This window comes from Nicotiana tomentosiformis, chromosome 5 (assembly GCF_000390325.3).
Source record: "Nicotiana tomentosiformis chromosome 5, ASM39032v3, whole genome shotgun sequence".
NCBI classification, from domain to species: domain Eukaryota; kingdom Viridiplantae; phylum Streptophyta; class Magnoliopsida; order Solanales; family Solanaceae; genus Nicotiana; species Nicotiana tomentosiformis.
Window position 1 is genome coordinate 45,864,514 of NC_090816.1, and position 72,089 is coordinate 45,936,602.

The 72,089-nt window shown below is 38.8% G+C and overlaps 2 protein-coding genes across 6 annotated transcripts; one reads left to right on the plus strand and one right to left on the minus strand.

Moving 5' to 3' along the window:
- The first annotated feature begins 15,672 nt into the window (after positions 1 to 15,672).
- LOC104106094 (protein SIEL) lies at positions 15,673 to 23,183 on the plus strand. Of its 5 annotated transcripts, XR_001971191.2 has the most exons (10): positions 15,673 to 16,378; positions 17,092 to 17,172; positions 17,978 to 18,211; positions 18,324 to 18,515; positions 18,977 to 19,117; positions 20,200 to 20,289; positions 21,085 to 21,572; positions 21,815 to 21,861; positions 21,942 to 22,015; positions 22,108 to 22,211. XR_001971191.2 is itself a non-coding variant. In XM_070174853.1 (9 exons), the coding sequence occupies exons 1-9, from the start codon at positions 15,740 to 15,742 to the stop codon at positions 22,728 to 22,730; spliced, it is 2,604 nt and encodes an 867-aa protein (XP_070030954.1). In that variant the 5' UTR covers positions 15,673 to 15,739; the 3' UTR covers positions 22,731 to 23,183. The 5 variants fall into 5 exon arrangements, 4 of the variants coding, with proteins under 4 accessions (XP_070030954.1, XP_018629650.1, XP_018629652.1 ...); XM_070174853.1 differs by having other exon boundaries at positions 21,063 to 21,103; positions 21,303 to 21,572; positions 21,815 to 23,183; XM_018774134.2 differs by having other exon boundaries at positions 21,815 to 22,015; positions 22,108 to 22,239.
- A 4,771-nt stretch (positions 23,184 to 27,954) lies between these two features.
- On the minus strand, positions 27,955 to 28,854 carry LOC138892276 (uncharacterized). The gene has a single exon (XM_070175981.1). The coding sequence runs from the start codon at positions 28,852 to 28,854 to the stop codon at positions 27,955 to 27,957; it is 900 nt and encodes a 299-aa protein (XP_070032082.1).
- Between the last annotated feature and the right edge of the window lie 43,235 nt (positions 28,855 to 72,089).

Genomic DNA, 72,089 nt, shown 5'->3' on the forward strand with positions numbered 1-72,089 from the left:
TAAACTTCAATAATTATATATGACGATTTTTCAGAAAAAAAAAAAAAAAAAGGTCTCATATTAATGTTTGGCTTTAGGCCACCAAATATGTCGAACCGCCCCTGTTATTGGGGAGCTAAATATATAAGTAGGATTACAATTGAATCTTTTTCATCAAAAAAAAATTATATTATACAAATTAAATAGAAACATATTTTGTCAATATGTGAATTGTTGAATCTCCTTTATTAATTCATAATAAAGTGTCTTCACTTACTGCGCATGTTTATAATTTGTTGAAGCCATTTTCAGCCTACAGGTACATTGGACACAAAAATTAGGGGGGGGGGGGGGGGATGGGCTCAATAAAGCCTTCTGTAAAATACGAATGAACGAATAGATAGAAGAAGCGCAAATGTTGCTTATTTTAGGGGCATGTATATGAGCCTAAACACTAATAGAATTTGAGATTATATTTATTTCATGTTTGGTATAGGTATTAGCTAATTTCGGGATAAATCTTACACTAAAATGGTGGGATTAGCTATCTTATTTAAAATGTGGAATGGCTAATCCCATCGAATTTTTCATTCCATGAAATATCCACATTTATCCCACTATTGTACCAAATGACCCTTAAGTAATCCGGGGTGACTCAATGTCTAAAATTAAAATTTTTAAAAGGACCTTAAATTTAATAGAACCTTTATATAATTTATTGAAAGCTTATTCTTATCTCTTCTTAAATACAAAGTAGATAATCACATTTTTATAATAAACTTACTTTTTAATCGACTCACTTGGGCACTTAGATTTCGTTCAAGAGAAAGAAGAAAACAAAATAGAGAAATTATTTCCACGAAAAACATACTCTAAGTGACTTCAATTTTTTCACTTGCATGCTATATGTTACCAATTGTATAGTTGAATAGTGGCTTGGGGTTAAGCCAACCGTTAGTTGTCCTAGGGGCAGATGTAGCATATATTCTATGGGTTCAAATAGATCGAGTATATATATAACACTAAATTGAAATTTATAATTTTAAAAATATAATAAATTCAATAGTAAAAAGGAATTGTCGAAACTATCAAATTTAAATTATGAATTCATGCATGCAGATGTGAAATCCTGGGGGATTAATTGGAATTGGAATTTTGTTGGGCAGTCTCAACTGCAGCTAATGCCAGGTCCATTAATGTTGCTTGTCAATTTGCAGGATTTTCTTTTTCCGATTGTTAATTTGCAACATAAATGTTAGGAATGCAGTGTTATTTAATCTGTATTGATGTAATAAATAATAAAAAATATTAAATTTTCTGAAATAAAAACAGAAACAGAAAGTTAGTAGAATCAGATTGACGAAATAAATTCTGAAAAAATAATATCAGAATAAATCGAGCCCACTGAATGCACAGTGTGTTCTTAAAGAAATTATTCCCCTCAAATACCCGAGGTACTGGAATATTATCCTCCCGGGATAGAACGATTCTACTCACCAGTGTATTAGTACCAAAAATGCGGGTGAACTTCGAACCACTCAATGATCGTAAAACACACTGAAAAATATTGTGCAGAAGAAGAAGAAGCTAATCAGAAAATTTAGTAAGTAAAGATTCTGGGATTCAAGGCATATTTATAGACTATTTGGCACTGTTTCTGAAAAGGTTTGCAACCTTTCAGAAACAGCCATAGATGTTGGAACAGGTGGGAATATTTCAACAGAAATATTATGAGAAAACAGAAAACGGATTTAAAATAATCCGGAAAAGAAAACAGACCGGATCGGGTCGCGTCGCGGGTCCTGGGTTAATCCGGATTGAATTTTCGTTAATTAATTTAATTAATTAATTAAATAATTGAAAGAAATTTTGTCCAAAAAGATTAATCAATCAATCTTTTACCAAATTCGAAGCCGAAGCCGAGCCAAGCGAGCGAGCGACGACGACGGCGCAAGGCTTGCCTTCTTTTTAACTATTTAAGAACTAGAAGAAGAGCAATTGTATATATACCCATCAAAAGTCTTTTCTTCCTCCTATATGGGACAATGTCTCTTTGCCAAGGAGGGAAACTCAAATATTTTATTTTCTCTCCATTTTTCATTCACCCTCTTTAATCTATACCAAACTTAAAAGCCCAACAATCCCCCACATGAATGGGGAATGGCTATAAAATAAAGGAATGCACTGACGCGTGTGTGTTTTACATGCAAGAATTAATTGCATCTGGATAAGTAGGTTTTTCTTTGAACTTTCCGTAGTGAACTTATATCGGATATACTCGGTCAATCGGTAGCTTTGATATCTTTGAACCGTCAAGCTTTATTGTATACCTAGACAACATAAGTCACACAATTAACCATTAACCATCTATGGTTCTCATGGTTGTGTTCGTTTCAGCCATGAACACCGCCTAGTTTCATGAGTGCTTAGAGAATGGACCTTTACTTTCATTCCCCTTGAAACGGCTTACACTTCACACTCACATAGGTAATTTCTAAACGTGTAATCCTATAGACACACTATCTGGTCATATCCTGACAGACTTAGCATATCATTAAAAAGCTTTAAGCTTTATTGACTCATCAAAAAGCCTTAATGATTTACCTCTATTTCTGAACATTGTCTTCATCGCGAGAATGGGTTGAGTTATTTGACAATGTTGAACCGTCATTCATAACTTTGTTTGATCTCTTTGAACCTAACTCTTGGGATCTCCAATCTGCTAGGTAGACTTACTGCCATGATGACTTGTCCTAGGCCTTAGCCCCATTCCCTTTGATGATCTTTCAACTGCCTCTCTAGATAGGCCTTTTGTAAGTGGATCCGACACGTTATCTCTTGACTTTACGTAGTCAATCATGATAATATCACTAGAGAGTAGTTGTATAACGGTATTGTGTCTCCGTCGTATATGACGAGATATTTCGTTATACATAACGCTCCCTGCTCTGCCTATTGCCGCTTGACTATCACAATGTCTACATATTGGTACCAAAGGTTTGGGCCAAAATAGAATATCTTCCAAGAAATTCTGGAGTCATTCAGCTTCTTCACCGACCTTATCTAAAACTATGAATTCATATTCCATTGTAGAACAGGCGATGCATGTTTGTTTGGATGATTTCCAAGACACTGCTCCACCCTCAATTGTGAAAACATATCCACTCATGGATTTAACTTCAGATGATCTGGTGATCCAATTTGCATCACTATATCCCTCGATCAAGGAGGGATATTTGTTATAATGCAAAGCGTAATTTTGGGTATGTTTCAGATACCCCAAAACTCGTTTCATTGCCATCCAATGTATTTGATTGGGATTACTTATAAACTGACTCAGTTTGCTAATAGTACATGCTATATCTGGTCGCGTACAATTCATGATATACATCAAACTTCCCAATACTCTTGCATAGTCCAGTTGCGAGTCACTTTCACCTTCATTCTTTTGAAGTGCATAACTCACGTCAATTGGAGTCTTGGCAATTTTGAAATCCAAATATTTGAACTTGTCACGTACCTTTTCAATGTAGTGAGACTGTGATAATGCTAGACTTTGTGGAGTCTTGTGAATTCTGATTCCTAAGATCACATCAGCAACTCCTAAGTCTTTCATGTCGAATTTGCTAGCCAACATGCGCTTAGTAGCATTTATATCTGCCATATTTTTGCTCATTATCAACATGTCATCAATATATAAACAAACAATGACTTCATGACTTGGAGTATTTTTAACGTAAACATATTTGTCACACTCGTTGATTTTAAACTCACTTGCCAACATTGTTTGGTCAAATTTGGCATGCCATTGTTTGGGTGCTTGTTTAAGTCCATAAAGTGACTTAACAAGTTTGCACACTTTTTTTTCTTTATCAGGAACCACAAAACCCTCAGGTTGTTCCATGTAAATCTCTTCCTCCAATTCTCCATTTAAGAAAGCTATTTTAACATCCATTTGATGGATTTCAAGACCATATACGGCCGTTAGTGCCACTAACACCCTAATAGATTTTATCCTCGTTACTAGAGAGTAAGTGTCAAAGTAATCAAGGCCTTCCTTTTGTCTATAGCCTTTGACAACAAGTCTTGCCTTATATTTGTCAATAGTGCCACCAGCTTTCATTTTTCGTTTAAAGATCCATTTCGAACCTAAAGGCTTATTTCCCGGAGAAGATCAACCAATTCCCATGTATGGTTATCCAAAATTGATTGAATCTCATTATTGACTGCCTCTTTCCAAAACACTGAATCAAAAGATGACATAGCTGCTTTAAAAGTTTGAGGCTCATTTTCAAGCAAGAATGTCACAAAATCTTGTCCAAAGGAAGTAGATGTTCTTTGACGTTTGTTACGCCTTGGATCTTCTACACTTGGAGTATTTTCCTTTGGTTATTCCAGAGGTCGTTTAGGTCTTTTACTTAACGACTCGCATTCAGTTTTATACGGATAGATGCTTTCAAAGAATTCAGCATTATCTGATTCTATTACCGTATTAACATGAATTTCGGGATTATCGGATTTATGAATCAAAAACCGACATGCTTTACTGTTTGTAGCATATCCAATAAAAATGCAATCTACAGTTTTTGGTTCGATTTTAACCCTTCTAGGTAAAGGAACTTGTACCTTTGCTAGATACCCCCACACTTTGAAATATTTCAAGTTGGGTTTTCTTCCTTTCCATTTTTCATATGCAATAGATTGCATTTTGTTGTGGGGTACTCTGTTGAGTATTCGGTTAGCTGTAAGGATAGCTTCCCCCCACAAACTATGCGGTAATCCGGAACTTATTAATAAAGAATTCATTATTTTCTTTAATATCTAATTTTTTCTTTCCGCAATTCCATTGGATTGAGGTGTGTAAGGTGCAGTAGTTTGATGGATAATTCCATATTCCGAACATATTTCTGCAAACGGATATTTATATTCTCCACCCCTATCACTTCTAATAATTTGATCTTTTTATTTAATTGATTCTCCACTTCATTCTTGTATTTCTTAAATGCTTCAATTGTTTCATCCTTATTATTAAGCAAATAAACATAACAATATCGAGTGCAATCGTCAATAAAAGTAATAAAATACTTTTTCCTACCTCGAGACGGTGTCGACTTCATATCACAAATGTCAGTATGAATTAAGTCTAAAGGATTTGAATTCCTTTTAACAGACTTATAAGGATGCTTTACAAACTTAAACACATATTTGATATTTTGATTTATTACACTCGAATTTAGGCAATACTTCTAAATTAATTAACTTCCGCAAGATTTTGTAATTGACATGTCCTAAACGAATATTTCATAAATCATTTGACTCTAATAAATAAGAAGAAGCTGAAATTTTATTCATACTGTCAACAACCATTACATTGAGTTTGAAAAGGCCCTCTGTGAGGTAGCCTTTTCTAACATACATTTCATTCTTGCTTACAATAATTTTGCCAGAAATAAATATACATTTGAATCCATTCTTAACAAGCAAAGTAAGTAGAAACTAAATTCTTCCTAATAGTAGGAACATGGAGAACGTTGTTGAGCGTTAACACCTTGTCGGGAGTCATCTTCAGGAATATCTTCCCATAACCTTCAATCTTGGCTGTTGCAGTATTTCCCATGAAAAGCTCTTCTTCGGGACCAGCGGTAGAGTAAGTCGCAAATGCTTCTTTGATAGCACAAACATGTCGAGTGGCTCCAGAGTCAATCCACCACTCCTTCGGATGTCCAACTAGGTTGCATTCCAAAAGCATTGCACACAAATCATTAATGTCATCATTCTTCTCCACTATGTTGGCATGTCCCTTCTTCTTATCCTTTTTCGGGAGATGACAATCAGGGGCTTTGTGACCAACTTTTCCACAGTTGTAGCAGTTGCCCTTGAATTTTTTTTTGTTCTGCTCCTTAGTCTGTCCAGAAGACCTCTTCCTCTTCTTACTTTTTGGAGCAGTCTCCTCAACGATATTAGCTCTCATGATCGTTGAATTTCCACGAAACTTTTTCTCGGCTGTTTTGTTGTCTTCCTCTTCCAACTTCATTTCTTTGCGCTTATGCTTAAGATAGTTCTTGAAATCTCTCCGCGAAGGAGGTAATTTTTCAATCATTGCAGCCGCTTGAATTGCTTCATTCACGACCATACCTTCGGCAATAAGGTCGTGAAAAATAAGTTGAAGCTCCTAAACTTGGGTTCCAACAGTTTTGTTGTCTATCATTTTATAATCTAGAAACTTGGCAACCACGAACTTCTTCAAGCATACATCTTCAGTCTTGTACTTCTTCTCAAGTGCGTCCCATAATTCTTTCGAAGTATTCATCGCACTGTACACATTGTACAAGTCATCCTCTAAAGTGCTTAAGATATAGCCTTTGCAAAGAAAATCTGCATGTTTCCATGCCTCAACAATCATGAATTTCTCGTTGTCTAGCATGTCCGCAGCATGCACTGGAGGTTCTTCACTAGTGAATTTCTGCATACCAAGTGTGGTAAGCCAAAAGAACACCCTTTGTTGCCATCGTTTGAAGTTAGCTCCAGAAAATTTTCCCGGTTTCTCGGCCAGTGGAACAACAGTTCGGCTTGACGAGGCTATCGTCGTTGCCGCAACAGTCACAGAAGGATTTCCGTTATCAATTGTCATTTCTCACTGTCAATAACAGAAGAGTTCAATTAATGGCAGAAAATAGAACAATAACAATACTGTAATTTACAATAAACAGTACATTTAATAAATAAAAAACCAAAGTTTTTATATACTGTTTTACAGAAAACGATGAAGTTTTTATGTTCTTCAAATCATTTCTGAATTTCAATACTCTGATGAAGTTTTTATATCTTCAAATCAGAATAGCAAAATTCAGAAGGAGTAGAAAACCATACAGGTTTTAATCTCCACAAACAAAATATAGAATACAATAAATTAATTTTCTTAAGATTGTTATTCAATTTGTATTGTTGTAATAAACAATAAAAAATATTAAGCTTTCTGAAATAGAAACAGAAACAGAAAGTTAGTAGAACCAGATTGACGAAATAAATTTTGAAAAAATAATATCGGAATAAACCGAGCCCACTGAATGCACAGTGTGTTCTTAAGGAAATTATTCCCCTCAAGTACCCGAGGTGCTGGAATATTATCCTCCCAGGATAGAACGATTCAACTTACCAATGTATTGATACCAAAAACGCTGGTGAACTTCGAACCACTCAATGGTCATAAAACACACTGAAAAATGTTGTGCAGAAGAAGAAGAAGAAGAAGAAGAAAATCAGAAAATTTAGTAAGTAAAGATTTTGGGATTCAAGGCATATTTATAGACTATTTGGCACTGTTTCTGAAAAGGTTTGCAACCTTTCAGAAACAGCCATAGCTGTTGGAACAGCTGGGAATATTTCAACAGAAATATTGTGGGAAAACAGAAAACGGATTTAAAATAATTCGGGAAAGAAAACGGACCGGACCGGACCGGGTCGCGGGTCCTGGGTTAATCCGGATTGAATTTTTTTTAATTAATTAAATAATTGAAAGGAGTTTTATCCAAAAAGATTAATCAATCAATCTTTGACCAAAGCCGAAGCCGAAGCCGAGTGACAACGACAACGGCGCGAGGCTTGCCTTCTTCTCAATTCTTTAAGAGCTAGAAGAAGAGCGATTGTATATATACCCATCAAAAGTTTTTTCTTCCTCCAATATGGGATAATGTCTCTTTGCCAAGGAGGGAAACTCAAATATTTCATTTTTCCTCCATTTCCTATTCATCCTCTTTAAGCTACACCAAGCTTAAAAACCCAACATGTAGTTTTTAGAAATTATTACTTATGGAAATATGGTTGGAAGTATGATTGACATTCTTATCTACAGTTAGGAAAATAAGATTTTCTAGATACTTATTAACGAATAACGATGAAGAGCTCCGTTATAATGGGTGTACAAATATTCTCTGTGTATGTTTCTCATATCAGTCGACAGTCATTTATTAAATGGTTTGAATTTGGTTTTGATTTGAAAAAGTTTTTCGAAAACAAGTTTAGAAAAAAGTTATGTATTGGAATTACCTTTCGATTTGACTTTTTCCTGAACATCTGTGTTAATTTGGTAACAGCCTAGTTTTAAGAGGTTTAGGTTTTGATTTCCAAAAAAAAAGATTTTGGATACGTTTAAAAAAAAATTCTTGTGCAAAACGACGTTACGAACACATTTTTTTTTTCTTTGCTAAAACGGAAATATTATTAAAAGCTAAGAAAGACAGGTAGTAGAGTTTGTACATAAGGTGACTGTTCTTCTTAGACAAGTGTTTGAACAATCTTTATCGAAAGCAAGTAAAGCATAAGGCGGTGGTTCTTCGTAATGTAGTGGATGACAACGTTGTTGGCCAGTACGAGGAGCTAAGGTCATGCCATGTTTTGCCAGGAGATCCGCTACATTGTTTGCTTCAAGGTAGATATGCTTAAGTTTCTATTGTCGAAGTTGTATCATCAATAACCTGCAATCCAAAATAAGAGATAAGTAAAGATCAGAACCTGTGTCACTCATCGTTTGCAGTACCTGAGAATCTGTTTCTATCTATAGTGGATAGAAGTGAAAGTCGCGAGCAATTTGCAATTCTAGCAACAAAGCATGGAGTTCCGCTTCAAGTGCGGATGAGCAAATGAGATGAGTAGTAAAACCTCTGATCCATTGACATTGATGGTCTCGAAACACTCCCGCAGCACCCGCAGTTTTGGTGTTGGAGTTAAAGGCACCATCAATGCTTAATTTAAGTAAATGTGACGTGGGAGGGTGCCATTTAATATACTAAGCAGACGTGTTACTTTCTAGTCTTAGAAACATTTTTCCGAAAACTTATCAAAAGCAGGCACTAAAAAATATTTCAATTCAATTAAGATAACAAGATAAGGTAACATTTTTACTGGGGTGTTAGTAAATGGTTCGGTTCGGCGTTATTTTGTAAAATTCGTACCACATCAATTTTTCGATTATTCTATTATGTATAACCAAAATTAAACTTTTCGAAATTGTCCCAATCATATCGGTTTCTCTTCGGTATCGGTACGGTTCGGTTAATTTTTAATATTTTTTAAAAAAATGTTAAGTGAAAGTCACTAGTAGGAATAGAATACAATAACATACGTACTTTTATAAGACTTAGCAAAACTTTCTTGACATTTTTACATTTGAAAGGGTGATGAATTAAGAAAATATGAAAGATGGCTAGAGTATAGATCAATCAACTATTCTACATCGGCGTAAGAGAAACTAAGCAAATTAATAGAAAGAAAATAAATCATACGAGTGGAAAGATATTAACTAAGTTGGGACTGAGACTCAAGCATAAAGTTTGTTGAAGATTGAATATTCAAAAAGATAAATCTAAATCATACGATCGAAAGGAAACATATTCAATACATTGTAGTTTGCTACTCATAATCGCTACAATACCTTGTATCTTAGCTTGCTAGTGAATATGTTGGAAATAATTTAGTTTCAATAGAAGTAGCATAATAGGTTTGGGAATTAGGATTTTGAGTTTAATTACTTGTTGGCTTGTAACTGTTTTCATAATTCCAAGACCAAGGAAAATTTTAATGCTTTATTATTTTTAAAATTATTATATAAATATATTTTTCACATGTAAATTTATTCTGTACGGTTCGGTATTTTTTCGGTTTATTTTCATAAAATAAAAAACCTACCCTAATTATCAGTACGGTTATAGATTTATATAAAAACTTACGGTTCTATTAAAAGAAACCTAAAAAACAGTTCGGTACGATACGGTTCGGTCGATTTAGTCTTTTTTTAAATAACACCCATAATTTTTTACTCATCGAAGAACTTATTCATGACCAAGCGCGGAATTGTGCTTAAAAATATACTACGTGATTCGTGATAAATATTTACGGATTGGATGATAGAAAGAGAATTTATGGGGTTTTGTTTTTCCATATTAAAGTAAGTATATACCCGACATGCAAAATAAAAATTAAAACTCAATAAGCCACATTAATATTACACCATAGCAAACAGAAAACGTGGAAACTAACACTATAGGAAGAAAGTAATGAATCACTCGACCACGCGAATATATATACAACTAATCCCTCTATTTATAAACACCACCTTTTTTTCTTGAAACCAAAAAAGTAAGTATTAAGTCAATAATCCACCCAGCTTTGCCATTATACCATTCTTGAGGAAACCTCAAAACCTCATGAGGATATGCAACTTCATCCGCATGCAGTTGTAGGGAAGTAGACATGGTACTTTGTCCCAATTTTTCCAGTAATAAATCCTAACCACCAACCATCTCTGTCAAAAGCATCAACTATACCGTACAAACGGTAGTTGTTTTCTGGATGTTGAGGGGGCACGGAACGGATCTCGGCCGCAGGGGGCAGTGACAATCTCCTCTAGTGGCGCAGAGTCAACAGAGTCTTGTACTTGACTCTGTAATGATAAGCGCCAACTGAAGAAACAATAGTTGCTGTGTAGTAAGAGCCAATGTAGCCATATTCTTGACTTGCTACTTCAACTTCATCGCCCTTTTCAAATGGTTCTTTTGGTGCCTGCTGTTTCTTGAATGCTACTCCATTGATTTTATATATTGCCTTTGAAAGCATCGCCCTTCTTGAATGCCTTTTCTCTAAATTTGTAATTGGTGCCATTCTGATTCTTTCTAAGGAGAGATTGACGTTGCTGAACTTTGAGGAAGAGATTTTGGTTTCCTTCAGTGATTAGGAATTGGAATGTTCTGTTTTCTTTTGCTTTCCTTCAATGACTGGGAATTGGAAATTCCAGTTTTCCTGATTCCTTTTCCGGTTGATTTATTTTACTTTCCTAATTTATTAGGAGTACGTTTGGTTTCAAAATATAGTTTTTTTCTGCTATATTATTTTTTACGTTGCTAATTACTCCAATATTACTTTCTTAGTAGGAAGTTGCGGCTGCTTGTTGTTGATAATAAATAAGTACCCGTACCAATCTTAGCTTAGTACTTGCATATGAAAAAAGTTGTCCGTGTTTTCGCAAGAACAAACTCACATAAATAATTACGGCGGACCCAGAATTTTGTGCAAGCGGGTTCAATTTTAGAAGTATATAACTTTAGTCATAAAATAATAGTTGTCAAATGGGTTCAAATAAAATATTTATACAAAATCTATGCAACTTTAATCGTAATTTATACATATACACAATATTATTTTTTGACGAAGCGGATTCAGTTGAACCCGCTTTCCACCATATGCGTCCGCCACCATAAATAATACTTCTACTAAACAACAACATATACCTTCTTACAAGTGGGCGTGAGGAGGATAGCATGTACGCAACACTTTTTCGAAAACTCAAATAAATAATGAGATTAAAAATTTAACATAAATTTTCTACTGATGGATTTAAACTAGTACTTAGTATTTTCTTTGTTTTCTTGTAAGACGCTCTCAATTCTCCAACTACATCATAATACTTAGAGTTAATTACGCTAAACAGTCCTATAATATGACTCAATTTTAAATACACCATTTCTATTCTAAAATCAAACACTTGTACCCCTATATTATGGAATTCTTATATTCACATCCCCTATATGTCTGAGGTGTATATTTTATAAATGCTAAAAGAAAATTAAAATTATAAATTAACCTCTTATATAATGGAAATTCTACACAAATGAAACATCATCTACTGAGTAATTAAGATAATTTTGAAGCAGAAGAATAAATAAACTAGAATAAAAATGAAAATTTCCTATAAATAAAATTATAATTAAATTAAAAAAAACAACTAGTGCACATGTTTAGGACTAAGGGTTGGTATAACTTATTAAGTAATTTATATTTATTTTTATGAGTTTCTTATTTCGAAAAATATGTCCGTTTCTTTTTCTAAGACGTGAAAAATAACTTTTAACAAAAATATTTATCCCCTATTTTTAATTTCTCAAAAATGAATATGTAACACTTTTTATTTGTAATTTTAATTTATTTTAAATAATTATATTTTACTATACTTAGCTGCGGATATACCTCATATTTGGTGTAAGTATAGAATTTTCATGAAAAAGGGGTATAAGTGCTTTATTTTAAAATAGAGAGGGTATATAAAACTAAGTCATATTATAGGGGTATTTAGTGTAATTAATATTAATACTTATGATGCCAGGAGGCAGATATCCGATAAAATAATTAGGAGTGTAAAAAATTGGCTCAAATACCACCATCATAAAAAACATTCTTCTACATCATAGTATTTTAACCAATATATACCAAATCCATCATATCGTGACATAACTTTCTTTAACGTATTGAATAATCAATAATACTTGTAATACAACATTCTGTCAAGCGTTATATATCATTAAATATAGTTTATTTATAAATACAGTACGAATCACACAATTAATAATCTAGCATTACCTTTTTCTCCTAATAATAATTTAGCATTACTAAGAATACTTGAAACTTGCAGTTAACCACTAGTTACATTTTAAAACTTTAGAAAAAAAAATGGAAAAACCAACAAAAAGGCCCATCCGCCCATGCCTAGAACTTGTGGCAAAGTTGAGAATTGTAAAGTGTTTGTCCAGATTTCCTTAATACAATTGATTTTCCTATCTCATGAAGGAAATGATAACATATTTGTCATAATTGAGCTTTTCTTTTCCTAGAAGGGAAATATAATTCTTGTATATTTGGCTAGTCCCTTTTTTTATAGGAAAATATTTGGATTTTTATAAATTAAAGATTCGTCCTTCTCATTCAGTAGCATCCACAATGTATAGCCATATGGGGTTTGAGAGTCGTGTTTAGGGGGAGAACTTTACAGGACAAGTGTTAGTGTGTGGGTTGCTATAGTGGTAAGCACCCTCCACTTCCAACCAAGAGGTTGTGTACAAACTACCCTCCCCAGACCCTACTAATGGGATTATACTAGGTTGTTGTTGTTGTTAGTGTGTCACTTGTGTTTGCCTATTCGTGAGGTTGTTCTCTCGATATTTTGTACTCACTTTTATTATAGTAGATTGCTTATCTCCGTCCCTGGACGTAGGTCAATTGGACGAACCACGTTAAATATTTGTGTCTCTTTTGGTATATTTATTTTTTGTTGTCTTATTTATTATCGTTGAAGGTTTGCTTTACTAGCTTTCGCATGACACCTGACCTTTTTCGGTCATAACAAGTAGTATCAGAGCGAGGTTCAAGACAAGTTCATCTTGGCGGGTTCAGTTCTAGCCACAACATATTTGACGATAATCATGATTTTTGTCTGAGAAATTTGACCGGTGTGCTACGCACGTTGAGACAAACTTTGTGGTGGAGATTTAGATATGCGATCTGTTGAAGGCTATGTGAAGAAGGTGGATCAAGTTTATTTTATCAGAAAATTTAGGCCAAGGGAGAGAATTATTAAGTGTTTGTCCAGATTTTCTTACCATAATTGATTTTCCTATTTCATGAAGGAAAGGATAACATATTTGTCATAATTGGGTTTTTCTTTTCCGAGAAAAAGCATATTTGGCTAGTCCCTTTTTTTTGTAGGAAAGGGTTTGGAGTTCTATAAATTGAATATCCGTCCTTCTCATTCAGTACCATCCACAATATAGCCATATGGGTTTTGCGAGCCGTGTTTAGGGGAAGAACTTTACGGGACAAGTATTAGTGTGTCACTTATGTTTGTCTCTTCGTGAGTTTGTTCTCTCGATATTTTGTACTCTCTTTTATTATTGTGGATTGCTCATCTCCGCCTGTGGACATAGGTCAATTGGCCGAACCACGTTAAATATTTGTGTCTCTTTTGGTATATTAATTTTTTGTTGTCTGATTTATTGTCGTTGAAGGTTTGCTTTACTAGCTTCTGCATGACACCTGACCTTTTTCGGTCATAACAAGTGGTATCAGAGCGAGGTTCAAGACAGGTTCATCTTGCCGGATTAAATTCTAGCCGCAACATATTTGACGATAATCATGATTTTTGTTTGAGAATTTTGATCGGTGTGCTACACACGTTGAGACAAACTTTGTGGTATAGATTTGGATATGCGGTCTGTTGAAGGCTATGTGAAGAAGGTGGATCAAGTTTATTTTGTCAGAAAATTTAGGCCAAGGGAGAGAATTGTTAGGTGTTTGTCCAGATTTTCTTACCATAATTGATTTTCCTATCTCACGAAGGAAAGGACAACATATTTTTCATATAATTGGGTTTTTCTTTTCCTAGAAGGAAAATATAATTTGGCCAGTCCCTTTTTTTTTGTAGGAAAAGGTTTGGAATTCTATAAATTGAAGATCCGTCCTTCTCATTCAGTAGCATCCACAATGTATAGCCATATGGGGTTTGAGAGTCGTGTTTAGGAGGAGAACTTTACGGGACAAGTGTTAGTGTGTCACTTGTGTTTGCCTCTTCGTGAGGTTGTTCTCTTGATATTTTATACTCTCTTTTATTATAGTGGATTGCTCATCTCCGCCTATAGACGTATGTCAATTGGCCGAACCACGTTAAATGTTTGTGTCTCTTTTGGTATATTTTTTTTTTGCTGTCTGATTTATTGTCATTGAATATTTGCTTTACTAGCTTTCGCATGATACCTAACTTTTTCGGTCATAACAAGTGGTATCACAGCGAGATTCAAGACATGTTCATCTTGGCGGGTTCACTTCTAGCCACAACATATTTGACGATAATCGTGATTTTTGTGTGAGAATTTTGATCGGTGTGCTACGCACGTTGAGACAAACTTTGTGGTGGAGATTTGGATATGCGACCTGTTGAAGGCTATGTGAAAAAGGTGGATCAAGTTTATTTTGTCCGAAAATTTTGGCCAATGGGGAGAATTGTTAGGTGTTAGTCCAGATTTTCTTACCATAATTGTTTTTCCTATTTAATGAAGGAAAGGACAACATATTTGTCATAATTGAATTTTTCTTTTCCTAGAAGGAAAATATAATTCTTGCATATTTGGCTAGTTCCTTTTTTGTAGGAAAAAGTTTGGAGTTCTATAAATTGAAGATCCGTCCTTCTCATTAAGTAGCATCCACAATGTAGCCATATGGGGTTCGAGAGTCGTGTTTAGGGGGAGAACTTTACGGGTTAAGTGTAGTGTGCCACTTGTGTTTGCCTTTTCGTAAGGTTGTTCTCTCGATATTTTGTACTCTCTTTTATTATAGTGGATTGCTCATCTCCGCCCGTGGACGTAGGTCAATTGGCCGAACCACGTTAAATGTTTGTGTCTCTTTTGGTATATTTCTTTTTTGTTGTCTGATTTATTATCGTTGAAGGTTTGCTTTACTACCTTCCGCATGACACCTGATTTTTTCGGTCCTAACAAAGATCCTATACCGCTCTAATAGACAGTTTGGCCAGGCTTGTCCGAGGTAAAAAAATATTTTTTTATTCAAAGTTAAAGTATTTGACCAAGTTTTTAGAAGAAAAAAAATACTTATGAGTAAAAGCAAAAAAAAAGTAGCTTCCCTCCAAAAATATTTCTTAAAAAAATATACTTAGAATCACTTTTTAAAAGATTGACCAAATACTAATTGCTACTCAAATATACTTTTAAAATTAAATAGCCAAACACAAAATGGTTCTCAACAAAATAAAAATAATTTTAAGAAAAATATTTTAAAAAAAAAAACACTTAGTCAAAATAAGTTATTTTAGAAATTTGGCCAAACAACTTATAAATGGCTAATATTCATAACATTGAACTTGAAGGTCCCCTGTATTAATAAAGAGGACCCTTCGCCGGCGACGAATCACCGTCCCTGTCCGCCGATGGAACACCACCTCCGGAGGAATTTGGAGACTAACGAGAACATCAGGCCTCAAGCTCTCTTACAAGCCCTCTCTCTCATTGTCAACCCTTCCACCTCCGACTCCACACTTTCATTCATACTCAAAACCCTAACGCTCTCTCTCAAAAACCTTGACAATAACCCTAATACGAATCCTTTTCTCAGCCACCACATTCTCCACCTCTTCTCTCTACTTTCCCATCACCGTCCACACCTCTCTCACAACCTCATCTCCACCGTCCGTGAATTCTCTCTCATCCCTTCAACTTCCACGCGCTCACTCGCCGATGCCCTCGCTTGTCTCTCCATCTCAGATATCAACGTTAACGATGAATCGATATTCCTCTCACTCGTTCTTCGTCCCTGTATTTCTGTTCGCCATTGGTTGCTTTTTAATGTGAGTAAATTTGACATACGGCCGTCGGTTTTGCTTACGGTTCTGTTAGGATTTACGAAGGACCCCTATCCGTACATTCGTGGTGCTGCTTTGGATGGATTAGCTGATTTGTGCAAGTGCATTGTTGTGGAAGATGAAAGTCTCATCCACGGTTGCTATCTTCGAGCTGTTGAGCTTTTGTTTGATTCCGAGGACTCCGTGCGATGCTCTGCTGTTCGTGCGGTAAGATCTCCCAATGCTGAATAAGTCTGATGTGTATATATATGTCTGCTTGAAATGTATTTGCGTTATGGAAAAAAGCTATTTGAAATGTATGAATTATTTGTATCTTAGTAGAAAATTGATAGACATCCTTTAGTGTTAAAAATTCAAAATTTTGAATATTAGCATGAAAAATACATGCAAAAGTAGCGCAATGGATATTTGAGATTGTATGACCGAACCAACTAGCTTGGATAGAGGCATAATAGTGTATGTAGGGTGTTTCTATTACTGTAGGTCATGATGGGGCTCTTATTTATCTATTTTATTTTTGATAAAGTATGATGAGGCTCTTGCTAGAAAGATGTTTATTTGTGATTGAGTAGAACTTGTTCTTGGCCAGTTCCTATATTACATCTCATTGGAACTAAATTATATGTTCTTCTTTGGTTAATTATGTTGCAATTATGAATTTTTGTCATGTGTCCGAACTGGAATAAATAAGAGTTGTCAAATACTAGTTATCTTCTGTGCTAGAACTCTGGCTTTTACCTTTTTTATACCAACGATTGTTGTGGATTTCGCCCAGATGACTGGATTCTGCTTGTCCTACTTAGTGTTGCATTAAATTTTTGTTCTGCTGTAGGAAAATTAACGTCTGAGGATCAGAGACTTTCCTGCTTAGAGGATATTTATAATCAATGACTAATTCTTTACTCCTGTCACTGATCCAGGTTAGTGCATGCGGGCAGTTAATTGTGGCATCTAAACAAGAGAGAAGTAAAAGGGACCGGTCTGACGCATTATTTCTGCAGGTATTTTTTTCTTATCCATTTAACTCTCTGATTGGGTAACAACACCAACAACACCAACAACACCAACATACCCAGTATATTCCCACATGTGGGGTCTGGGAAGGGTAGTGTGTACGCAGACCTTACCCCTACCTAGTGAAGGTAGAAAGGCCTTACCCCTACCTAGTGAAGGTAGAAAGGCTGTTTCCAATAGACCCTCAGCTTAGAAAGGTAGGGAGGAGAAGAAGAAGAACTCTCTCTGATTGGGTGTCACGTGAAATTCATCTCTGTTAATATCTCACCCTTGCCACCCTTCGTTTGAAAATGGGATAAGGTATTTACCTACATAAAAGAAAAGAAGCAAACACAAGAAGTAAGCTTAATGGTAATTATGATGCTTCTAGAGGTAGATGGCACCCAAATTGGTCCCCTAATGAACTACTTGAAAAATATTAATAGAGATTTAATATTTGTAATGAGTCATTTTGCATTTACTGTATTAGGTTCTGGAGGGAGATCAGAAGAAACCGTTGGAGATACTTCTCTTGTTAATTTAACAACAATGTTGCCGTGAGGTGTCTGAGTCTTGCCATGATCATCTTGTGAATCAAAATTGTGTGAAACCGAATTAGCCAGCATGTACTCTCTCACTCTTTCTTCTCGTTTTTCTAATTTGTTTCAACTATACCTGGTAAATGCTTCAAATGTATGAGTATAAGATGTTTATAATAGTGTTTTTATCTTGTTTTTGTGCAATGGTCATATAAACAATAATGCAAGATATCTTTTTGATTCACTTTTCTCATTCTACATGATATGTTTGCAGCTATGTTCAATGGTGAGAGACATGAGTGTCAAGGTCAGGATTGAAGTATTTAGTGCCCTAGGGAAGATTGAAATTGTTTCGGAATATATTCTGTTACAAACGCTATCTAAGAAAGCTTCATCTGCAACAAAAGAAATGAATTTTCCTGGCCAGTACGCTGAGAAAATTTTCAGGATACCAGCATCGAGTGCTAGTTTTGCTTTTCTACATGGGCTGGAGGATGAATTTAGTGAGGTAATGTTTTTTGTTGCCATGTTCTGAGAGTCACTTCTCTTTCTCTTTCTCTACTTTTAGAAACTTTACAATAAGGAATATGCAAGTATAAGTTTCTTTTGCTTAATTGAAGGTAAGAGAATCTGCTTGCCGAGCTTTGCAAACATTGGCTATCCTTTCTGCTGATTTTTCTCATGAGGTTGTGAACTTTTTAATGGACGTACTTAATGATGATTCAACGGCTGTAAGATTACAAGCTTTAGATACTATGCATCATATGGCGATGGTTGGCCATCTAAAGATGCAACAAGCGCATCTGCATATGGTAAATCTTTGATCCATCTTTTGAGGCCTTTGTTTGATTGATCGTTGTTGAGAGACAGGCAAGTGTGAATACTTTATCTGCATCTCATTCAAATTTTACACCTGGACCGCATCTTGCTATATTGCTGCATTTAGTGTTTGTTTGTCAGCGTGATTGAACATAGTGCAACTTTAGCAGTTGTGGAATAAACTGGTTAAAAATAACATCATCTTATCTTGATAATTGAGACTGCAATGCTGGTCAAGTCTTGATTAATCCCTTATCCCTTTTTAGTATAGCTATGCTTGCTTAAACATCAAGAAATTGATGTGTTTCTCTTTTTAATTTGACTGTTCTAGCTACTTGCAAGGGAAATGTTGACTACTGTAGTGTTGAAATACATAATACTGTATTTTCTTTTGCTCATTTGAAAGAAAAGACTCTTGAGATTTCTTCTAAACTTTTTATTTCTGGTTTTACAGTTTCTTGGGATTCTACTTGACAGTCACAGCTTGATAAGATGTACAGCGAGGAAGGTACTAAAACTGACAGAACTACCGAGCTTGGCTATGTTCAAGATGTGTGTTGATGGACTTATAAGAGATTTTGAATTGTATCCACAGGTATGTTGCAGAAAGATTGTTTTACATTGCTATTCACAGAGCAGTTAAATCCATACATGGTTAGGGTGCCAATTTTGTCGATGACAAATGCTAATCGACCACCATTTAAGATGAAGCTCGAGATTTTAAAAGGCCTAGCAACCCAACTTGATTCTTTCTGCTTCTCTTCTTGATGGGAATTCAAATAAGAAGAAAATTCCATTTAATCCTTTAACTTAAACTCCAGCCAGAATTTTCCAACTTTTGTCAGCCTCCTCAAGCGACCTTCTCTCATTTTATCCTCAGAGTGTGCTACTTGCCCTTTCTGCAAATGTGGTCATTTTAATCTTGTCTAATCTTGTAACCACAAAATATGTACTTATCACAAGCTATTCTATCAACAATTTTTATTGTTCAATAATGTCCTACCAATTCTCCCCCAATTATGAAACTTCGAATGAATTGCCCCTACCAAGACTAAGGTACTTCTCCCAATTGTAACCAGATATTCTTAATAATATCACCGTAAACAAGGCTTAAATTACTCAGTGACTGCAGAAATACTGCTACCTAAAGGGCAACAATGACAGAACGAATGATGTATGAGAATGGGACTAAAAGAAAATAATTCGGATCAATAATGGCAAGAAAGAAGGTACTTCTCCCACGAGAGAAATAGAGTAAGAAAAGCATTAAAGAAATTTACATCAGAAAAAGATATTTGCTTTTCCAAGCAAACAGAACTTGGAATTGATAATGATGGGACAATATCCATTTTGGTAATTGCTGACTTGAGCTGAGATATTTGCTAATTGCTGAGTTGAAACTGAGATGTTAAATAGAAGGAGATGTTAAAGTTTTATATCAATCTTTAGGTTGGGTTCAGACTCAACTTTTACCCATTGACCCAGCTTTGTGCATTCAATATTTATGGGACTTTATTTTAGAAGTAGCGGAATTGTTGCTTGAAATCCCAATTTGAGGATATCCCATTTATGATATTTCCTTTTATTTTTAGTAGATTATTTACCTAGATATGGGAAGCTAAGATACATTTGTTATCTAATTATTGTTCTGATTTTGCTGAAAATTTTATTTATCAGGATGAAACTGAAGTCTTTTCCGCTTTGTTCGTGGTTGGGCAAAACAACAGAAATTTTTTAGTCAGCTTGATTAATGAAGTTTCCCAAATGGTAAGTATGGACCCCTCTATGATCCAGTACATTAGTTCTTTTTTTTATATTTTTTTTCAAAGTTCCAGTACATAAGTTCAAGTGATGCTTTATGGACAATTCCAGAAATGTATGTGGAGCTTCTCTGTGTGCTGTAGATGTTACGAGTTCTTTATATCAGCCTTTTCAACTAATTGATAATTTTCTTTTATTTTTTTAATATGGGTTTGGTCAAAATCACTGTTCTTACCCTAATCTAGACACATGAGTTAGTTTCTCTTTTGCAACTGTTTAATAAGTAATCATGTTGAACATGAGTACTTATAATTGTTTAATTCAGCAGTTCACATTCTGAAAAATGACATTTCTAACTAACCAGAAAGAAAGCCTAAAAATCAGAATAGCTATGCAGGACAAAAATATTCTGAAAGCTCTTCAATTTCCTTACATGTGCAGTTAAGATGTCTAAGTTGCCCGCTTTTAAATGACCGATTGCGCATTTCACACCCCCCAAAATAAGTTGCTTACCTCTTAATACATGTATTTTTGTAGGATAGTGTCATGCATGAGATTCCTACAGAACCCTACTTATTTTTTACTTTTGTTAGTTACATGTATCCACACAGATGATATAACTGTGTCAAATAAACTGAAAAACTCATAAACAAAGTGAAGGATATGATCTGACAGCATTTCTGGCATTTAAAAGCAGAACTTTTGAAAACGTCTTATTTTAGATCTAATCTCCTTGATTCTTTGTATTCTGACTATTTCACTTATATAAGTTTTTTTAGTCACCATGTAATGTATGTGCAGATAGAGCCGTCTTCTGGAGGTAAGTTGGGTTATGACAATGCAAGAAAAGCTTCATATTTAGTGTTAGCCACCTCTGCGCCAGTTTCAATGAAGCAGCAAACTTGCAGCATTCCACCAAGAATATTCTCTTATGCAGTCACACTATTAGGGAGAATCGCTCGTAGTTTGGCTGAAATAGTTGACCAGAGAACACTTTTGGCTTATTTTTCTTATTGCAGTAGATTCACATTTGTTTCTGCATCGGAGTTTTTTAAAGTGGAAGAGCATCTGGAGGGATGTGATGTGCAATTGATACAAAGATGTGAAGCTATCTCTAATTATCACATTCGGAGGAAATTACAACTGAAGGAAGCAGAAAGCTCGCTTTTGGACTTCCAGGTTGAGCAGAATAAAGAGATAAACTGTGTGAATATCATCCTTCAGGTGGTAATAGACATTTGGCCATCGCTGAAACTTGGATTGATTGATGAAGTAACTCGAACATTGAGGTTGCAATTCTTTAGTATCAAACTATGACTACCCGTGAATGCAACTGTTATTTTTGTTTCATTTTATTATTTTGAGTACTTGCAGGAATTCCTATAATTGTTTATAGAACAAAGTTGCCTTCTGCTGCAATGATGGTTATCTTTTCTATCATATCTTGCATGTTGTAATTTGTTGGTATATTCCAGTCAAGGTATCTAATACTACCCATTGCTAATGTTTCTCAATTGTATGGTTTATGCAGGAGTTTGAAGGCAGAATTGAGAATGATATCAGATAACAATCACAGGGGTGAATTAGTGTTTGCTTTACTATATATAGATGCTTTGGAACGACTTGGACACTTATGCTCACACTTGATGTTCTCCAAGGAGTTCTACTGCCATGAATGTGGGAAATTGCAGTGCTCTTTGGGAAAACTCGACAGATGCCTGAGGGATATGAGGTATAAGTTCATAGGTTTAACCAAAGACGACAATGTTCTTATCTTAGAGTTAATAATTGCAAATGGTATATTGACACTTTGTAAAATGGAAGCCTGTGTAGACGAGACTACTCTAAAGAAATTACATTCTGTGATGTCTTGTATTGAACATATTTGTGGAGAAGGATCCACTGTATCGTCCAGTTTTGTGGTTGAAGTTCAGAAGTCATTGAGTGAGATTGATACCACTAGTTGTCCGATCTTGGATAATCCATATCTCCTTCTTAAGTCACTCGAGCATTTCACTCCAAGAAAGGCAGTTTCTTCGGGAAATCTCAAATGTATGGAAGCTGAACTGCATTTTCAAGGCAATGACTTTCAAAATCCTCTTCCTTTCATCTCTGGGCTGCTTGTTGGTGTATCCTTAGATATCACACTCCATAACATCCCGAGCGAGAATAGGCTGTGGATAAAAATGAGTCTCGAAGAGAAGTTAACTCAATTTGTTTTCCTGGATTTTCATGAGATTGAAGGGCACAATGAAGTAAGGAAATTCACGTTTGTTGCACCCTTCTATCAAACCCCCAGGGCAAACTGTTTCTCATTGAAGATTTGTATCGTTTTAGAATGCATGTCTGACGATGATCAGTTGTTCAGGAGCTGTGGAGGTCCTAATCATGAAGTTGCTCATCTCTGTGAAGAAAAAGAAGTCTATTTTTCCGCCGCCGTTAGGTAGTTGTTTCAATTTGATCAAGTCTGGCCAAGAGACTCCTCTAGTTTTCTGAATTATGCTGCTCACTGGCAAAATCGGGTAAAATCAGTTGCTGGATTTACACAATTTTCTCCTTATCAATTTGTAATGACTGGATTAAGAGGTCTAAGTGAGCAACGTGATCACAATGAGACCAGGTGGCAGAGCAGGAGTAGAAGGAGCTTCACAGTTCAGAGCTCAGAGCTCAGACCCTAACCAAGGCATTTAAAGTATTGCTGTACTTCTGAAATTGCTTGGTGCTAACTCAACATGCCTGAAATTGTTTCCTTTTTTGTTATCGAGTATATTATTCACCTAGTTGTAGCGATAATGTATATAGTGACCTAGGTTAAGCTTGTAACGTTAATCATGACATTTTAAATTATTGAATCAACTTTCCGTTTTTGTACTTAAATAGAAAAGGAACAAGAAAAAGAATATGGGCTACATTAATGATTTTTGAAGTTACCCCTGAATCTATAATGCTACTCCAATTTTGTCCAATAGAACTTTTGCTAATAACCTTAGTGCTAGATACTCTTAAATCGTAGTCATTTTAAATATACTTGTACTTTAAAAGAATCTCAAACTCCATCTTGGTTTTAGCAGAAAAAGTAATCGTTGGAAGTGTCTAGTAAGAGTAACACGTGATGTGTTTCATTATAGAAACAAAATCTACCATTTAAGTGGATGAATCCTTATCTACCTAGTTTTAAATCATGCACCAGTTGGTTTTCAAAAATTTCTCGATTATAAAACATGGTCTAACATTTAATCTTAAAATATAATTTTTTGAATAGTTGAAGAAGCTTTAAATTTCGAAAGCTATCAAAATTGCACAATTTATATCCTTCATAGAATGTTATGATTCTTTTTATAAAAGTATCATACAAATCTAGATGACATTATGTGTATGGAACCGTTTATAGGGCTGTTGCCATTCATAGTACTCACTCACTTAAGTTCACCTTCCAACAGCATTTAGTCCCTCAACTCTTAAGAAACACCCACATCATAGGTGGCCTGTACAGATTTTCTTTAGTGCTATTATTTGTTGCTGCTCCTTATTTCTTTTCATTTCCTCTTCTTTCACGTCTTACATGTTCACTATTGTGCTAGACCTTATCTTGATAAAACAAAATTTAGGTTTCATCATTTTAAAACTGGAGACACCATTAACTAGAAATTGTGTCAAAAAGGTTGCTTACACCTTGTATCTAACATAATTATACTCCCTTTGGCCCAAAAAGATAGACGGTTTAAGATAACAACACCAACACCGTCTAAATGTGAAGAGTAAATAAGAATATAGGCCCTTATTATTAATAATTTCTTAAAATATGTGTAAAAGATGATCATGACAACTAAAATGTATTACATATTATAATTTTGTGTAATAAAAACCAGTGTGTTCGGTAGCAAGAAACTCGAGAACAAATAGAAACACATATTAGCGAGAAGAATTGAACTCAACAATGGGATGAAGGCACGAGCATTGTCTTAAAAATCACAAGCAAGAATCTCATGCATTCGCAACAACCAATTTTATAAGTTGTTGATTCACTTCATTAGAATACAATTAATTGTCTTCTCATTTTTCGATCTATTTTCTGAGAATCAGGGTTGGATATCCTACGAATTGCATAACTATTTATATGTTCCCACACTAGGATTAAGTCAAGGAATTCGAAAAGTGAAGCAGTCTAAACATAAACAAACAGCATGATACCTTATCCTTTACATGTCATAGGTGTAATAACAATTAAGCATACAAAAATATCCTAGGAGCTTGATTTCCTAATTTCCTATAAGAATGCTCCTTCTTCATTGTCTTTGCTGCAAAGAAATATTTCATTATTAAGCAAAAAGGGGCGAATTTGTTTTTTCAATGACATGAGGCTACCGGATGAGATAGAAACTTGAGAAAAGCTAACTGAAAACCCTGTGCAGTAACATACTCCCTAACATGTACACTTGGCTTAGAAATTAGCTTCATTGCAGAGAGAAATATCACAAAGGAAGGTAACAACGATTTAGACAGGTTTTCCTCAATATTCAAAGGCATTGCAGAAAAAAGTGGCTCAATGTGGAAGTAGATTGAAGGTAGTAGAATAGATCTACAAAAATTGGTTGATTCTACATACCAAACAGCAACAACAACCTTGTTTAGTTTGTGGATTGGGGGTTGCGTAAAGAGGGACACCGACCACATTATTTGTTAAACCACAAAAGTTTAGAAATGCTGTCCTTTGCTATATGAATAGGTGCTTGAATTATATTAGGGTAAAATGGTTATATTTATTTTTACCCGTAAAACGTTACAATTGAATTTATACGTGGTTTATAGACACGTGAATCGATTTGATCCCAAAAATGATAAACAAATTAAAAAAGAATGTAAGATTTAGCGTCAAAACCAAGATAAGACATCTGAAATCCTGTTTCGGGGAGCAGAGCTTCCGGAGGCAGCAATAACAATATTAATAAGCAAGAAGATAGAGTATTATTGAGCTCTGAACAATGTATAGCATAAGTTTATCAGAAAATTTATGTCCTTACAATGGTTGTTGAGTTTACTATTTATAGTTGCACCTAGGGAACAAGGTCCTAGGATCGAGCCCCTCTTAAATGACAATTATGAGAACCATTGAAGAATGTGTAACAGTAGGCAGTGAATGTCATATCTACGTACTTAATGCTATAGAATATTCTCCATTAAATCCTACCGAGTGGCAGACATTTATTTCGCCTTTATGAACACCATTCTCTTCGGGAACAAACGAGATTATTCCCTTCGGACCTAATTGCCCTCTGCCTTCGGTTCCACGTGTTGATTTATTATGCGAGCATTTAATGTGAACACATTTTACCCTATACAGATTGTCCCTTTACTTTTCGGTGGCATATCCTTGTGTCACTGGAAAGTTGGTAAAAATACCTTTCTTAGCGAAAAATTCTCTGATCCCCTCTGAAAAGTTTATGACGATTGATTAGACGCACGTCTCTCCGTATTTAATTCCCCGAACATGCGTCATCCCATGATTTAGTAACACATTTGCCAGTTATCGAGTTAACTATAGCCATGATTTTAGCTGCCTATTCCTTTACTTATACGCATCAACCTTCTCTTTTTATACTTCATAATTTTTCATATTTTTGTACTTGTGCTGCTTGGCATGTTTGCTGTATATAAAAGTATTTTTTCGTTTAAGTATTGCACAAGTTTTTCTCTTTGCGTACTTTCCGTTTAAGTATTGCGTAAGTTTTTCTCTTTGCATCGAATTATGCAAGGCTTCAGGTGTATTTTTCCCCAATAGCATTTGGATTCCGGGCATAAGTTCTTCCGGAATCAACCCTTTACCGTGAGGGTTTCATAAGAGAGGGCCCTCTTATGTTTACGGTGCTCTTGAAGAGGACGTCTCATGTTCATTACGGCACTAGCATTTGAAGTACTTGTTTAACTTTCAAATGATAAAATTATTTATCGATAGGATAAGAAACAAGATAAAAATAAAAGAACTTTACTTTATTCCTTCCATTTTCAAAAGTACATAAGCATTCGTTGTGCTAAAAAGAAATTGCTATTACTTGTGGCTAACTTATACAACTTGTTTCTACAGGACTGGCCGCGCAGTCCCCTGTCCCGATGATACAACTTTGTTTCCGGATTTCATATTCCCCACTGATGTGGCAGTCATTGTTGCCGTATTCTCATATCATTCCCCCCAGTGTTCGAATGCGAATTTGAACACTGGAAGTCTTGCTCCTTTGTAGATTCTACTAGTGAATGGTTAGATAATCTTTAGTTTGATAGTAAGCCTCACTTCCCCTTAGGAACTTTTGCTATCAAGCAAAAGATTATCTAACAATCCCCCAGTGGCTTGCATTCATGAATGGTCGGGTAACCCTTTGTCCGATGGCAAACTTTACTTCCCAGTAGAAACTTTGCTACCAAGCAAAAGACTATCTAACTGCTTCGTAGTGGCTCGTTGCTTGTATGCCTTGTCATTTAAAGGTCTTACTTCTGTTGACGAAGCTTCCTTCATAGTATGTTTTCCGTTTCTACCTCGTTAAAAACCTTGCCATAAAAACCCAACTCGGACAAAAACTGGACGAAGGGAAAAATACTGCAGCATATACTTTTAGTATAGGTGATGCTCGTCAAAAATAGTAGCTTTTGAGGTGTGCCACATTCCAGTTGCTCGGCAACTTAACTCCATCTTGATCTTCCAATTCGTATGGCCCTTTTCCGGTGACAACTGAAACCCGATAGGGGCCTTTCCACGTCGGACCCAGCTTCCCTGCATTGAGCTCCCGGGTGTTTTGAGTTACCTTCCTTAAAACCAAGTCTCCTACTTTAAAATAATGGAAGTTGGCTCTTCGATTATAATATCTTTCTATTCTCGATTTCTGGGCTGCCATCCTTATATGCGCAAAGTCCCTGCGATCGTCCAGGAGCTCCAATTTGACCAACATTGCTTCATTGTTTGTTTCTTCGTCTGCCCGAAAATATCTCAAGGTAGGTTCTCCTACTTCCACCGGGATCAAGGATTCTGCACCATACATAAGAGAGAAATGAGTCTCCCCCGTGCTTAATTTGTCCGTTGTTCGATATGCCCACAATACTCCTGGTAGTTCTTCGGGCCATTTGCCTTTAGCTGCTTCCAATCTCTTTTTGAGATTTTGGATAATCACCTTGTTTGTTGATTCTGCTTGACCGCTTTCACTCGGGTGATAAGGTGATTATGTGATCCTTTTGATTTTCATGTCTTCAAGGAATTTTGTGACCTTTGTGCCTATAAATTGTGGCCCGTTGTCGCAGGCTATCTCTTTTGGTATCCCGAATCTGCAAATTATATTCTCCCACAAGAAATCTACCACTTTGCGCTCTCTGATTTTCTGGTAAGGACTCAACCCACTTGGAAAAATAGTATGTTAAAATAAAAAGAAATCTCACCTTATCGGGGGCTGGCGGCAACAGACCGACTATATCCATTCCCTACTTCATGAATGGCCAGGGCGAGAAAATCGAGTGCAGTAGCTCTACCGGTTGGTGTACCAATGGTGCGTGGCGCTGACACTTATCGCATTTTTGAACATAAGCCTTAGCATCTTGTTCCATCCGGGGCCAACAGTATCATACCCTAATTAATTTTAACACTAAGGAATCCGCGCTTGAGTGATTTCCGCAGATCCCTTCATAGACTTTTCACACGACATAATTAGATTCAAAAGCTCCCAAACATCGGGCCAATAGGCCTTGGAAGGATCTTCTATACAATTGACCTCCCTTGAAGCTATATCGAGCTGCTTTAGTGCGCAGCGCCCGAGATGCCTTGGGATCTTCATGCAATTTTTCGTGCTCAAGATAGTCTATGATGTCATTTATCCAGTCCCAGACCAAATTGGTTGCGTTTACTTTGTAATAGCTATCTGCGTCCAACACCGAATGCATAAGCTGCACGACTGTACTGGAGTTCGATCCCTTCATTTTCGTGGACGATCCTAAATTGGCTAGTGTGTCTGCCTCCACGTTTTCTTCTCTGGGGATGTGGGTAATTAACCATTCCCTGAACCATGTGAGAAGAGCCTGGACTTTCATTACATATTGCTGCATGCGTTCCTCTTTGGATTCGAAGATCCCGTAGACCTGATTTACTACCAATTGGGAGTCGCATTTGATATCTATGATCTCAGAGTCCAGTCCTCGGGCCAGCTCAAGTCCTGCAATCAAAGCTTCATACTCTGCTCCATTGTTAGTCAGAGGAACAGTTCTTATGGCCAGCCTTAGGATTTCTCCCGAAGGCGTGATTAGCATTACGCCGAGCCCGGACCCTTTCACATTGGATGCTCCGTCCGTGAACAAAGTCCAAACTCCTGATGTCAATTCTGACACCATTACTGCTTCTTTGGTAGCCAAAGGTAACAGTCCCGGACTGAAATCGACCACAAAATCGGCCAAAACTTGTGACTTAATCGTAGTCCTAGGTGTATACTCTATGTCAAATTCACTCATTTCGACTGCCCACTTGGCCAGCCTACCTGAAAGTTTAGGTTTTGAAGGATTTTCCGCAGGGGAAAGGTGGTCACCACGACTACCGGATGACATTGGAAATGAGACCTAAGTTTTCGAGCGGCGACTACGAGAGCTAAGGCAAATTTTTCCAGATGTGGGTAGCGAGTTTCTGCTCCCATTAAAATTTTACTAACATAATATATAGGAGGTTACGTACCTTCGTCCCGATGGACTAAAATAGCACTTACCTCTACCTTCGAGACCGCTAAGTAGATCAACACTTGTTCCCCTTCTTTTGGTTTTGACAATAATGGAGGACTCGACAAATACCTTTTCAAATCCTTCAAAGCCTGTTGACATTCCGGAGTCCATTCGAAGTTCTTCTTCTTTTTGAGGATTGAAAAGAAATGATGGCATTTTTTCGAAGACCGGGAAATGAATCTGCTTAAAGCGGCCAGTCTTCTGTCAACCTTTGAACCTCTTTCACGCTTGATAGCTGGTCCGGGATGTCTTCTATGACTTTAATTTTATCGGGGTTGACTTTGATCCCCCTTTGCGACACCAGTAATCCCAAGAACTTACCAGAGCTGACTCCGAATGCACACTTCTCGGGGTAAGTTTCATGTTGTACTTTCTTAGGATGTCAAAGGTTTCTTGCAACTATTTAAGATGATCACCCGCATTCAAAGACTTAAACAATATATCATCTATGTATACTTCCATGGTTTTCCTTATTTGTTTCTCAAACATTTTATTTACGAGCCACTAATAAGTGGCTCCGACGTTCTTTAGCCCGAAAGACATCACATTATAACAATATGTGCCAAAGTTTGTTATGAACGAAGTTATTTCCTGATCCTTTGGGTTCATCTTGATTTGGTTGTACCCGGAGTAAGCATCGAGGAAACTCATTAACTCGTGCCCGGCCATCGCATCAATCATTTGATCAATGTTCGACAATGGAAATGAGTCTTTTGGGCACGCCTTATTTAGATCCTTATAGTCTATGCACATGCAAAATTTATTATTCTTCTTTGGAAATACTACTATATTAGCTAGCAGTCAGGATACTTTACCTCTCAGATTGAACCGATATCAAGCAAACGAGTTACCTCTTCTTTGACAAATTTGTTTCTGACCTCGGCAATAGGGCATATTTTTTGCCTTACCAGAGGGATGCTAGGATCTAGGCTTAGTTTATGCACAGCTACTTCTGGCGGGATACCTAGCATATCCGCATGCGACCACGTAAAATAGTCAATGTTAAATTTAAGAAATTCGATAAATCCTGACCTGAGCTAGGGGTTTAGTCCTGTCCCCAAGTGGAACTTCCTCTACAAGAATTTTTCGAACAACACGACTTGATCTAGTTCTTCCGCTGTGGACTTTGTTGTGTCCGTTTCTTCTGGTACCTAGAAATATTTCGGTACCTGGTAGGATTCCGACGACTCCTCTCCTGGTTGACTTCGCTCGGCTCGGGGGCAGCACCGGTTCCTATAATTGCTATGCTGCATGTTCCTTCCCTTTACTACTGGAAATTGAGATTGAGTTCATCTCCCTTGCCGCCGGTTAGTCTCCTCTTATTTGTTTAATTCCCTTGGGACTTGGGAATTTCAGTAATTGATGATAGGTTGACGACACAACCTTCATCTCGTGTAACCATGGTCTCCCTAGGATAATATTATAGCCCATATCGGCATGAAAGTAATATCATCCTCAGTGACTTCCCAGAGTCTCTTACTATGGGTTACTGATACCTTTGTCTTTTTTGCCACCGAAAATGCCACACCATTAATCTCGTTCCCTACGAAAATCAAGTTGATCGTCAAACGTGAAGGGTCTTCTCTTGCTTTTGAAGGTTTTGCATTATCACGATTGCGATAGTAATTGTTTTTAGCTCGATCACTTAAGAATTCTCTGAGATAACCATTTTTTAGCAATGTCGCCACCTCCCCCCGCACATGCCGACAGTCCCCAGGCCGGTGACCATTAGTCCCATGGTATTCGCACCACAAATTAGGATCTCTCTGATTGGGATTATATCTCATTGGTTTCGGGAACCGTGCTTCCTTAATGTTCCTCATAGCTGACACCAACTCCACTATGCTGACGTTGAAGTTGTATTCGGAAAGCCTGGGGTAGGAGGAATCTCGGGAACCCGATATCCCCTTGTCCTGCTATGACCTGTTATTCCGACCGTGATCAGCTCTCCTATCGGTAGCGAATCTATTTGCCGACCGGAAACCTTTGCCGCGTCCTTCGGCCCATTCATAGGGAAAAACCCGACCCCTTGAAGACCGTCGATCTGTGTCAAAATCCTCCTTTGATTTCTCCTTATTCTTCTCCGGTCCCGACCCTTGGTCGATGCCGGGAAACCGAACTGATCATCCTCAATTCTTATGTTTGACTCGTATCGGTTGTGAAAATCTGCCCATGTTGTTGCCTGAAACTCGAGCAAACTTTCTTTCAATATCCGGGAAGCATTGAAACTTCACGGATTCAGCCCTTTAGTAAATGCTTCAGCTGCCCATTCGTCTGGTATGATCGGGAGCAACATTCTTTCTTTCTGGAATCTGGTCACGAACTCCTGCATTAGTCGGACTCTCCTTGTGAAATCCTGAATATGTCGACCTTTTGGGCTTGTACCTTTCTGGCCCCGGTATGGGCCTTGATAAAAGAATCCGTGAGCTTCTCAAAGGAATCTATTGAATGCTCAAGCAAGAGTGAATACCATGTCAGGTCCCCCTTCATGAGGGTCTCCTTGAATTTCTTTAGTAAGATTGACTCAATCTCGTGGGGAGCTAAATCGTTTCCCTTCACCGCCTTTGTATAGGTGGTGATGTGCTCTTGCAGATCCAAAGTCCTATCATACTTTGGCACGTCTGACATTTTGAACCGCTTCGGGATCAATTCTGGTGCCGCGTTTGGTTTGAATGGCAATTGGGTGTACTTCTTTGATTCCGGTCCTTTCAACACTGGTGGCAAGCCCGGAATCTAATCCATTTGGGCGTTTATTTCCCTCATAAACCGCATGAGTTCAGTTTTAAAGAGATCATTCTCATTGTCGTTAACGGATCCGCTACCATCCCCCCCGGCCTTGTCAAAGCTGACTTCGCCCCTCGGGATGTTGTTGTCGACCCTCAGCGTTGTTTGATTTGCGGGAGCACCGGGAGGAACTGTACCTCGTTCATTCGCATTGTTGGAAGCACCCGACAATGCCTGCCTCTACTCCATCATGACCTGATCCTGTCGTGAGAGATGGCCCATAATAGCTTTTTGTTGCTCCCTCAGGATCCTCACTGTTTCAGCGACATGCTCTTCTTCAACATCAACAAGAGTTGGCTCTCCAACGTGATATGGATATTGTCCGCCATGGACCGACGTGGCCTCATCCCCCTTATTGTAGGTATCACTGATCGAATCATCGTGCTGAGGCTGATTTGTTTAGGCCTCAACGTTGTGTGCGATGTTGACAACTGTATAAGCCCCATGGAGGGCGCCAAACTGTTTACCCGTAAAATGGCACAGTTGAATTTATACATGGTTTATAGACAAGTGAATCGATTTGATCCCAAAAATAATATATAAATTAAATAAAAATGTAAGACTTAGCATTGAAACCAAGATAAGACAGCTGAAATCCTGTTTCCGGGAGCAGAGCTTCCGGAGGCAGCAATAACAATATTAATAAGCAAGAAGATAAAATATTATTGAGTTTTGAACAAGGTATATCATAAGTTTGTCAGAAAATTCGTGTCCTTATAATGGCTGTTGAGCTCACTATTTATAGTTGCACCTAGGGAACAAGGTTCTAGGATCGAGCCCCTCTTAAATGACAATTATGAGAGCTATTGAAGAATGTGTAACGGTAGGCAGTGAATGCCATATTCTCTGTAACGGATTACGTACTTAATTCTATAGAATATTCTCCATTAAATGCTACCGGGTGGTAGGCATTTATTTCCCCTTTATGAACATCATTCTCTTCGTGAACAAATGAGATTATTGCCCTCGAACCTGATTGCTCTCTGCCTTTGATTCCACGTGTCGCTTTATTATGCGAGCATTTAATGTGAACACATTTTACCCTATACAATATTATATTATCGTCAAATGATTGTGGGTCTTTACAAACTTATTTTTAGTCTTATGATCCTATCTTTTTTTTTTTTTTATACATGAAAGATTTACTTTTATACATAAGAGATAAATCTCTTACACATAAAAGATCTAAAAAGGACAAATTTCTTAATTTTAACAATGTAAATGGCTATGAAAGCCCATTTCCTTGTTATATTATGGACTTGAGCGTTAATATCTCCCCGTTCTTAACTTAGGGCTCCTTTTTTGGGTCATTATTTTAAAAAAAATATAACGTAGGACTCACCCTAATTATTCTCCTTTTCTTCTATTTTACCCCTGGAATGAGACATGTCATGAGCACTCTTCTTCTTTAGACTTATTTCTGTACTAGCGGGTAGTTGCCCGTGCATAGCCCGAGCCCAGTGACGTAGTTTGTATCTAGTATTTTACAGTAACATAATCTATAAGGTGTTTATTGATGTTCAGTAATAAGCACTTCAGTCGAGCAAAGAGTTTTATTTTGCAATATTTTAGCTGTGATGAATTAAAAATTAGTAGTTTTCTCTACAAATTAAGATTCATGTTATCATGCGTTAGTAGAACACAATGAATTGGATGGTTATTTAGAGTTTAATGTGTTTGATATCTATTATTACTACTCTCAAAAGTGATATGTATCTGTAAGAAAAAAGGGTGAAGAGCACTCTCTTTTGTCATTTGTGAATGATGGCTGACAAGCTTCATATTTATTTAAACTCTATTGCGTATTTTTATAACCGAATCCAAAATAAAATTATACAAATGATACATGTACAATTCTGCTGTTAAATAGTAAGAGTCAGACATCGATAGTATGAAGAAAAAAACCATGCGATAAACATTGTAAACTTTTAGAAATGTACATGTATTCTAGTTATAAGATATCATTGCCCAAGGAGGCCGCTCCAATATCCAAAAGTAGTACCAATTACCTTAAAAAATATAGGCACACACTATTTACACAAAAAATGTGGAATACAATTTATTAAGGCGGCCAACTATCTAAACCTTATTTAAAAGATCGGTGTGATCTATCGAAATGCATTTGTACATGACATACCATTTGGGTGAGCTTCATCGTACTCAAGTTTTATCCTCGACAAACTATACAAATGAAATATCCATTATAAGAAAATTAATACATTGTAAAATATGGTATTTGCATTTCTAACCTTTAGTGTTCCTTTGGTGGAGTAGTTGGTTCCATTTGGCAGCAGCTGCCACAGACTCTTCTAGTAAAAAATGGTTGGTTTTTGAGCGTACGATAAAAGGACTAGTGAACCATCATTACTAGAAATTCGGGCAAAACCGTCCAAAAAAAACCGACCAAAGTTGGTCAGTAATGGCCAATAACCATCCAAAACGCGACCATTTACGTGTGGACGGTATTTTGAAGGTCGGAAAGGTATACCGACCAAAGTTGGTCGGAAATTACCAACCAATATTGGTCGGTATACTCTACACGACCATCTGACAATGTAATTGACTTACCGACCAAAATTGATCGGAATATTATTTTAATAATTTAATTTTACCGACCAAACTTGGTCGGTGTATTAAATTTATTAATTTTTCCAACCGACCAACTGTGGTCGGTATTGGAAAATATTTTTTTTTATAAATTATTAAAATTTTAAAAAACTGACCAACTTTGGTCGGTACTGGGAAAATATTTTTTTTTTAAATAATTAAAATTTAAAAAGACCGACTAACTTTGGTCGGTAAACTGGACAGTGCAGGCAGAAAATCGACCAAACTTGGTCGGTAATGTTGAATTCTGGGAATTCATTGTACATTAACCGACCAACATTGGTCGGTAATGTGCAATTTAATTTTTTTTATTATTTACCGACTAAAGTTGGTCGGTTTTCTGGGTTTAATTTTGGCAGAAAATGCCTGTTTTGGTAGCTACACTACCTGCCAAATACAAACAGCATACCAATACCCCCAATTCACATCTAATAATCACCAATTTACCACATGCAACCCCTAATTCACCACAAATCCAACCAAATATCCAACAACAACAATAACAACAACCAAACATCCAATTAATACTTTAACACTAATAAATTAAAGTTCAATTGAATATCACAATCCAAAACCAAGCAAAAACTAATTACAACAAGTTCAAAATTGTTCAATCTAATTCAAAACTAGTTCTATTAGTCTAGTTCAAAGTATATCAAAGTATTGGTCAAAGGGTGTTTTCTACAACATTATCACCATCTGATGAACTTTCATCTACAAGACGGTATAGAGAACGATCTTGTGGAGGATGGGAAGAACGGTCACGGGGAGGACCGGAGGAACGATCACGAGGAGGACGGGAGGAACGATCACGTGGAGGTCGAGCCTCTGGCGATGACTCACGAGACCGGGGCAACGGAAAAGCTCCACTAGAAAGGAGAGTTCTGATCTGAGCTTGCATATCAAGGAATTGAGCATCTCTAAGACTTTCTCTTTCCTTGGCTGCTTCTAGCTCGGATGTAAGCTTTGACACTGTCTCCCGCATAGCCGAGAGTCTCTCCCTATTAAGTTCCTCGCCCTGTGAGGAATCCCCTATTCCTTGCATTCCATACCTATAGCGATGGAATTTTTTTGTAGGAAGCCCGTATACCTTCCCCCGTTTTGGACCGCCAACAGCCTCCAACCATATCCTTTCAGCATCCTCGTCCGAAGGCTGGATTGGCTCGCCCAATTCACCAGCTGGCTGACTACGAATGAATTCCTCCACGTTACTTTGGTAGCGACCCTATATTATTTTAAATTAAATTAGTAGTTAAAAATTCTTATAAAAGTAAATTATAACACTTAAAGAAAATTGAAAGCTTACATATGCAGTCTCTGCCTGGTCCTTGACCCACCTATCTCTATCCCCCTCTTTCTTCTTCTTTACAATATGCGTCTCCTTGAATAGCTCATCATGGCTCATTGGACGCCCATACTTCTTTTCTGAAAATAAATTAATTTAGTTAATAAATAGAATTGATATACTTAGAAAAGTAAAATAATTTAAGCAATTACCAATCTTCTTTTATTGTCCCCAGGCTGATAGCACCCCAAGTGTACAAGGAGCTTCCCTTATCGGATGAGCGAGCTCTCTTTCCTTTTTTGCCCCTCTCTAAGAAATCCACGGTCTGCCATTTCCTTTACAAATCATTCCATAAATGCTCAAGACACCAGCCATGCCTCTTGTTCTTCTTTCTACCATCTGAGAAATGATCCGCCAATCTCTTGCGAGCTTTATGATGAAAATTTACAGCCACTTCCGAGCTATAGCGGTCTTGCCATACACACTTACTCTGCATTTCATAAGTTAAATATTAGGTGAAATATTAAACTGCTTAAAAGAATATTTATACCTTAAACTGATTGAAAATTTGCTCCTTCAGCGAGAATGGAAAATCAGTCCAAATCGCATAAGGGCCATCATAAAGCTTTTTGATGGCATTGGTGATTATCTTCGTAGTCTGCTTACCCGGCTTGAACCTACAATTTAAAAATAAATATACATGAATATATTAGTAAAAATATTATAAAACAATAGACGTAAAAATAACAAATAACTCTTACCCGTCACCCTCAGGGACTATGATGATCCTGCCATAGCGATCATAATGCACTAACTCTGGATCATCATCCTCAACATGTGTATCAGAGGCACGTTCAGATGGTGTAGGGGGCTCAGAGCTACTGTCTCGCAGGCGAAGGCCTAAAATGGATGGAGTCAATGATGAAGATGGCTGCGATCCCCGTGACTGTGACATAGCTGGATGCAATCCATGTGGCTGTGATACTGATGGTTGTGACCCGAGTGGGTGTGATATGGATGGATGCGATTCGTGTGGCTGTGATATGTAGGGATGTGATCCACGTGGCTGTGATGCAGATGGCTGCGATCCATGTGGCTGTGAGGCAGATGGACTGTATGTCGGACGTATAGTCCTATGGCCTTGTGATGGAAGACCTGGTGTCTGGATGAAGGTATAGGCCTCGTGATGCTGTGGCAACTCAGTATAGCCGTATGGTGGAGGATAAGACATAGGCATCTCTGAAGAGGGTGGAAAAGGGGGAGTATTATTATCTACCCTCCTCTTTCCCTTCCTAGCCTTTTCTCGACCCCGAGAACTAGTAGGGTCATTGTTACCTTGACCCTTACCTGCCATCTGCATAATATAATACATATTTAGATTGAAACATATAAGAAACTAGTTATAAAACGAGAGTGCTTTAAAAAACCATCTTTTTAATCCTCGTCGATGTATTGTTCCTCGTCTGAGAATTCCTCGTCCTCACTTGTTTGAATTTCATCAGTTGATTCTTCGTACTCATTTTCTATAATTATTACTTTATTTATATTAACTTCTTCCAATATACGTTTAGGATGTTTCTGTAATGACCCGACCGGTCGTTTTGAGCTCCAGCGCATTGTTCAGCAGTTTTAGGCCTTGAGTAGTTTCACTTAAGGTATTATGACTTGTGCGCATGGTCGGAATTGAATTTCGGAAAGTTCGGAGTTGGTTTGGAAAGAAAATTCTAATTTCGAAAGGTTTAAGTTGGAAAAATTGACTAATGTTTGATTTTTGAGTAAACGACCTCAGAATCGAGATTTGAAGGTTCCAACAGGTTCGTATGATGATTTTGGACTTGGGTGTATGTCCGGATCGGGTTTTGGATGACCCGGAAGTGTTTCAGAGCCTATTGTGGAAGGCTGGCGTTTTGGAAGAAATTCATAAATTTGGGTTGAAGTGTATTTTAATGTTATTGATGTCCGATTGGGATTCCGAGTCTGGGAATAGCTCCGTATGATGATTCCAGTCTTAGGAGCGTGTCCGTAAGTGGATTTGGAGGTCCGTAGCTCATTTTGGGGTTTAGAAATTCAAAGGTTTTAAGAAGTTTGACTGGGAGTGGACTTTTTGATATCGGGGTTGGATTTCGATTCCGGAAGTTGGAATAGGTCCGTAATGTCGAATGTGACATGTGTGCGATATTTGAAATCAATCGGATGTGATTTGAAAGGTTTCGGCATCGATTGTAGAAGTTTGAAGTTTCTAAGTTCCTTAAGTTTGAATTGGAGGGTGATTCGTGTTTTTAGCATTGTTTTTATGTGAATTCGTATTTTTAGCATTGTTTTTATGTGATTTAAAGGCTCGACTAAGTTCGTAATATATTTTGGGACGTGTTGGTATATTTGGTTGAGGTCCCGAGGGCCTCAGGTGGATTCTGGATGGTTAATAGATCGAGTTTTGACTTGGAAGAAATGCAAAGGCAGCTAGTATCTGGTGTAACCGCACCTGCGAGGTTTTGGTCGCAGGTGCGGAGCCGCAGAAGTGGCCAAGAGGGTCACAGAAGCAGTTCTGGCTGGGGAAGGTTAGGACCGCAGATGCGGTCAAGTTCCGCAGAAGCGGGACCGCACCTGCGCATGAAGAGCCACAGAAGCGGATGTGCAGATGCGCTACATGGGGCGCAGATGCGGGGATTGTTGGGCCGAGCTAGAGCCACACCTGCGATGGAATTTTTGCAGGTGCGGAGCCGCAGAAGCGGCTATTTGACCGCATGTGCGAAGTAGGGCTAGGCAGAATGTTTTTAAAGCGGGGTTTGGGTTCATTTCACCCATTTTTTCATTTGGTTGGGCGATATTTGGAGCTCTTGGAATGGATATTTTCGTCATCTATGTCAAGGTAAGTGATTCCCACCTATTGCAAGTTAAATACTTGGATTATATAAGGATTTAGACTTGAAAATTTGTGGAAATTTGGGATTTTGAAGAAAAACCTAGAAATTGGTATTTTTGGATTTTTGACCACGAAATTGGACATGGAATTTGGAATAAATTATATATTTGAGTTCGTAGTGCTATGGGTAGTGTTTGTTTTCGAAAAGTTTTGGAATCCGGGCACGTGGGCCATAGGGTTGCTTTATCGATTTTTCGAGCGGAATTGGAAATTGTTATAAATTGAATTATTATGAGTATTAGAGTATATATTTATGGGTTTGCACATTTATTGACTAGTTTTGGAGCGTTGGACATCGATTTGAGTTGTTTGAAAGGCTTGGGAGCCGACTATGGAACTTCGGAGCGAGATAAGTCTCCTTTCTAACCTTGTAAGAGGGAATTAACCCCATAGGTGAAATAATTCAATATGTGCTTCTATTTGTGGGGGTTACGTACGCACGAGGTGACGAGAGTCCGTGCGTAGCTATGTCCGGATAGTCTAGGACCCATATCATGTTGTACTTGTGATGTTTGCGTCCTACTTGTTAATTTAATAGTTTAAAATATTTAGAAACTTGATAAAGGAACTTTAAAATGTTAAACTCCATTCTTCTTGACCGTAAATGAGAATTTGTATTTCTTGAATAGTTGCCTTAATAAATCTTGAATTTGGTTGTTTTAAATTGTATTTTCTCTTTGTGGAGCGGGCCGAACGCCTCAGCAAGTTAAATAGATGTATTTATGGTTCGCGCTGTTCGACCTTCGGCAGTGCACAGTTTAAATATTTATGTTGGAGCGGGCCGTACGACTTCGGCATGACGGCATGATTTGCGCATGATATATCTTTGGAATTGAAAATAATTGATATTGTTTTCATTGGCCCGAGGTCCAAAAATGTTATATAACGAAAATAAATTTAGAAATTTCTTATGAACAAAAGAATTATTTACTTATTTCATGATATTGAGCTTATAGCCGTTCTATATAATCCATGCCTAATCATATCATTGATATTTTATTTATAGCCCATAGTAAGTGTCGAAGTCGACCCCTCGTCACTACTTCTTCGAGGTTAGGCGGGATACTTACTGGGTACGCATTGATTTACGCACTCATACTATACTTGCTGCACATTTTTGTGCAGGTGCATATATGTCTAGCAGCCTTGTGGGCACATAGGCGTGGTTATTGCGTGAACTTAGGTGAGCTACATTCTGCGTTACGAGTCCGCAACCAGCAGAGTCTCCTTCAGAGTATTTATCTTTCTCCTGTCCAAATTTGTATTCCGGACAGATGTTGTATTTTATTTATATTTTTAGTTGAGGCTCATGCACTTGCGACATCGGGTTTTAGGGTAATTTGGGTTGTCCTGTATTGAAATTTATTAAAAATATTATTATTTACTCTGTAAATTCCATCTTTTACTATTTAATTGGAGGAAATATGATTTCAAAAATATTAAAATGAGAACCAAATTAAGTATTTATTTTTGGCTTGCCTGACAGCGGTGTCCGGCGCCATCATGACCTATAATGAATTTTGGGTCGTGACAATATGATATCAGAGCACTAGGTTCACTTAGGTCTCACGAGTCATGAGCAAGTCTAGTAGAGTCTTACGGATCGGTACAGAGACGTTTGTACTTATCTTCGAGAGGCTACAGGACTGTTAGGAGCACTTCTCTTCTTGATTCCTCATCATGTGATTCGATTCCTTTGAGGCTTATGCCTTCATTCCCTTCCTATTTAGTCTTATACGACGTGAAACGCTTGTTATAAATTAGGAGTCGAGGAATTTTAATGCTACTGCAGATGTGGTGCGGGATATTTCTCCCTGCGTATTTGATTGGGCTATTTTCGTCGCCTTGCAGAAGGCCGTTCTATCATTTCAGCTCGGTATCAGTATTACCTAAGGTTTTGAGGTTTGGCATTGATTGTTATGATGATTCGTGCATTGCTATCACACCGTGTTTATGTAATGGTAGGATGATTATCTATGCGTCGAAGCAGTGAATGACTTGGAAAGAGGTTTACTCAGTGCATGATTCAGAGATCCAATATTTTATTTCCGACGAAAGAAAGACAATCATTCTATGATTGTTCAGGTTTGGGTTGACGGAGTAACGATACTTAGTATTTCGAGCATGGTGGAATTTTCATCTGTGATGTGGGGTCGTCGCCCTAGGTTGAATGTGCTAAGTTCGCCGATGTTATGGTCTTCATCAATTTGCCTTCGGGGCAAGGTAATGTGAAATAGTGGCGGGGAAGCGACTGTCAGAGATCGCAGTGTGCGGTGGTTCAGGACTTAATCGGTGGTCCGGGTGTTGAGGACTCAAGGAAGATGATCTTCTGAAAGGTTTAATGTTGGTAGCGATCGATTGGTTTAAGTGCTACAGAGGTAGATTTTGATTTAAGGCAACAACTGGACATCGAAGAATGAGGAAGAACATGTGGGAGGTGTCTTGCGGTGGTTAAATTTCTAGAAGGCCAATTGTGAGAAATAGAAGTCAGGTAGTTACTTAAAGGAGATGGTTTGACCAAAGTGGGAGAGTGGCAGAGTAGCAGATGGGTTCTGTGGTAGGAGAGCTACACGCGTTGAGAAAAGTTTAGAGTGGTTTGGAACTCATGGTGAGCAGTGACTAAGTCTACGAACTTAATTTGGAATATTGGCTGCTATACGGAGGAGAGTTGGATACGACGGAAAGGAGTTGCATGATATGAAGAAGAATATAACATGACTTTGGATTGGAATGTATTGTCGCACCTTTAATTAATGTCCATGAGGAGTGAACGGACTTGTACAGCTGGTGAACGAGCACGGGCCCAGGATGGTTTATTGGTTTTGTGGTAATTGTACTCGGTGCAGCGATGTTGGATGATGTCGGCATGGAATTTCCATAGGTGGGTTATTTACGGTGAACAGGTTAACCGTCGCATGGTGTTGATGAAGCTTCTACGAAGAATTTTACTGGCTATCCGGTAAGAGGTCGAATATGTAAATGTGGCTAGTGATTCAGAGCGTTCATAAAGTGGTTAATAGGAAGATTTTGAGGAATTTGGCGGGTCGATTGCGCAAGGTCATGTCAGTAAGGAAGAAGGAATTTTGGTAGGTTCCAGAGTTATGCAATGGTAGCTTCAAGCTAAGTGGGAGAGCCCCATCGTCTATGATTAGATTGCATGGTTATCTACTTGTGAGGTTTCTGGTTATCGGCATATTGGTGGGTTATTACGACTAAAGAAAGAGAACATCAGTGGTGATTTGAGCCAAGGATTTGAGGAATGTGTGCTACAATTGGTCTTATCGATTCATGTTCAGGCTTTGGGAAGACTCAGAGTTTATGCTTTGTGTAGACGTGATTTACAAGGAAAGTGATTCAGTCGGGTGCTTCTTTGAGAGGGTGTTCATGTGCTAGCAGAGCCTTGGGGTTTGATTATATTTGGGACCAAGTCCGAGTGGGTGACTCTCAACAATGGTCCTAGTGGATTCAAAAGTTAAAGTGTGGTGCCTAAGGATTTCGAGTCCGTAGTATCGTTAAGTATCGAGCTGTTGCAGTGGATTATAAAAAGGGCTTGGATTGTTCTATGTTATCTTCGGTATGTGGTGTGGCAGTGGAAGAATGGGATAAAATAACTTCGGAATCATAGGGAAAATATCAGAATGAGTGTACCAGTTGAAGATGCGAATATGCGCACAAGGAGGGTATGAGATGGTTTGTGGGTTTTGAGACAAACGTGGTTTCGTGAAATAAGGTCAATTAGGATGAGTGCGGATTTGGGTTCATGATGTTTTGAATGGAGCTATTATTATTCCTAAGGCAAGTCCTGAGTAAATTAGAAGAAGTCGGATTTGGTTAGCAATGGTTGAATTGGTATGATGGTGACAATGATCAGTTCCTTCAGCGTGTTAAGAACACATGTGATTTGTGGCGGTACATGCGAGGTTTGACGGCCGCCGTAATTGATCTTATTTGGAGGCATTCGAGTATTTTTGTCTATTATGTGTAGATGGAGCCCGGAAGAATTATGGTGGTTTAGACCACCACTCAAGGTTTGTATTTTATGCGGTTATGGGAATTCAGTCACGTGTGGTAATGATTCTCCTGAAATGAGTTAAGTGAAAAGTTTCTATATGATGAAGTGTGTACCCTATTGGTGGTTCAGGAGTTAATGGTAAAATTCTTGTACTCTTGCGTATTGGTATGTTAGGTGCAGTGAGTGGCATGGGAATTCGAAGTTGAGGATCAAGGTTACAGATGATGTCGACAAGAATGTCACGAGCTCGGATAAGCAGGGAAGAATTCAGATGTTTAGAGTAAACTGGTATTGTCCTTAGCGTCACCTGAGATGAGTGTCCTGTGTAAGAGGCTTTGTGTACTGATTTGCGGCTTCTTGATTTGCTTTACAACATTAGTGTGATCGGTGGTATAGATGTGCAGACTTGTTACCTGGTGCGGAGGGTCGTGGGAGTGTATCCCACGGGAAGATTGTATAAGTGTGGCATGTAGTCACTTGATTGGTTAAAGATTAAAAACCAAGTATGGATATTGTGGTACTATCGCTAATGTGAGCATTTATGCCTGAAGGGCGCTCGGTTCATTTGGTTGTGGAATATGGAAGTTTGTTCCGGATTTGACAGCTGTTCTTATGTGTCACGAACAAGCCATTGTGGGTCCTTGAGGGGTTATTTAGCCAAGCATGGTATGATCAGAATCGGTTTGAGGTCTGTGGATGAATCTAAATGTGAATGTGGGCTCTATATCAGGCCGGATGTGCTCATCTCAGCATAACATTGTTTTCGGAAGGGTCTTCGGGCCTTAGATGTTATTTCTGTCGTCGACTATTCTGCGTAATCTATATTATACCAGGTGGGCTGTGAGGTGGTTTGATTATTCACACTCGTATTGAGGTCTCGTATGGTTTATGGTATTATGTGAGCAGGATGGCTCTCCAGATGCAGATCATATATCGCACCTTAGTTGTGCTTGAGTTTTGTAGCGCGTGACGCTACCCGTCTCCCCAGGATTTGTATTATGCACTTGGAGTGCTTATGGTTGATATTCGGGCATTTCGTAAGGTATACACATTTCTGGCTTGAGGGGTATTTCCCCATTTATTACTATGTGCGGATCGGGTGGCACGCCGCCTCGGAGATGTTGCTTGGATCGGGTTGTACACCGCAACGACTATCATGGTTGGATTAGGTTGCACGCCGCAACATGTATCATGGTTGGATTGGGTTGCACGTCGCAACGGTGTCATGTGTGGATCGGGTTGCACACCGCAACAGTGTGATGTTGAGTACAGTTCCCTATACCTATTCTTGTGTGTTTTTCTTCTCATTTTCTGACGAAGGTTCATAACATCTTTTCAGTTGTTTAATTAGTCATGTGGGTTGAGCAGCTCTTTCCGGAGTTCATTTTTCCTTATGTATCACATGTAAGTTTGTAGATTGTTGGCACATGGTGGCATCATATGAGACCTTGGGTAGTGTTTGTGGTGGCTTATTACCGGAATAACTATACTGGGTGAGACAAGATTATTGGACCTGGGATCAGTGCGATCGGATTATATGAGGCATATTAAAAAGAAAATATCGTTATTTGGTTCATAATGGGGCAATGGTTCTTGTCAAGAGAAGAAACCCAATGCTTTGTTGACTCGGCAGTTGGTTATGAATTTCTGCACATCTCTTCCGTCATGGCAGCATTTCAAGAGTTGGAACATGACTTATACGTGTCATGAGGTGTATTGTGGGCATCAGATTCGTGGAATTTCCGCTATTGTTATTGTAGGATATTATTATGGTCATGTGAATTATGCGGTGCATGGTAAGAATTTAGTAAGGGTACACTATCGTGTTTGGTGCAGTGTGTAGTGACTGATACGGTGTTTATGTTGGAAACATGCCGGGTGGAGAATTCCGGATGTTGGAATTTGACTCTAAGACTTACTTGACTAAATAAAGAGGAAGATCTTCATATTAGCTCGAGCTAATGTGCTCAATTGGGTTGTGGTATCATGGGTAGGTGCACGAGGTGTTGACCAATGATTTCAAACAACTCCAGAGCAGTTCTTAGCACGTTCGAGGACGAACGTATGTTTAAGTGGGAGAGAATATAACGACCCGATCGGTCGTTTTGAACTCCAGCGCGTCGTTCGGCTGTTTGAGGCCTTGAGTAGTTTCACTTCAGGTATTATGACTTGTGCGCGTGGTTGGAATTGAATTTCGAGAAGTTCAGAGTTGATTTGGAAAGATAATTCTAATTTCGGAAGCTTTAAGTTGGAAGAATTGACTAAGGTTTAATTTTTGAGTAAACGACCCATGAATGGGGATTTGAAGTTTCCAATAGGTTTGTATGATGATTTTGGATTTGGGCGTATGTCCGGATCGGGTTTTGGATGATCAGGGAGCGTTTTAGAGTATCGATGTCGGATTGGGATTCCGAGTCTGGGAATAGCTCCGTATGATGATTCCGGTCTTATGAGCGCGTCCGGAAGTGGATTTGGAGGTCTGTAGGTCATTTTGGGGCCATTTGGCGAAAGTTAGAAATTCGAAGGTTTTAAGAAGTTTGACCGGGAGTGGACTTTTTGATATCGGGGTCGGATTCCGATTCCAGAAGTTGGAATAGGTCTGTAATGTCGAATGTGACTTGTGTGCGAAATTTGAGGTCAATCGGACATGATTTGATAGGTTTCGGTATCGATTGTAAAAGTTTGAAGTTTCAAAGTTCATTAAGTTTGAATTGGAGGGTGATTCGTGTTTTTCGCGTTGTTTGATATGATTTAAAGGCTTGACTAAGTTCATAATGTGTCTTGGGATGTGTTGGTATATTTGGTTGAGGTCCCGAGGGCCTCGGGTGGATTCCGGATGGTTAACGGATCGAGTTTGGACTTGAAAGAAATGCTAAGGCAGTTGGTATCTGGTGTAACCGCACCTGCAAGGTTTTGGCCGCAGGTGCGGAGCCGCAGAAGCGGCCAAGAGGGTCGCAGAAGCGGTTCTGGCTGGGGAAGGCTGGCACCGCAGATGCGGTCAAGTTCCACAGAAGCGGGACCCACCTGCGCATGAAGAGCCGCAAAAGTGGATGCGCAGATGCGCTACATGGGGCGCAGATGCGGGGATTGTTGGGCCGAGCTGGAGCCACACCTGTGATGGAATTTCCGCAGGTGCAGAGCCGCAGAAGTGGCTATTTGACCGCAGGTGCGAAGGTCGGTCTAGGAAGAATGTTTTTAAAGCGGGGTTTGGGTTCATTTCATTCATTTTTTCATTTGGTTGGGCGATTGTTGGAGCTCTTGGAAGGGAGATTTTCGTCATCTATGTCAAGATAAGTAATTCCCACCTATTGTAAGTTAAATACTTGGATTATATAAGGATTTAGACTTGAAAATTTGTGGAAATTTGGGATTTTGAAGAAAAACCTAGAAATTGGTATTTTTGGATTTTGACCACGAAATTGGACATAGAATTTAGAATAAATTATATATTTGAGTTTGTAGTTCTATGGGTAGTGTTTGTCTTCAAAAAGTTTCGGAATCCGGGCACGTGGGCCATAGGGTTGCTTTATCGATTTTTCGAGCGGAGTTTGAAATCGTTATAAATTGAATTATTATGAGTATTAGAGTATATATTTATGGGTTTGCACATTTATTGACTAGTTTTGGAGTGTTGGGCATCGATTTGACTTGTTTGAAAGGCTTGGGAGCCGGCTATGGAATTTCGGAGCGAGGTAAGTCTCCATTCTAACCTTGTAAGAGGGAATTAACCCCATAGGTAAAATAATTCAATATGTGCTTCTAGTTGTGGGGGCTACGTATGCATGAGGTGACGAGAGTCCATGCGTAGCTATGTCCGGGTAGTCTAGGACCCATATCATGTTGTACTTACAATGTTTGCACCCTACCTGTCAATTTAATTATTTAAAACATTTAGAAATTCGATAAAAGAACTTTATAAGGTTAAACTCCATTCTTCTTGACCGTAAATGAGAATTTGTATTTCTTGAATAGTTGCCTTAATAAATCTTGAGTTTGGTTGTTTTAAATTGTATTTTCTCTTTGTGGAGCGGGCCGAACGCCTCGGCAGGTTAAATAGATGCATTTATGGTTTGCGCCGTTCGACCCTCGGCAGTGCACAGTTTAAATATTTATTTTAGAGCGGGCCGTACGACCTCGGCATGATTTTCGCATGATATATCTTTGGAATTAAAAATAGTTGATATTGTTTTCATTGGCCCGAGGTCCAAAAATGTTAAATGACGAAAATAAATTTGGAAATTTCTTATGAACAAAAGAATTATTTACTTATTTCATGATATTGAGCTTACAACCGTTCTACATAATCCATGCCTAATCATATCATTGATATTTTATTTATAGCCCATTGTAAGTGTCGAAGTCGACCCCTCGTCACTACTTCTTCGAGGTTAGGCGGGATACTTACTGGGTACGCGTTGATTTACGTACTCATACTACACTTGCTGCATATTTTTGTGCAGGTGCATATATGTCTAGTGGCCTTGTGGGTACAGAGGCGCAGTTATTGCGGGGATTTAGGTGAGCTGCATTCCACGTTACGAATCCGCAACCAGCAGAGTCTCCTTCAGAGTATTTATCTTTCTCATGTCCGAATTTATATTCCGGACAGATGTTGTATTTTATTTTATATTCCTAGTTGATGCTCATGCACTTGTGATACCAGGTTTTGGGCGATTATGGGTTGCACTGTATTAGAATTTTTAAATATATTATTATTTATTTTGTAAATTCTATTTTTTACTATTTAATTGGAGGAAATATGATTTCAAAATTATTAAAATGAGAACCAAATTAAGTATTTATTTTTAGCTTGCCTGATAGCGGTGTCTGGCGCCATCACGATCTATAATGGATTTTGGGTCGTGACAGTTCCAAATCATTTTCTAACTGATCGTCCACTATTTGGTGAACACTGGAGATATCATTTTGATATGCAACATCTAACACATTCTCGACTTCCACCTTACCCACAGGCTTAGTTTTGATTACAACCGACCAATCGAACTTATTCCACTACAATGGATAAGGAGCATAATACACTTGTCTAACGTTATGTGCAATTATGAAAGGATCATAGCGATCATACTCCCTCGTATGATTAACCTCAATTATGTTGTATTGGTGATGTACTCTTGTACCTCTTGTTGGATTTGGATCAAACCACTTGCTTCTAAAGAGTATCAATTTCTTATATGGCCAACCTGTATATTCTAGTTGTAATATTTCTTTGACCACACCATAATAATCAATATCTCCAACTTGGTTGCCATCACTACCTTGAACCCGCACCCCGCGATTGTTGCTATTTTTATTTTTAGAGCAATCCTTTGTATGAAACTTATAACCATTCACTACGTACTTAGACATTGTTGTGACATGAAGCCCAGGTCCCCAAGATATATCTTTCAAAAATTGATTTACATCATTATTTGGATTATTTACCTATATAATGTTAAAAAAAATTCATAAGTTATCATAACCGGATATATATATATATATATATATATATATATATATATATATATATATATATATATATATATATATAGAGAGAGAGAGAGAGAGAGAGAGAGAGAGAGAGAGAGAGAGCGGGAACTTCAGAAGAACATTATCAGGATAAACTTACAAACTGTTTGAACTACGTATTAAAACTCGTATATACAACATCATGGCCAAATTGACCCACGAAGTGACTGTGACATATCAAATATTTTTTGTAGTTGCATCAATATGTAATCACAGTAAAATTTTAAATTTTGATAACTAATAAATCAATACTTACCTGAGAAATGGTACAACTTCGGGACAATTCAGCAACACATGAATTGTAGCTGACTTGTACTCCATATCACTCAAACTTCTCTTTCTAACATCCTTAGAACATCGGCCTGATTGATTGAATATGGACATTGGTGGATATAATGGATCATTCACACATTTGACAGTGTGCCTATTGGGCCTATTCCTAGAACATGGTACGTTACTCTCAAAATAATAAGAATAAAAATGTGCAGTTTCCTTTGCAAGATAGGCTTCACATATAGATCCTTCAATCCTATTCCTCTGCTTAACAAATTGTTTGCATTTTCCAATTGTACTACATAATGTCATGTTAGCCAAGAACATTCAAATAAAATAGAATATTACATCAAACTTATAATATTACCTCTCAAAGGGATACATCCATCTGCATTGAACAGGCCCTCCAAGTCGTGCCTCGTGTATAAAGTGGATTGGAAGGTATTCCATCACATCAAATAAACCACATGGAAATATTTTTTCCATCTTACTAGAAGTTACACGAATGTTCTGATCCATCCGAAGTAGGTTTTCTTCCCTTAATGTAGTAGAACACAAGTCTTTGAAAAACAAACTAATCTCTGTGATGGGTTTCCAGATTCTTTCATGCAAACCACAAAATTCAATAGGCACTAAGGTATCCATGAAAACATGACATTCATGACTTTTCAAATGGCTTAGCTTCCCTACCTCCAAATCTATTTTTTTTCCCTAGATTCTACGCATAACCCTCAGGCATCTTCAATTTCGTAACCCAATCACAAATTTGTCGTCTTTCCTCCAAAGTGAAAGTGTAACTTGCTTTGGGTTTGAACACCTTACCATTGTTTGTTGTCTGCAAGTATAATTCAGGTCGCCTGTAATGTTCTTGAAAGTCCATTCTAGCCTTCGGGTTATCTTTTGTCTTACCTTTAACATCCATCACTGTGTTGAACAAATTGTCAAAATAATTCTTCTCAATATGCATGACATCAAGGTTGTGTCGGAGAAGATTATCCTTCCAATAAGTCAACTCCCAAAATATACTCTGTTTCGTCCAATTATGAGTAACACTATATCCGGGGAATCTATAAGGTGGAGCCTCAGTAACTTTACTGAAGTTCTGGACCCTCTCCCAAATTTCCTCACCTAAAAGTATCGGAGGTGGCGAATCATGTTCCACTTTATTCTTTTTGAATGCATTTTTCATCCTTCTAAACTCATGATCATCAGGTAAGAACTGACGGTAACAATCAAACCATGATTGCTTTCGTCCATGTTTCAAAGTGAACGCTTTACCATTTTTCATGTAGTAAGGACAAGCTAGCTTCCTAGCAGTCACCTACCCAGACAATATTCCATACGCAGAAAAATCATTAATAGTCCACATTAAATTAGCACATAATTTGAAATTCTGTTTGGTTGATATGTCATATGTTTTAACACTAACATACCATAACTGTTTTAGCTCATCAATCAAAGGTTGAAAATATACATCAATCAAACTTTTCGGATTACGTGGACCGGGGATAATACAATTTAAAAATATACATAGACTAGTCATACACAACTCAGATGATAGATTATAAGGTGTAAGAAAGACATGCCAACATGAATATGGTGTCGCAGATATAGAAAAAGGCGTGAAGCCATCTGCACACAAACCTAACCGAATGTTCCTTGGTTCACTAGCATAATCTGGATATGTCCTATCAAAGTTCTTCCAAGCTTCTCCATCTGAAGTATGACACATAACACGAGGTGGTCTTCTATTTTTAAAGTGCCATCTCATATGAGCAGCAGAACTCATCGACGCATATAACCTCTTTAACCTAGGTATAAGAGGTAAATTATACATCGCCTTCATCGCGACCATATTCCTGCTGGAAAGCCTCTTGAAACGAGGTTTTTCGTAGAATTTACAACTTTCTAAATTTGCATCATCTTTATAATATAACATGCAACCATCTTCACAACAATCAATTCTCATTGACGAAAGTCCTAACTTAGAAACCAATCTCTTTGCCTTATAGAAATCACCAGGTAAGTTGATATTTGGGTCAACTAGTTCACTCATAAGGTCAATGAAAGAGTCCATGGTTGCTTGAGAAATATTCCAATCATATTTGATACTTAGTAATCTAACTGCAACAGACAGCTCAGAGTGCGGTCTTCTTTCACGTAGTGGACGACTAGTTTCCTCTAACTGTTCATAAAAATATTTTGCATCATCATTAGGAGTTTGTTCAACATTTTTATTGGGCTCATCCTCGGAGTGCATTCCAAAAGCATCCGCAACCATATCCTGAATTCTAGAATCATGATTTGTATTTTCCACCGACCTACTACTTTCACCAACAACCATGTTATGAAATATTCCACGGCTACCATCGATCTCTCCATGATTAGTCCACATAAAGTAATTCTTTATAAACCCCTTCCTATAAAGATGAAGCTTAACTTCCTCCGATTTTTTAAACTTCACACAATCACACATGACACACGGGCACCTAATTACTCTTTCAATTTGGTATGGTGAAAGTGACATTGCATGTCTAATAAATTCATCAACCCCTTCTACAAAATCCTCCGCAATCCCCGATGATTAGGATAATTCCTATTGTACATCCAAGTACGATGTTCCATCTATACAAATAAAACAAAAATAAATGGAGATATTTTCATAAGTATTAGAACTACTTAATTTATTCTACAATTATAAATTAATTAAATCTTTTTTAGTTAACTAAGATAATTAATTTTTTCTAATTACACCAAAATTAAATTATAGTAAATATAATTATTTATAATTCATTCAATTTAAACATAAACTATAAGTTCAATTCATATCCTAAAAGTTTAAACATAAACTAAAAGATCAATTTATATCCTAAAAGTTCAATTCATATCTAAAAAGTTAAATTCATATCCTAGTTCAACCCATACCCTAAAAGTTTAATTCAAAAGAACAAATCCTAAAACTTAATTCAATTCAAAGTTAATAATTCAATTCTAACTAAACTATTCAAGACAATACAAACTTAAACATTCAATTTACACCATATGTAATCAATTCAATTCAATTCAATTAAAACAAGACCTAAACCCTAGATTTCAATAAAATACAAAGTTAAACAATCAATTTAAACACTAATTAATTAATTCATAACTAATTAACAAAACATTAAATTTATACAAAAAAGATATAAGTTGTAATTCAAACCTAGAAGTTTTAGGAGGTGGAGAAGGAGGGCGGCAGCTGGGCAGTGGCTAGCAGCGACAACGGCGATGGGGGAGGGGAGGGGGTTGGGGAATGGGATTTGTGTGAGGGAAATAGAGAAGGAGAGGGGGAAGGGTGTTGTGTGTGTGAGGGAGAAGAGAGTGAGGAGTAAGAGAATTTCGAGAAGAGAGTAAGAGAATTTCGAGAAGAGAGTAAGAGAATTTCGAGAAGGAAATCCTGTTTTCAAATATGAAATTTGAATTATCGACCAACGTTGGTCGATACACTAAGTGACCGGCGTTGACTATATTTTGAATATTAACCGACCAACTTTGGTCTGTTATTTTAAAAAACAAAAACTAAATTATTTGTTTTGTGTTTTTATTTCTTAAAATATTATAAACTATAAAAAAATTATTATAAACTATAAGCATTTATTTTATTCACATATATATATTTATTATAAATAATTATAAACTATAAGCATAATATTTATAAATAATTATATTAACTTACTTTTAATAAATTATAATAGCATCTATCTAAGTTAATTTTCTAAGTTATAATTAAGTTGTCACGACCCAACTCCATGTCCGGCCGTGATGGCATCCAACACCGTTGCTGGACAAGCCAACAGTGAACAACTTAGTGATTTCCCATTTAGATTTAATTATTTTAAAATATTTGGTAAATAAAGGATTTTTAAGGCAAACAAACGTAAACATCTAAAAGCAGTTATAACTATTGAATTACAACCCAAAAATTAAAGTATACTAATACGTGCCAAGATCTGGTGTCACAAGTGTGTGAGCAACTAGTAGAATATACAAAAGATGACTATCCTACTGTCTGAAACAGAATAGACAGATAAAAATAAAAGAAAAACTCCGGCATGCTGCTGAACGGCTCAGAAGCAACAGCTCACCGTGAAGTCTCGGTCCAAGATCAAGTATGCGCGCCGGGCGGGTAACTAGATGTACCAGCCTTAGATCCTGTACAATTAAGTACAGAAGTGTAGTATGACTACATAAACAATATGTACCCAGTAAGTATCCTGCCTAACCTCGAAAAAGTAGTGACGAGGGGTTGACTTGACACTTACTAGGCCAATAATAATATAATTAAAGTACTATGCTAAACATGGATATCATGAATGATACTGTCAGTTCAACAACATGAAGAGATAAGTCCTTCTTTCATAATTATAACATAAATTTCAGTAATACTATTTAGCAACTTACATATCAAGACATTTAAGCAGAATAAATCATGGAGAATTTCCAAATAATTGGCATGCGCAATTATGTCGAGGTCGTACGGCCTGATCTAATAAAATATTTAAACTGTGCACTGCTGGAGGGTCGAACGGCGCGAACCATAGATGCATCTATTTACTACCGAGGCGCTCGGCCTGATCCACAAATAACAATTATTTTTAAGAAAATACAAGTTTCTCATTTACAGTCAAGTATTTAATACAAACCTTCAAGTAAGTGAATTCAAGCTTATAAAGTTCTTTTATAAATTTCTATCATGACTAAGTAATTATATTAGCAAGTAAGGGCACATACATTCCAAGTATCGCATGATACGGGTCCTAAAATACCCGTACAATAGCATAATAATAGCTACGTATGGACTCTTGTCACCTCGTACGTACGTAGCCCCCACAATTAGGTATAAACATTTATTTAATTCACCTATGGGGTTAATTCTCTCTTACAAGGTTAGAAAGGAGACTTACCTCGCCTCAAAGTCTACTTCCCAATTCAAGAATGCGCTCAAACCTCCAAATTTGACGCCAAATGACTCGAAGCTAGTCAAACATTACATAAACTAATCAATCTATGCTCAAAAGTTCATAATTCCACCATTTATGTGATTACCCAACCTAAATTGCAAGATTCCTAAAATTCACCCCCAGGCCCGCGTGCCCGGATTCCAAAAATATTTAAAGAAAGTTGTTACCCATAACCTTAGGAACATAAATATATTATTTTTACTAAATTTCATAACAAATTTCGTGGTTGAATCTCATTTTTATCAAAAACCTAGTTTTCATCTAAACCCGTAATTTTCACTAATTTATATGTTATAGCCTACCCATAAACCTTATATTCAACTCACATTTGATAGGAATTACTTACCTCAACTAGTTGATGGAAATCCCCTCTCTAACCAGCTCCAAAATCTCCCCCAAGAAGAGTAAGAAGTGAGCAAAAGTGCTCAAACCCCAATTTCAAACATCACTGCACTTAAGTGATTTCTGCACCTGCGGTTCAATTGGCGCTCCTGCGATTCTGCTTCTGCGGATAAACTCGCGTAGGTGCGGACCAAATCCAGGCTGCCTCAACTCATTTCTACGACCAGGTGATCGCACCTGTGGCCACGCATCAGCGACAAACGACGCGCATCTGCGACACTGCCCGCTCCTGCGATGACTGCCTTCGCACCTGCGCTTTTGCAGGTGCGGTCTTTCCTCCGCTTCTGCGTTGGCTGGGCAGCCTATGCTGGGACGCATCTGCGATCATGGGGCTCGCACCTACGAGCTCGCACCTGCGAGCTCACACCTGCGACTGACTAAGCGCAGGTGCGATTATGACAGCAGTTGGAGCTTCAGCTTTGGCTTCCAAATTCCAACTTGGTCCGACCGTCCAAACATACCAACAAGTTTGAAATCAGAAAACGGACTCGCTCGAACTCTCGGAATGCCCAAAACAACATTAAAACTAAGAATCACACCCTAAAACAAATTGAATCAAACTTAAGAACTTCAAGTTCTTCAATTTACTTCCAATGCTCCGAAACGTGCTTACACTACTCGGAATGACACCAAACTTTGCGTGCAAGTCTTAAATGACATTACGGAACTATTCCCGGTCTCGGATTTCCGTTTGGACCTCGATAACACCAAGACCCGCTCCAAACCAAATTTAAAGAACTTCAAAGTTCTTCAAGAACCAACTTTCACTATTGGGCGCCAAAATACTCCCGGGTCATCCAAAACCCGATCCGAACATACGCCCAAGTCCGAAATCATCATACGAACCTATTGGAATCATAAAATCCCGATTCCGAGGTCGTTTACTCAAAATATTGACCGAAGTCAAACTTGGCCTTTTAAGCCAACCTTAAGGAACCAAGGGTTCCGATTCCAAGCCAGACTCTTCCAAAACCCGAACCAACTAACCCCGCAAGTTATAAATCAGTAAAAGCAAGTACGAGAAGTCTTATTTAGGGGAACGAGGTTCTAGAAAGAAAAATGACCGGTCGGATCATTACATTCTCCACCTCTTAAACAAACGTTCATCCTCGAACGAGTTTAGATTCATACCTGAAGTGCTGAATAAGTGTGGATATCTGCTCCGCATGTCCTCCACGGACTCCCAGGTCGGCTCCTCGACTGGTTGGCCCCTCCACTGTACCTTTACCATGGAAATCCTCTTGGATCTCAACTGGCGATCCTGTTTAGCAACAATGGCAATTGACTCCTCCTCATACCCCAAGCTCTCATCTAGCTAAATAGTGATGAAGTCTAACACATGCGACATGTCGGCATGATATCTCCGGAGCAAAGACACGTGAAAAACTGGATGAACCCCTGATAGGCTGGGAGGTAAAGCAAGCTCATAAGCTACCTCCCCAACTCGCCTCAACACCTCAAATGGGCTTATAAATCTTGGGCTCAACTTGCCCTTCTTTCCGAATCTCATAATACCCTTCATCGGCGAGACTTTCAAGAGAACCTTCATGCCTACCATAAATGATACATCACGCGCCTTCTAATCCGCGTAACTCTTATGTCTGGACTGCGCTATGCGAAGTCGCTCCTGAATCAACTTTACCTTTTCCAAGGCATCGTTCACCAGATCAGTACCATATAACCTAGCCTCACCGGGCTCAAACCAGCCGATGGGAGAACAACATCTCCGACCATATAAAGCCTCAAATGGGGCCATCTCGATGCTGGACTGATAACTGTTGTTGTAAGCAAACTCAGCCAAAGCAAAAATTGATCCCACTGTCCCCCAAAGTCAATCACACATGCTCTCAACATGTCTTCCAATATCTGAACTGTCCGCTCTGACTGCCCGTCGGTCTGTGGATGAAAATTCTACCATGCTCGAAATACCAAGTCTCGTTACTCTGTCAAATTAAACCTGAACATTCATAGTCCTATTGCCATTCCTTCGCCGGAAATAAAATACTGGATCTCTGAATCATGCATTGAGTAAACCTCCTTTCCAAGTCATTCAATGCTTCGACACATAGACAAGCATCCTACCATTACACAAACACGGTGCGATATCAACGCATGAATCGTCATAACAATTAATGCCAATTCTCAAGACCTTAGGTAATACTGACACTGAGCTGCAATGGCAGAACGACCTTCCGCGAGGCGACAACAATAGCCCAATCAAATACGCATCCTGCACCACAACTGTAGTACCATTAAAATTCCTTGATTCCCAATTTATAACAAACGCTTCACGTCGCATAAGACTGAATAGGAAGGGAATGAAGGCATAAGCCTCAAAGGAATCAAATCGCACGATGAGGAATCAAGAAGGGAAGTGCTCCTAACAGTCATGTAGCCTCTCGAAGATAAGTATAGACGTCTCTGTACCGATCCGCAAGACTCTACTAGACTCGCTCATGACTCGTGAGACCTAAGTGAACCTAGTGCTCTGATACCATTTTGTCAAGATCCAAAATCCATTAAAGGTCGTGATGGCGCCGGACACTGCGGTCAGGCAAGCCAAAAACAAATACTTAATTTGGTTCTAATTTTTTATAACATTTCTGAAATCATATTTCCTTTAATTAAATAGTAAAATATGAAGTTTACAAAATAAATAATAATATATTTAAAAATTCCAATACAGTGCAACCCATAATCGCCCAAAACCCGATGTCACAAGTGCATCAGCATCAACTAGGAATATAAAATAAAATACAACATCTGTCCGGAATACAAATTGGACAGGAAAATATAAATACTCTGAAGGAGACTCTGCTGACTGCGGACTCGTAACGTGGAATGCAACTCACCTAAGTCCCCGCAATAACCGCGCCTCTGCGCCCACAAGGCCACTAGACATATATGCACTTGCACAAAAACGTGCAGCAAGTGTAGCATGAGTACGTAAATCAATGCGTACCTAGTAAGTATCCCGCCTAAGCTCGAAGAAGTAGTGACGAGAGGTCGACTCCGACACTTACTAAGGGCCAATAATATGATAATATGAAATTCTAATTAAGCAAGATATATATAACAATAAAACTCAGAACAAGAAATAACTGAACAATTCATCACCATATTTAAGAACCCAAATCACTTCCTTCATTTAAAACAAATGATCTTTCAAATAAAGAATTTATACCAAATAAAAAAAAAGGGACTTCCAGTTCTATTATCACGCACTAAATTCCACCAAGGACGTTCGTCCCAATCGAATATAAATGTAAACTGTGCACTGCCGAGGGTCGAACAGCACAAATCATGGATGCATCTATTAACCTGCCGAGACGAACGGTCCGCTCCCATGAGAGTAGTAGAAAGAAATACCCTGCTCGCGGATCATAGTTGCAACGCAGTCAAATATAAATTATCAATAAATCATAACTATTTCTTGATTCTTTTCAAAATAAAGACAATTCAACTTGATGTTTTTAAATCCTTAAAATCCTTGACTTAGTTCCATTTGATACAATTAACAAATATAATCAAATAACGGTGTCCACAAAGCATGGTGTAAGCCTAAAACTACCCGGACATATACAAGAATAGTAGCTACGTATTAACTCTCGTCACTTCGTGCGTACGTAGCCCCCACAAATAAAACCACATATTAATTAAGTCCACCTATGGGGTAAATTCCCTCTTACAATGTTAGAAAAGAGACTTACCTCCCTTCGAAGTTCCATCACCGGCTCCCAAGCCCTTCCGATAACTCAAACCGATGCCCAACGCTCCCAAACTAGTCAATAAACATGCAAACCCATAAATACACACTCTAATACTTATTATAACCCAATTTATAACAATTCTTAACTCCGCTTGAAAAGTCGATAAAATCACCCTCGGGCCCACGTGCCCAATTCCGAAAATTTTCGAAGATAAACCTTACCCATATCACCACAAACTCAATTATATAATTTATTCCAAGTTCCACGTCCAATTTCGTGGTCAAAATCCAAAAATAAAATTTCTAGGTTTTCTACCAAAAACTCCACAATTTCTACCAATTTTCATGCTTAAATCCTCATAGAATCCATGTATTTAACTTATAATAAGTGGGAATCACTTACCTTACGATGCTTGATGAAAATTTCCCCAACTAGATGAAAAATGAGAGAAAATGAGCCAAATCCCGATTTTAAAAGAACTCTTCTGCCTAGACGACTTTCGCATCTGCGGTCCACAAGCTGCTTCTGCGGCTACGCACTTACGAACATTCCTCATCGCAGGTGCGGCTTTCCATCAAGACCAGTCAGGTCCGCTTCTGCGGACAAAAACCCGCTCCTGCGGTCATGCTTCTGCGGAGCCTTGACTGCTCCTGCGGATGCGCATCAGCGCCCCCAACTCTGCATCTGCGGCCCTTCTACCCAGGTGGTCTAGGACCGCTTCTGCCACCATAACGCCGCACCTGCGGGCTCGCACCTGCGGCCCTTTCTCGCATGTGCGATTGTACCAGACGCCAGCTGCTTTAGCGCTTTCTTCAACTTCAAATTCAATCCGTTAACCACCCGGAATCCACCCGAGGACCCCGGAACCTTAACCAAATATACCAACATATCCCAAAACACACGAACTTAATCGAGCCTTCAAATCACATCAAACAATGCTAAAATCAGGATTCACACCCCAATTCAAGATTAATGATCTTTTGAACTTCTAACTTCTACATTCAGTGCCGAGACCTATCAAATTACGTCCGATTGACCTCAAATTTTGCACACAAGTCACATTCGACATTACGGACCTACTCCAACTTCCAGAATCGGAATCCGACCCCGATACCAAAAAGTCCACTTCCGGTCAAACTTCTCAAAAAACCTTCAAATTTCTAACTTTCGCCAAATGGCCCCCAAAATGACCTATGGACCTCCGAATCCACTTCCGGACACGCTCCCAATACCAGGATCGCCATACGGAGCTATTCTAAGTCTTGGAATCCCAAACGGACATCGATAACATTGAAATGCACTTCAACTCAAATTTATGAAATTCTTTCAAAATGCCAACTTCCACAATAGGCGCCGAAACGCACCTGGGACATCCAAAACCCGATCCGGACATACGCCCAAGTCCAAAATCATCATACGAACATGTTGGAACCTTCAAATCCCGATTCCGATGTCACTTACTCGAAATTCAACCTTGGTCAATTCTTCCAACTTAAAGCTTTCGAAATGAGAATTTTCTTTCCAAATCGTCTCTGAACTTCCAAAATTCAATTCCGACCACGTGTACAAGTCATAATACCTGAAGTGAAGCTATCATGGCCCCAAACCGCCGAACGATGCGCTAGAGCTCAAAATGACTGGTCGGGTCGTTACATTCTCTCCCACTTAAACATACGTTCACCCTCGAACGTGCTATGGACTACATTGGAGTTGTCTGAAATAACTGTTTAACACCTCGTGCACCTACCCGTGCTACCACAACCCAGCTGAGCACATTAGCTTGAGCCAATCTGAAGATCTTTCTCTTTATTTAGTCAAGTAAGTCTTAGAGTCAAATTCCAACATCCGAAATTCTCCACTAGGCCTGTTTCCAACATACGAACACTGTATCAATCACTACACAATGTACTAATACATGATTGCATACTCTCATCGAATTCACACCATGCACCGCATCATTCACATGACCATAATAACATCCTCTAACAACAATAGCCGAAATCCCATGAATGTGATGCTTACAACACACCTCATGACACATATAAGTCTTGTTCCAATTCTTGAAATGCCACGACAGAGAAGATGTGTAGAACACATAGCCACCTGCCGAATTACAATTTATGGAGTCTCTCCTCCCGGCAAGAACCATTACCTCATTCTGGACTAAATAACAATATTTGCTCTTTAATATGCTTTATATAAATCTGATCGCACTGATCCCAAGTCCAAAAGTCTCATCTCACCCAGTACAAGTCATTCCGGCAATAAGCCTCCACAAACACTACCAAAGGTCTCATATGATGCCACCATGTTCCAACAATCCTTAAACTCAAATGTGGTGCATAAGAAAATGAACTCTGGAAAGAACTACTCAACCCACATAACTAATTAAACAACCGAAAAGGTGTTATGAACCTTCCCCAGGAACTGAGAAGCAAAAGACACAAGAATAGGTATAGAGAACTGTACTCAACATCACACTATTGCGGCGTGTAACCCGATCCACACATGATATCCGTGGCGGCGTGCCACCCGATCCAAACAACGTACCCATGGCGGCGTGCCACCCGGTCTACACATAATAATCTAAGGAAAACATACCTCAAGCCGTAACGCTCATACTCACGAAATGCCCAAATATCAACAACAAGCACGCTAAGTGCATAATACAAATCCTGAGGAGACGGGTAGCGCCATAAGCTACAAAATTCAAGCACGACTAAGGTGCGATAAATGACCTGCATCTCGAGAGCCATCCCGCTCATATAACACCACAATCTATACGGGATCTCAATACGAGTGCAAATAATCAAACCGCCTCATAACCCACATGGCACAATAGAGACTACACGGAAGGGCCGGCAACAGAAATAACATCCAAGGTCCGAAGAACCATCCGAAAACAATGCTATGCTTAAATGAACACATCCAGCTTGATATAGAACCCACATTCACATTTAGATCCATCCATGGACCTCAAGCCGATTCTGATCGTACCGCACTAGGCTAATGACCTTTCAAGGATTCACAATAGCCCTTTCTCCCATGGCACACAAGAACAACCGTCGGATCTGGAACAAACTTCCACAACTCACAATCAAATGAACCAAGCGCCCTTCAGGTATAAATTCGCACATTAGCGATAGTACCACAATCTTCATACTTGGTTTTAAATCTTTAATCAATCAGGTGACTACATGTCACACTTACACAATCTTCCCGTGGGACGCACTCCCACGACCTTCCGCACCAGGTAACAAGTCTGCACCTCCATAAATCCGGCCACTTTAATGATGTAAAGCAAATCAAGAATCCACAATCAGTACGCAAAGCCTCCTACACAGGACACCGATTTCAGGTGACGCTAAAGACAATACCAGCTTACTCTAAACATTTGAATCCTTTTTCTCTCATCCGAGCTCGTGACATTCTTATTGACATCAACTGCAACCTTGATCCTCAACTTCCAATTCCCATGCCGCTCACTTCACCTAACATACCAATACGCAAGAGTACCAGAACTTCATCATAACTCCCGAACCACCAATAGGGTACACACTTCATTATGTAGAAACTTCTCACTTAACTCATTTCGGGAGAACCATTGCCCCACATGACTGAATTCCCATAACCTCAAAAAATACAAACCTCAAGTGGTGGTTTAAACCACCATAATTCCTACAGGCTCCATCTACACATAACCGGCCATAATACTCTCATGCCTCTAAATAAGATCAATTACGGCGGCCGTCAAACCTCGCACGTACCGCCACAAATGACAGGTATACTTAACACGCTAAAGGAACTGATTATTGCCGCCATCATGCCAATTCAACCATTGCTAACCGAATTTGACCTCTTCTAATTTACTCTGGATCTTCCTTAGAAATAACAACAGCTTATTTGTGCGCATATTCGTGCCTTCAACTGGTAAACCCATTCTGAAAAATCCCTCTATGAATCCGAAGTTATTTTCTCCTATTCCTCCAATGCTACAGCACAAGGGCATAGTAGAGTGAGAAAGTAGAGTGAGAAAGTACACAGTTTGAGGTAAGTAACACTTCTAAACTTGGTTCGGAGGGTATGAATCCCTGAATTGGTGTTATATAAATTGTTTGGAGGTGACACACACAATAGTTGACAAGCGAGTGGACGTGAACCATTGAAATTGTGACTTGAATAAATTCTGTGAAGTTGTAAAAATTAAAGAATCATGTTATTTTCTGAACATTTCCCACGTGTAAGAGAAATTGAGCCGAGGCTCTTATTAAAGATCATGTTTAGGCTACGTGCCGATATTTTGGGACCCATGGGGTCGTGTTGCTGTTAAATTAATTGTTTTAAAATGTATATTTCATACTCAGTCATGCTCATCCATTGTGAGGATATTTATTGAATCGGGGTTGCCCGCCTGCAGCAGGCCTTATAGGCTTTATTACTATATGGATCGGGGCTGCCCGCCTGCAGTAGGCCTTATAGGCTTTATTATTATTATGGGATCGGACTGCACACCGCAGTAGGCCATATCGGCTTTATATAGTGCTTGGGCTGAAGGATCCCCTCCAGAGTCTGTACACCCCCAGTGAGCGCGGTTGATTTATAGCGCTTGGGATGAAGGAACCCCTCCGGAGTCTGCACACACCCCAGTAAGTGCGGTTGATTTATATTGAGGGATGGATCTTCCGTGGGCATGCATCTTACCCGAGGCATTTATATTGAGGGATGGATCTTCCCTGGGCATGGATTTTGCCCGAAGCATTTATATTGAGGGATGGATCTTCCCTGGGCATTGATCTTTCCCGAAGTATTTATATTGAGGAATGGATCTTCCCTGGACATGGATCTTGTCCGAATCATTGATATTTGGGGATGGATCTTCCCCTGGGCTGGATTGCCCTTATGCAGTTCTAAGTGACTGACTGTCAGTTGATGGATATACATGTATATTTGGGATGGATCTTCTCTAGGCTGGATTGGCCATATACAGTACTGTGTATTTTAGTTTGTGAGTACATGGAGTTTTCATTAAGGTGCATCACATACAGTATGTACATTGGCATGTAGATATAGAGATGTCATATTCTGCATATCATGCGGTATTGATCTATTTCACTTATACTGAGTTTAACTGTTGAACTTGAAAGCATGCCTACATATTTATACCATTATTTATACTGGACTGTACCTGCGGTGCTCGTCACTATTTTCAGCCCAGAGGTTAGTCTTGTTACTTATTGAGTTAGTTGTACTCATACTACACTCTGCACCTCGTGTGCAGCTCCAGGTGCTCCCGGATACGGGGACTGCTAGATTTCAAAATTAATTCTGTTGGGGACTACCAAGGTGCTTGACGTCCGCAGATTCGATTCCTTTCCTGGTTAATTATTGTACTGTTCTATATTTTTAGACAGTGATTTTTATCCGTCAGACTATGTATTCATATTAGATGCTCATGTACTCCATGACACCGGGTTTTGGGAGTGTTTATATATGTAATTTGTGAGATTTCTTCCGTTGAATTTAAACATTATGTTTTCAAACTTAAAAGATATGGTGGTTTATTTAGATTGTCGGCTTGCCTAGTATTGAGATAGGCGCCATCACGACATGTGAGATTTTGGGTCGTGACAAGTTGGTATCAGAGCCTAGGTTACATAGGTCTCACGAGTCATGAGCAGGTTTAGTAGAGTCTTGAGGATCGGTACGGAGACGTCTGCACTTATCTTCGAGAGGCTGCCGAACCCTTAGAAAAATTTCACTTTCTTGTATTCTGTCATGCGAATTTGTTGATTTCGGAAACTAAAATTCTGTTATTCTATTCTCTCACAGATGGTGAGGACATGTACTACCTGATCAGATGGTCAGCCACCAGTGCCACCAGTTAGGGCCGCGAGAGGCCGGGGCTGTGGTAGAGGCCGGGGCCGAGGTATAGCTCGTGCAGCAGTTGGAGCAGCACCTGTAGTACCACCAGTTGCTCTAACTTAGGAGCAGATTCCAAATGTAGTTGAGCCGGCGGGACCAACTCAGGCACCAGCTATGCCCATTGTGATTCCAGAACTTCAGGAGACTTTGGCCCAAATATTGACAGTTTGCACTGGTCTTGCTCAGGTGGTTTCGGCTCAGGCCGCACCTGCCACTTCTCAAGCTATGGGAGGTACTCATACCCTTATTTCCCGTACTCCAGATCATGCAATGTAGGGACTTCAAATACCGGGGGCACTACTAGCCTAGCCGGATGTAGCTGCTCAAGCCCCAGTAGTTCCCGCTATGACTGAGGATGAGCAGAAGTGACTAGAGAGGTTCGGGAGACTACGACCTCCATCTTTCAGTGGGGCAAAGATGGAGGATGCCCAAGGCTTCTTGGACATGTGTCAGAGGATTCTCCATACAACGATATTTTGGAGACCAGTGGGATTTCGTTCATCACTTTTCAGTTTTCTGTAGCTGCCTTGAGTTGGTGAGAGGCTTATGAGAGGCGCATACCGATTGGTGCAGTACCACTTATATGGAAGGAGTTCTCCGTTCTCTTTTTGGAGAAGTTTGTGCCGCAGTCTCGCAGAGAGGAACTGCGCAAGTAGTTTGAGCAATTACGTCAGGATGACATGTCTGTGATGCAATACGAGATGAGATTTTCTGAGTTGGCTCGTCATGCAGTTTGGTTGGTTCCCACTGATAGGGAAAGGATTAGAAAGTTCATTGATGGCCTCAGATATCAGCTACAGTTACTTATGACTAGGGAGAGGGTATCTAGTGCCACCTTTGAGGAGGTGGTTGACATTGCTCGGCAGATAGAGGCAGTCCGTATCTAGGAGCATGTTGAGAGGGAGGACAAGAGGCCTCGAGGTTTAGGCGGTTCTGGTGGGGTACCTTCTGGAGGACAGTCCTACCACAGCAGGGGTCGTCCTTACAGACACGCTCAGGATGGTCGTCCAATTCACCGGGGTGTATCATCCAACCATGGTTCATACGGTTCTCATCAGGGTCAGTCATCTCTTAGTGAACTTCTAGCCCAGAGTACGCCCTGTGCTCTTTCCATTCAGGGATCATCTGTACCAGGTTCTTCTGGTAGTTATTCTGGTTCTTGAGGCCCGCCTCAGAACTTACCAGCTTTTTCAGAGAGGGGTTGCTTTGAGTTTGGAGACTTGGGCCATATAAAGAGATATTGTCCCCGTCTTACGCGAGGTCCAGTTCAACAGAGGAGTCATGTTACGACTTCTGCACCAGCTGCTCCACCACCTGCACAGCCAGCTCGGGATGAGGCTCAGTCAGCTAGGGGTCGCCCAAGAGGGGGAGGCCGATTAGGTGGCGGTTAGGCCCAATTTTATGCTTTTCCTGCCAGGCCAGATGTTGTTGCTTCAGATACATTGATCACATGTATTGTTTCAGTGTGTCACAAAGAGGCTTCTATATTATTTGACCTTGGTTCCACATATTTGTATGTTTCATCATATTTTGTTCATTATCTGGATATGCCCTGTGAGTCCTTTGTTTCACATGTTCATGTATCTATGCCGGCAGGCAATACTATAATTGTGGATCCTGTGTATTGGTCGTGTGTGATAATTATTGGGGGGACTAGAGACCAGAGACCAGAGTTGATCTTTTATTGCTTAGTATGGTCGATTTCAATATTAAATTGGGTATGGTGAGTTATCAGATGTTGTGTTATTTGGCTTTGAGCCAAGTGGGGGAGCCTACTATTGATGATTTGATTTCATGGTTATGTGTTGTACTAATTTCATTTTGAGGCATACATGTAATCAGTTATAACTTGCAGAGATTGAGGTCAGGGATGACTTAAGTAAGAAAATTTCTTGAATGCGGGATATATTGTACTTTATGAAAAATCATGAAATGATTAAATTGTTATTTTGAAGGATGAAATACGCACGGAGTATGAATTTGATTAGTGGTGTTAAGGCAGGGTTAATTCTTTGGGGGCCGTTGTGCTAATAGGACTTGTGTCTTTCGGCCTGTTTGGATAGTCAATATCTCCGCGTTAACTTGCCGATTTGAGTAGTGATAGCACACCTTGCACCTGCCTACTCCATGGCGTGTTATTTGTTCCAGTCCAGGAGCACGAGAATCATAATTCATTTATCATACACATGTGTACTTATTTGATTGCTCCTGTATGATATGCTTGGACTGGAGGCCTGTGACCATGCTATGGAGATTATATTATTATCACGTGAGTTGTCCGTACGGGTGATGATAATGTGAGCTCTAGAAGAGCTGATTACTCTTATTAATTTCGTATGTCTTGGTTCTACTATATATAATGAGCTTATAGCATTGCAATTGTGGTAGTGCTTGTTGAACTTGCAATACAGTTCTCTTCTTTGAGACATTTTCCATTTTTGGGTAAACGAATTACGCCGTTGTGGCTTGAGTTATATTGGTGTGGCTTGTCTGTGGGATAGTTGTGTTTAATAATATAAGGTCATTAGACCTAGAATGGGTACTATCAGGTTTGATTACAATATATTCAGAAGGATAATATTGAAAGTCATCGTAGAAAGTGAGTATGGTTCTCGTTGGGGCGAGAGAGCTCCGTGACGTGTTGATCTGATAAGGGGTCATGAGATTCCACGTGTTTCTGTCATAATCACCAGTGTACGAAGGTTTTGGAATGAGGTTTTGGTTGATATGGTGTTTAATACCAGTACCGATTGGTTTGAGTAGTTACTGTGATTGGGAATGGTGCTGCGAGCATGTGAGTTGCGTAGTATGTCACGTGATTATATCTGGGTTATTTTTATGGCTTGATATAGCTTGTTCAGACTTATAAAATATGTAGATATGAGATTCGTGTCTTAAAAAGAATTCTGGAAGTTGGAGATTTGGGTTCTAAGTTTATGGGCTAAGGTTAAATTAATGATTTTCAGTTGTATTGTGTTGTCAGGACTATATAGAATAGGGTGACGTGGGATCACCCCCGGGTTTGTGCGTGGTAAGATGGAATAGTGATTTGGTGGCTTGGAAACAACTCTAGGCACGTTCGAGGACGAACGCATGTTTAAGTAGGGGAGAATGTAACGACCCGGCCGGTCGTTTTGAGTATTATAACCCCGTCGCCCCATTTACTGCTCAATTTATGCTTTACACTTGTTTTATGACTTACTGGGTGAGTTGGTTCAGGCCCGGAAGGATTTCGGGGTGAAATGAGACACTTAGTCTCATAATTGAAAACTTAAGTTGGAAAAGTTAATCGGATGTTGACTTATATGTAAACGACCTCAGAATTGAATTCTGATGATTCCAATAGCTCCATATGGTGATTTTGGACTTAGGAGCGTGTCCGGAAAGGTATTTGGAGATCCGTAGTGGAATTAGACTTGAAATGGCGAAAGTCAAATTTTTGGGAAGTTTGACGGGGGGGTTGAATTTTTTATATCAGTATCGGAATCCGATTCTGAAAATTTGAATGCCTCCGTTATGTCATTTATGACTTGTGTGCAAAATTTAAGGTCAATCGGACGTGATTTGATAGGTTTCAGCATGACTAGATACGAGGCTTTAGGATGGTTTTAGCATTGTTTGAGGTGATTTGAGGGTTTGACTAAGTTCGTATCATGTTTTAGGACTTGTTGATATATTTGGCTGAGGTCCCGGGGGCCTCGGGTGAGCCTCAGGTGAGTTTCGGATGGTTAACGGATCAGATTTTGGACTTGGAGTTTTGCTGATGTTTTTCTTGTACACTGTCTGGTTTTCTTCTACGCGATCGCGTGGAAAGATCCGCAATCGCGTAGGGTTAATTGGGGCTGCTGTGCATAGTGAATGCGTGGGCAAAGCCGTGTTCACGAATAGGAAGTGAGGCAACAGGGGGTCACGCAAAGTTGTTCTTCGCAATCGCGTCGATCAGTCCTCGATCGCGTAGGTTTGTGCATCAATGATCCGCATTCGCGTGGATTCAATCGCGTTCGCGTAGGCCTTAGAGTGATGTGCTTCGCGATCACGTGAGTGAACCTGCGATCGAGTAGGGTGTTTTCTGGGCAGTGGAAGTTTGTGCTTCGCGATCGCGTGTAGTTGTCCACGATCGCGTAGAGCAAATGACTGGGCAGAGAGTTTAAGTTCTGAAAATGGGACTTCGTCCCATTTTCCATTTTTACCGATTTGGAGCTCGGAGAGAGAGGATTTTTGGGAGAGTTTCAAGAAAAATAACGGGGTAAGTGTTCTTAACTCAATAGTGGTCAAATTACCCGAATTCATGGTTGTTTTTAATATTTATTTGGTGAATTAAGTTGGAAAATTGTGAAAACCCTTTTGGTTTAATTTGAAGATTTGAGGGTCGAGTTGATGTCGGATTTGAGTAAAATTTATATGGTTGGACTCGTAGTTTAATGGGCGTTCATATTTTGTAACTTTTGTCGGGTTCCGAGATGTGGGCCCCACAGGCAATTTTTGAGCTAAATTTCGGATTTTGTTGGAAAATTAGTATTTTCTCATGGAATCAATTCTAGTAATTTTTATTGACTGAATCGAATTAATTATGATTAGATACGAGGCTTTCAGAGGCCAATTCTTGAGATAAGGGCATAACAGAGTGAGAAAGTACACGGTTTGAGGTAAGTAACACTTCTAAACTTGGTTCTGAGCGTATGAATCCCCGAATTGGTGTTATATAAATTGTTTGGAGGTGACGCACATAATAGTTGACGAGCGAGTGGACGTGCACCATTGAAATTGTGACTTGAATAAATTCTGTGAAGTTGTAAAAATTAAAGAATCATGTTATTATCTGAACATTTCCCACGTGTAAGAGAAATTGAGCCGAGGCTCTTATTAAAGATCATGTTTAGGCTACATGCCGATATTTTGGGACCCATGGGTCGTGTTGCTGTTAAATTAATTTTTTTAAAATGTACATTTCATACTCAGTCATGCTCATCCATTGTGAGGATATTTAATGAATCGTGGCTGCCCGCCTGCAGTAGGCCTTATATGCTTTATTACTATATGGATCGGCGTTGCCCGCCTGTAACAGGTCTTATAGGCTTTATTATTATTATGGGATCGGACTGCATGCCGCAGTAGGCCATATCGGCTTTATATAGCGCTTGGGCTGAAGGAGCCCCTCCAGAGTCTGCACACACCCCAGTGAGCGCGGTTGATTTATAGCGCTTGGGTTAAAGGAGCCCCTCCGGAGTCTGCATACACCCAAGTAAGCGTGGTTGATTTATATTGAGGGATGGATCTTTCCTGGGCATGGATCTTACCTGAAGCATTTATATTGAGGGATGGATCTTCCATGGGCATAGATCTTGCCCGAAGCATTTATATTGAGGGATGGATCTTCCCTAGTTATGGATCTTTCCCGAAGCATTTATATTGAGGGACGGATATTCCCTGGGCATGGATCTTGCCCGAAGCATTTATATTGAGGGATGGATCTTCCATGGACATGGACCTTGTCCGAATCATTGATATTTGGGGATGGATCTTCCCCTGGGCTAGATTGGCCTTACACATTACTGAGTGACTGACTGTCAGTTGATGGATATACATATATATTTGGGATGGATCTTCCCTAGGCTGGATTGGCCATATACAGTACTGAGTAATTGAGTATTTTAGATTGTGAGTACATGGAGTTTTCACTAAGGTGCATCATATACAGTATGTACATTGGCATGTAGATACAGAGATGTCATATTCTTCATATCATACGGTATTGATCTATTTCACTTGTACTGAGTTTAACTGTTGAGCTTGAAAGCATGCCTACATTTTTGTACCATTATTTATATTGGACTGTACCTACGGAGCTCGTCTCTACTTTCAGCCCAGAGGTTAGTCTTGTTACTTATTGAGTTAGTTGTACTCATACTACACTCTTCACCTCGTGTGCAGATCCAGGTGCTCCCGGATATGGCGGCTGCTAGATTTCAAAGTTACTTCTGTTGGGGACTACCAAGGTAGTTTCTTGACGTCCGCAGACTCGATTCCTTTACCGACTAATTATTGTACTGTTCTATATTTTCAGACAGTGATTTTTATCCGTCAGACTTTGTATTCATATTAGATACTCATGTACTCAGTGACACCGAGTTTTGGAAATATTTATATATATTAATTTGTGAGATTTCTTTCGCTGAATTTAAATATTATGTTTTCAAACTTAAAAGATATGGTGGTTTATTTAGATTGTCGGCTTACCTAGTATTGAGATAGGCGCCATCACTACATGTGAGATTTTGCATCGTGACACCTTGTGCACTGCGTTGACAGATTATGAGTTTATGTCTTGATGACAATTGTTGGAATGTTGTGTTGTTATGATTATGGTATATATAGACTTGTTGGAAGGATTGTTTAGGTGCTTGCACGAGGTTTCTTCCATGCTAATATTATTATTGATATTGCACATGTAGCGACACAAGGCAGGTTATATCTTGCTTGCGCATGTGGTGAAACAAGGTGGGATGGTCATTAAAACGCGTGTGACGAGACATGGTAGGCAATTACTTTACAGTTGCGCACGCGGTGAGATAATGTAACAACCCGACCGGTCGTTTTGAGCACTTGTACTTCGCCCGGTAGTTTACGGGCATGAGTAGCTCTGCATGATGTATTTTTACTTGTGTGAATCGTCGATTTTAGTTTTCAGGTTATTCGGGACTGATTTGGAAGAATGATTCTCAACTAGGGAGCTTTAAATTTAAAAGAGTTGACCAAGTTTGTCTTTTTAGCATTTGACCTCGGATTGGAATTTTGATGGTTCCGTTAGCTCCGTTGGGTGATTTTGGACTTAGGAGCGCGTCCAAATTTTGATTTGGAGGTCCGTGGTTGATTTTGGCTTGAAATGGCGAAAGTTGAAATTTTGAAAAGTTTGACCGGGAGTGGAATTTTTGATATCGGGGTTGGATTCCGATTCCGGAAGTTGGAGCAGGTCCGTAATGTCAATTGTGACTTGTGTGCAAAATTTGAGGTCAACCGGACGTTCTAGACCCCATGTTTAGGTTTTATGATGATATTGCTATGATCCATAATGGTCGTTTCTTGCTGTTATTTCACTGATTTCATTGATATTTTGTACTCAGTCATATTCATGCATTCATATCATATCTCAGTTCAGTTATTTATTGATACATCATATCATTGTTGTTGGGCTAGTTTCATGGCATTGTGAGCCCGTGAGTGAGATTGGAGAGTAATGACTGAGTGAGGCCGAGGGCATGAGTGAGATTGATATTTTGGGATTGGGATGCACGCCGCAGCATGTTATATTGATATTTTGGGATCGGGCTACACGCCACTATATGTTATATTGATTACATTTTATGGGATCGGGCTGCACGCTACAACGATATAGTGCTTGGGCTGAAAGGAGCCCCTCCAGAGTCTGCACACCCCTAGTGAGCGCAATCATCTATAAATATGGATCGGGCTGCATGCCACAGCGGGTATTGTACAACGCTGAGTAATTGAGTGTGATGAGCATAGTGAGAGAGAATGCGAGACAATGAGATTGAGTACTCTGAGATACTCTTTTGTTATTGTACTATGCTGTTATGAACTGTGGTGGAATATTAGTGTTGTACCCGACCTTTTTGTTAGCTCGTCACTACTTTCAATTTAAGGTTAGGTTTGTTACTTATTGAGTACATGTGTACTCATACTACACTTCTGCACCTTGCATGCAGATATTGACTGTTGATGTTGCTGTGTTCGATGGGAGTTGGATTTGAAGATGTACCTGCGTCCCGGTTGTAGCTGCCTCTTGTTCGTGGTAGCCTTAGATCTATTAAAAATTCTGTTTATGCACTTTTTAAACAGACGATGTATTTATTTTATTTCAGCTTTGTAAACTCTATTCTTAGAAGCTTATGGTTTGTTCTACAGTTCTTGATAAATGTATAAGATTAAGATTTTTCTTTGCTTAAATTGCTTTAATAATTATTATTGGAATTGAATATTTGATAACTGGCTTACCTAGCGGGTTAGGTTGGGTGTCATCACGACTAGTTGGATTTTGGGTCGTGACAAGGTGGTATCAGAGTTCTAGGTTCATAGGTTCTACAAGTCATGAGCAAGTGTATAGTTGAGTCTTGTGGATCGGTATGATGACGTCCATACCTATCTTTGAGAGGCTACAGGACATTTAGGATATACTTCCCATCTTTCTTTCCTTATCGTGCAGCATTGATTCATCTTGAAGCGTAACTCTTTGAATTCCTTCCACGCATTTGTATGCGCATATGAGCGCTCGGTATCGGTTGTGCGCCGGTGGCTTGTGATTCTATGAACAAGGATCGAGATGTGTATTTTGTATTTTGGTGAAGGGCCAGCCTGGAGGACTTCAGGCCATGGTTAGACCACAGCTTGAGCTCGGTAGCTTCAGTGGCAACTTGTATAATTGGACTCATATGTCCGGTAATGATTTAATGTCCCTGCGAGTGGAATTTGTGGCTCGATAAGCGGTAGAATGGCTTTGTGATGAGGATGATGTGACTACAGGAGGTGTTTGTGTTAAGACGATTTGAATGCGACGAGAAGTATTTCCTTGAGATGTAGCAAGGACTATGGGGTGCCTGATTCCTGT

Coding starts and splice junctions, on each gene's coding strand:
- LOC104106094 (XM_009614573.3), top strand. CDS start 15,740: ATGGAACACCACCTCCGGAGGAATTTGGAGACTAACGAGAACATCAGG. Junction 18,516..18,976: donor AACAAGCGCATCTGCATATG/GTAAATCTTTGA, acceptor CTGGTTTTACAG/TTTCTTGGGATTCTACTTGA. Junction 20,290..21,084: donor TTAATGAAGTTTCCCAAATG/GTAAGTATGGAC, acceptor ATGTATGTGCAG/ATAGAGCCGTCTTCTGGAGG.
- LOC138892276 (XM_070175981.1), bottom strand. CDS start 28,854: ATGTCATCCGGTAGTCGTGGTGACCACCTTTCCCCTGCGGAAAATCCT.